We start from the raw sequence: 72,089 nt of genomic DNA, 5'->3' as shown, positions 1-72,089 counted from the left end.
AGAATATGCACAAAATGACGGGAGTCTCTATCCAGAAAATATGTGTATATATTGTCCACTTTGTAGGGTTTTAACGGAGAGTCCTTCAAAATCATATAAGACAATATTGCTGATTGATCTTGTTGAAGTGTTGGAACACACGTTTCAAATCGGCTTCCTCCAACGTTGAAGATAAGTCTAGTTTTTTGGCAATCAGCCATAGCTTTTAATTGTAAAACATTTTTTGGGGTGGGAATATAACTACTGTCAGTAGATAGTGTATTCACACTAGGTGTATTCAACTCGGGACTATACTCTTCTGGGGCTAGTAATGATAATACATCAAGTTGTTTGGACTGCTGGCTACATACTGAAGCTGCAAAATGTTCCTTAGTTTCATCTAGTACAACAGGTACAGTATCATTGGTCTCAAATAGAGGTTCGGCTATAAACATTTTAAGTTCATCTAGGCAAACGATGCTTGAGGCTTCTTCATGAAATAACGGTTCAACAGGTGGAACTAAAGTTGATGCATAAACATGAGGGGGAGGTGGCATCACTTTCTCTGCGAGGCTGATAATGATTGTCTGAGACTCAGGTATGGGGGTAGATATTCTTGTGAGGGACCTGGTTGGAGACGGCGAACGTTTTCTCTTCTTTTCATACACTACTATCTACTGACTGAGTTACTTTATTATCTTTATTTTCTACTGATAATTTGTCTTTTGAATTTTCTTTTCTTTGTTGTTTATCATTTCTTATATTGTTCTGAGTACTTTTCTCCGGTTTAGTGTTTTCATCTGCATGTTGTTCTCTATTTTGTGATTTTGGTACATTTATATTAGTATTATTTTCTGTATTATCATTTTGTGAAAGAATTTCAATTATCATTTGCCGGCTTTTTCTCTTGAATTTCTTAGGTTTTTGTTGTTCGGCTTCCCCAAATAAAAAGTTTTCTCTGCTGACATATTTTAAGTCACGACCACCTGATTCTCCTTTTTGACAATTTCTATGTTTACTGTCTTTTCTTAGAAATATTCTCCTACATTCAGGGCAGATGTATCCAAAATTTGAGTGAATGTTCGTCCATATGCCTTTCAACCTTAAAGGGACGATCGAAATCATGGTTGAGGCATAAGCCACATCTGTATAGAGTAATCTGCATAAGAAAATGTGTTTTAAAAAACACAAGTCTGACTTATTGTATTAAAACCAGCATCATATAAAATATTAACAACCTGATAGTTTAGGCGAAATGCAACCTCATCCAGCATATATACGAGTCTAAATTGAAAACTACGTTCAAACCTATGACTGCGTTGGATAAAAACCGCAATTTTTATACGTGTGCATGTCAAACAAATTTCGTTGTAGAAGGGTCTAAAAACAGCACAAACAACATTTTCCAAAAGACCAAAAGAGTGAAAAAGTATATTTAAACAAAAAGCATTTGACTAACAGGTCGAACAACTGATGTTCTTTAACCCTGCTGACTGCCATTGGCGATTGCCAAATAAAATTGATCACAGGTTGTAACAAAATGGATCTTATTATAAATTTAATACGTCACAGAAAAAAATTAATTGTTAACTTGTGGACAGGATGTTGTGCCACAAACATTCGGTGTCAATATTTCTTTAGTACACCATATCCGGATTTCGACAATAAATGTCTCTGCAGTGATGTTAGGGATCGAAACGGTATTTGGAAGGCCATATAAAAAGCACCCTCATTTTTAGAGAAAGTACCCTCATTTTTAGATTAACTCTTGAATTTTAAGAGTCAATATATAGGATGAACGGATCATATAAACCGGAGGGAAAATATGATACATGCCCAAACAAAAAATATAAACGAGTCTAAATTGAAAACTACGTTCAAACCTATGACTGCGTTGGATAAAAACCGCAATTTTTATACGTGTGCATGTCAAACAAATTTCGTTGTAGAAGGGTCTAAAAACAGCACAAACAACATTTTCCAAAAGACCAAAAGAGTGAAAAAGTATATTTAAACAAAACGCATTTGACTAACAGGTCGAACAACTGATGTTCTTTAACCCTGCTGACTGCCATTGGCGATTGCCAAATAAAATTGATCACAGGTTGTAACAAAATGGATCTTATTATAAATTTAATACGTCGCAGAAAAAAAAAATTGTTAACTTGTGGACAGGATGTTGTGCCACAAACATTCGGTGTCAATATTTCTTTAGTACACCATATCCGGATTTCGACAATAAATGTCTCTTCAGTGATGTTAGGGATCGAAACGGTATTTGGAAGGCCATATAAAAAGCACCCTCATTTTTAGAGAAAGTACCCTCATTTTTAGATTAACTCTTGAATTTTAAGAGTCAATATATAGGATGAACGGATCATATAAACCGGAGGGAAAATATGATACATGCCCAAACAAAAAATATAAACGAGTCTAAATTGAAAACTACGTTCAAACCTATGACTGCGTTGGATAAAAACCGCAATTTTTATACGTGTGCATGTCAAACAAATTTCGTTGTAGAAGGGTCTAAAAACAGCACAAACAACATTTTCCAAAAGACCAAAAGAGTGAAAAAGTATATTTAAACAAAACGCATTTGACTAACAGGTCGAACAACTGATGTTCTTATATATATATATAGTATTTATTTATTTATTTTTTTCTATCACAGAGAAAGGTCCTTGCCAAGGCCTTTGTAATTTTGTATTTAACCCTTTACTGCGAACTGGGCTATATAACCAAACAGCATCCCCAACTTTATATTTATGAACATTTGTACTTCTATCGTACAACCGCGTCATATTATTGCTACCAGCCGCAATGTGATTTCGTGCAAAATCATGATTTTTGTCTAATTTTGTAGACAATTCATAAGCATAGTCAGAACTATATTCTGGTTTGATAAAATGTGAGTCAGGTTGTCCAATTGAAAAATCAATTGGCAAACTTATACTGCGGCCAAACATCATTTCATCAGGGGAAACCTTGGTGGTTTCGTGTGCCGAAGCTCTATATGCCATCATGAGTAAAAATATATACTCATCCAAATTTTTCTGATTATCAGAAACAAATTAGCTAACATATTTTCAATGGTATTTAATCTTTCTACCATTCCATGACTTTGGGGTCTCAGCCCGTAGTTCCGGTTTTATGTAGATCTAACAGCTTGCACATTGCTCGAAATACTTTTGATTCAAAATTAGACCCTTGATCAGAGTGTATTTCCATAGGTACCCCTAAAACACTTATTACTCTCTCAACTATTTTATTTGCAACAGTAGTGGCTTCCTGATCTCTTATGTGTATTGTTTCAGCCCATTTGAGAAATAATCTCCAACAACCATTACATATCGATTTCCTTCATATGTTCTGGGAAGAGGGCCTAAAATATCAACTGCTCTCCGTTCTAAGAGAGCCCCAACATTATACTGTTGGAGTGGAGCATGATACTTTTTATTAGGACCCTGTTTAGAGGGACAAATATTACACTGCCCGCACCAATTGACCACATCATGCCTTTGTTTAAACCAAGAAAATCTTTTCCTAACTTTGGAAAGAGTTTTCTTAACACCTAAATGTCCTCCAGTAACACTGTTGTGTAATTGAGATAACACATAACTTTTTAAGCTTAAGTTTGTGGAATAACTTTCAACCATTTTTCTCCCTTGCCATCTGCATTTACCCATTTATGATATAAAACCTTTTGTTTTATATAAAGGGACTCCCACCTAGACCAATAATATTGTACTGTGGAACTACACGGAGAAACTTTCTCCCAAACAGGTTTTCCCCAGTCTCCTTCAAATTTATTAATGATTTCAAATCAGTGTCATTATTTTGACATTCAGCTAACTTTTCTCCTGTAAAATCACTACAGGGATCACCATCTGATGTTGAGGAGTAATTTCCCAACTCTACAGCTTTATCACTATTCCAGGAGGGGGATTTATCTAAAGCTTTCCCCGATCTAGTAGTGACATAGAAATGAACATTTTCTGAAGTCATTATATTATTAGTATTGGGGTCAGACAAGGAGATAGATTTCCTCCCCTTTTTATTAAAAACACTGCATGCCTCTACAGTATTAGGTGCAACTTTATCTGAATATTTAGCTTCTGGCTTAATTTTTTTCAGCTTTGGTACAATGATTACAATTAACATCATGACAAGGTCTCCTTGACATTGCATCTGCATTTGCATGGTAGTGACCAGCACCGTGCTCAATGTAAAAATCATTAGCAGCAAGAATTTCAAACCATTTTGCAATTTGACCCTCTGGGTTCTCAAAATTTAGAAGTCATCTTAAAGCGCCGTGATCACAGCGAACTAGAAAGTGTCTCCAATATAAGTAATGATGAAATTGTTTTATTAAAGCTACAACAGCTAAAAGTTCTCTGCGTGTGACCCAATACTTTTTCTCCGTTCTGCTAAAAGCTTTGCTCCAGTAGGCTACAACTTTCTCAGTTCCATTTTGAACTTCAGATAAAACTTCCCCCATGCATGTATTGCTCGCATCTATGTCTAACAAAAATGAGTCTTCATTACTGGGGTAAACTAAAATTGGTGTATTTGTCAGATCTTTCTTTAAAATACTGAAAGCTTCTTGACATTCATTTGTCCATATAAAATACTGATTTTTCTTAGTTAATTGATGGAGTGGACGGGCAAAATGAGAGATGAACTTGCGAAATTATGAACACAAGCCCAGAAAGGACCTAACTTCCTTTACATTTTTAGGAACTGGCCATTCAGCGACTGCTTTGTTTTTTTCTGGGTCAGTGGCAACACCATCCTCATTGACTTCGTGTCCCAAAAACATTTGACACGTTTCTGGAAAAATCTGCATTTCTTTGGGTTTAATTTTAAATTTGCTTGTTCAAGTCGATTAAGGACTTTATCTAAATTTTCAATCTGTTCCTCAAAAGTCTTGGAAAACACTATTATGTCATCTAAAAAGACAAGACATGTTTTCCTACTACCAGGAAATGAAAAAGCTGTTTTGGGGCGGTCTTCTGGAGTAATGGATACTTGATGATATCCAATTTTTAAACCGAGCGTGGAATACCATTTAGACCCCGCTAGAGCATCAAAAGTATCGTCTATGCGTGGGAGTACATTGTAAATGGTTATCCAAAATGTATAATGATTCAAAAGGCGATAATCAATACAAAACCGAATAGAGTCATCTTTCTTGTGCACAATTACTACTGGGGAACACCAGGGGCTTGTACTAGGCTCAATTATAGCTTATTCAGCCATTTTTTTCTATTTCAGCTTCAGCCTCTAGAATCTTAGCAAGAAGAGCACATTTGGGACGTTGTGTTATTGGATGAGCTTGACCTGTGTCAATAGAATGCTCTATCAGCTCAGTTCTACCGATGTCTGTCGCAGACTTGGAGAATGAATTTTGAAATTTTAATAAAAGTTCTTTAAATTGAACTTTTTGACTTTCTGCTAATTAATTTATATTACTATCATATACAGTTTGGATATGATCAGGCATAGGGATATTTTTAGCATTTTTTTCAGTACTTCCAACTGCATTTATATTCTGACATGGCTCAATCATGCCAGCTTCAACTGGTTCTAACATAGCAGCTACAGTATTTTTCTGAATAACATGTTCTACATTAGACAGATTTAAAATTTTAATCGGAATGAAACCACAATTTGGTTGCTATGGAAGCCCTGGAGTGCCATGCAAAAAAAAAATTTCAACTTGTGCGCAAGAGTTACACAACTTGTGCGCACGAGTTATTAACTTGTGCGCACAAGTTGCACGTATTCTTATAGACATGCGCTGTTTTGCTAAAGATACTACTTTATGGAACGCCGTATCTGCCGAATACAAACATATGTTTATATACATAAATGCACATACTTTTCAATGTCTGCACATGTTTTTTTCTATGTTTACTTTATATGCACTTACTTTATATATATATATATATATGCACATACTTTTCCTACATATGCACATCGTTTACCTTATATGCACATACTTTTCTATATATCCTCATATATGCGCATTTTTTTTTATATAATCTATTTGCATATAGTTAACCTCATATGCATATTATACTTTTTTTTCTATATATGCATATATGGATGTACAAATGTAGTTCTGCATGTGAATACTTTTTCTCAGTATATATGAACATAGTTTTTCAACGTGAGAATTACAATTCATATTAATCTTATCTGTTGTTTTTTTTCAAACTGAACTAAGCATAAGGTTTCCAATATCACCAAAGGAATGTTTATTAAGAATTTATTAATGATGTATGTTGTTCAATTAAGCAACTGTGGGAATCATTTTTATATGAATGCAATATTATTTTGGTATGTATGATGGTATAGCGCTGTTGTCTTCATCTATAGTCACTTTGTTTTTATGTCAAAACGTTGAAGGAGTCGATTTGTTTGTATTAAATTTTAACACATGGATTATTACCACTAACGGGTCAAAAGTTGAAAAATGCATTCTTATGAAACTTTAATTAAATTGCCATTTTCTTTACCAAGTTTTATGTGTTTTCAAAGTTTCAGTATGGTCTAAGATCTCAAAATGTGAATTGTTTTCTATTATTGGGATGTTATAGAAAGGGCCAAAGACGGGGGAATTTATTTTTTATGTCATGCTGACAGGCGTATGGGGCATTATACATGTATAACCCTATATCGTCCGTTTTACCGTCTGTGCTGCCATCTTTCCATGATTGTATTTTGCTGCACTCTAATTCAACTTTGCCCTACCTACTACGCAAATACTACAGTTCTGCTCCTTTATAACTAGAAAAATTTCATTTCTTTTTTTTGTTTGTTTTTGCACTCTCACCTTAATCCACAAATGCTAAAAATGTAGACGCAAAATAAGAAATGCAGAGTAAATCAGACAATTCATAATTTAGAACTGCAGCACGTCATATCATATTTGATGTTCACACCTTTTCAAAGCTTTTCATTACGTATATAAATTTTATTTTTACGGCGTCGGCTTTGGCTGCGCAATGTATTAGTTTGTGATTAGCTCTAGAGTATGTTGAACCACAAGTGGTGGTTCAATGATCTGTTTTATGCAGTTGTATAAGTATTGGAACATCTCATTTCCATAGATAATATTTTGGCCCTGTCCCCTCAGTAATTGTCTATTGATTTTGAAAGTTTATTGGCATTTCAAGTCATATTTCCATGGAGGTTATAAAGCCCATCCCTTCATCATAGTTCATTGACATTGAAACTTTTACATAGTTTACAAGTTTATGTTTATTTAAAGGAAACGACTTATGATAAGTCCATGGTATTTTGTATGTAGTTGTATATTGGCACATTTCCATGGATATTGTTCAGCCATGTACTTTCAGTCATGGTTCATCAACTTTGAATATCTCCATAACTTAAATGTTGAAGTATTGCTATTTTGGTTTTAATATTTTAAGGAAGTTATATATATATATATATATATAATTACTTTCGAATACAAAGAGAAAAAATCAAGAGAGATACATTACTCCCACCCGACCCCTAATTTTCAAAAGCTTACAATTTTAAAATGAATACATGATTCTATCAATACCTTTGTCTCTTTAAGATATAATATAAAATTACTTATCAAATTGATAAAATGGTCCAAGGGCCCAGCTTGATATTACTGCAAATGTAAAACCCTGGATAGTTCGAGCAAGTATGGCCCCTTTAAATACGTTTGACATATCTACATTTTGATTATGATTCACATTTTGATAATAGGCATCTTTTTAAAGACATCAAGAAATTCAGTGGGCCATTCTAATACACTCTTTTAGAAAAAAATTAACATTGACCAAAGAATTATGAATCATGAAAATGTGCCACATATAGTTGACCTACTGCGTTATTACATCTGAAAATCGTACATAATAACTTAATTTTAACATTGGTCACTCATAAAAAAGGGAGAAATTCACATGAGAAAAAAAAAATGTGTTCAACCAGTTGCTGTACCATTTATAATAGGTCAAGTCCAAAGAACATATGACAGTCGGAAACTTCGAAACATAAGGCTATTACAAACAAAGTATGAAGCATCCAGGTATCCTATCTTAATACCGAATATAAAGCTCTATAGAAATAGTTTTCGCCATCGCTGGACAGTAATACCTTGGTCTCACTCTATGAAATTTTACATTCACTGTTTATAGATTATTCCCACTCGACAAAGTGCATTCGTCTCTTACTAATGTTTTTACTAATAAAACATAAAACCTGTATAAAAAAAGTCTGAAAACACGAATGCTCCCGCTTAGAATTTTCAATTTTCCAAGTTATAAAGGGGCATAATTGTCCAAAAAAATTACTGCCCAAATTGTAACTCGGCCTAACTTTGTGTGTTGGGAACTTGTGCGCACAAGTTGAAATTTTTTTTTTGCATGGCACTCCAGGGCTTCCGTACTACGCACAACAGCTTTTGCTATTAATAGTCCATATTTTTCTACAAAATTTTTAACAGGTTCCACTAACCCTGTTTTCCCCTTACTATTGGGTCTACAGCTATACCAAAAACAATAGTTTCACTAGATGGGGGTAGGACAATTGTTTCATATATTGAAATTCTGCAACAGGAAACTTGTCCAGCATGTGTGTATTTAAAACATGGCGATTCCTGACCTCTATATCTTATACATGGTATACAGCTTTCACTTCATAGAACATCACATTATCATCTCATTATTTGTAAGAAAATCATATCTGCAACCAAAACTTTATGTTTAATCAAATTTTCCCCCAATAAGATATGCTTCAAATTCACCAATGAATGGTGAGATTTCTACCGTTGCAGTCATCATATTCATTTTTACCGGTGTAATTTCTGGCATTGAGGATGGATTTATTGTTTTTAGATTTTTTTTACTTAAAATGGTAATACTGGCTCCCGTGTCAACCAACATAGTAATGAGTTTACAGCATATAGTCATATCTAAAAAAATTCCTTCCTCAGATGTCTTTGAATTATTTATCCTGACTGTGGAGGGCCATTCTGTTGTTGTTGACCTCTGCCCCATGAGTTCGACTGCTGGTAATTTCCCTGACCCTCATTGGAATTTTGGTAATTATTGTCCCTGTGCGAATCTTTTCTCTTAAAATTTTGATTATTTCTGTTGTTGTACCAATTATTCCCCTTATTTTGATTGTTGTTATAAGAATTTTGGTTTTGCTGCTGGTGTCTCCCCTGGTTTCCGAAATTATTGTTAATCCCCTTTATACTCTTTATTTCTTGTGACACATTATATATTTTCTTTGTCATATCACCTAACAATTCTTTCAACTCATTACCCTCTTTATTATCTAATTGAGGTAATTCATCAGCTTGGTTTGGAGTATCTGCACCAACTGGGAACACTGCTTTTGTTTCATTTGAACCAATCAAATGTTTACGGTTATCAGCTTGTGTTAAGGTTTCAAACCTAACAGCTAAAACTTCAACCTCATTTATATTTTTTGGCCTTGCTTCTCTTATTCTGAGACGCATTTCAGGGTCATGTAATGCATCTATAAATTGGTCCAAAGCCAATATATCTGTTACAGAGGAAGGGGCACCAGGATAAGCACAGCGAGTAATTTTTTTAATATCTTGGCTGAGGGCAGATAGAGATTCCTTATCTTTTCTTATTCTGGTCTGTAACTGAGCTCTGAATATCTCGGACCTATGAACTGACCCAATCTATTATGAAGGGCATCAACAAGACTATCAAAATATCGCCTTTTACATGTTTTAAACTCATCCAATTCATTAAAAATGGCTCTAGCATCACCTTTCAAACTGCTAGCCAGACAGAGTGACATTTTATTATAATCCCAACAATTAACTTCAGCTAAAATTTTAAACTGACTGAGATATTCTTCAATATCATCAGTACCATCATACGGTTGCGGCTTCATATTACCTTTGTGTTTTTGTGTAACATCAGCAAGATATAAACTAGGATGAGATTGCATACCCCTTGTATTTTACTAGTATTGTAATTTTGATAACTGCATGTTTTAGAAATTGAAGTGAACATATTGTATTCTGGAGCGGTTTTTGTTCTTGTACTGCATGCGTTTTTATAATTTGAGCTTCTATAGCAATACTTTCTGATCTTTCAGATTGTATTTGATCAGATTTAGACCTTTATCTATCAAATTCTTTCTTAAAATAAATATTTGTTCTTCCAAATGATTTTTCTCCCGCATGATTTGATTTTGAAATTTGTCTTCCATCATAGAAAGTTTTTCTGCATTTTGTTGTGTCACCATATTAAATGTATATCTTATTTGATTTGTGAGTGATTCAAATATGTCTCCTACTGCAGGTGATATAGCTGGTAAACTATTAGATTGATTGTCTGTTTGAGTAGACTCATAAGAACTCTGCGAGCCTGTTCTCATTCCATGTGTATCATTTACCACTGTATCATCACTAGCAATTAATAATATATCTGTTGGATGAATTGAATTAAATCTGACTGCAAAGAATCATCCATTTTAAAATGATTTTATTTTTCAAACGTCACCAGATAATTTTTTTTTTAATAATTTTAAAATTTTAAATCCCACAGGATATACACCCGTAATTACTTTTGTGGGCCTCTGGTGAAGAAAGTAATAATAAAAACCATAATGGAGTTCACAAGTTGTATTAAATATTATTATCAACTCAGCATAAGTAATTCACAACAGATACAGTGGTTCATAACATATACAGTGGTTCATAACAGATACAGTAGTTCATAAAACACATTATATACCTATATGGAGTTATTTTTTTTCAGAACGACAGGTCATTCTTTTTCAGAATCAACCCTGACGATACCATGTTTCAATGAAATATGCTCAAAGGCATAAAATAATTAACCTGTGTGAGGTCATTATTTTCCTTGATAAAAATGCAATCTATAATTTACTTCAAAATTTTATTCGTCTGATAGTTTTTTGTTGCCGATTTGGAAATCTATATTTTAAAGTTCAATCGATGATAGATGTAAAAGAAACCTTCATTGCCCGTTTTTTTTTATTTTAGAAACAAATAACGCGTGAAGTTTTGTTAATTTATCGCTACAATAAAGAAATATATCATATATGTGAGAAGAATTTTAATTTAGACTTTCATAAAGAAAAAGCCAGATTTAACATATTCGTGTGTTAGATTTTGAAAATCTTATTGAGTCACATTGAATAGGTCAGTTGATTTTTGGTAGCTTGCTTAACGTGCAGTGGCAAATACTTCATGCATATTCAGGATAAACGCTGAATAGGAAATCATACTGTGACCTACATGTATTTACATTCGTCTTTGTGTCAGTTCTTAACTTTTTAAAATTTATGTGTACCTATTACTCTATCAAATGATCAACTAATAAGATAGTTTTATATTCTATTGAATAACATTAACGTAACTTAGAAAAGGGTCGGGTGCGGAGGGATATATTAATATCCTGAATTTGAAAGGATATGCCAATTTAGTGTTGTCGGTAATATAGGATACTAAATTTTGCAAATCTCTATAAAAAATAATATTTTGTGACGGTTATATAAGTCAGATAATGCATATTTTAAGGTTTTTCTTGTCGTAGAACACACCTCGTGGTGTCCGGATTGCTACGGTCGGTCTTTCAATTGATCAATTCTGATACCCCTCGGTTTGTTCTACGACAAAAAAAACCTTAAAATATGCATTATCTATAACTGAATAGAGTAATCTTAATATAAACAAAGATACGTTTCATTCCTAACTGCAATATTATAATTCCTATTGCACTCGGTTCAAAGAAATCTAGTCGGTACAAGCAAATCTAGTCGGTGCTAGAAATTTAGTTGGTGCACACCGAGCAAATAATTTCAGATACTGCTTGGTGCAGGTTATGTATTTTTAACCTCATAGTTTTATAAGGATCATAAAAGACTAATAGTTAAATATCTTAAAGCTTTCTATAAAAGAAAAATACTTTTCACCAAGTAATTCCACTCGGTGCAGCACCGAGCAAATCTGCTTGGTGCTAGCCAAAATGTGAACACCGAGTACGCTACTTGGTGCGATACGGCAGACGCAGGTTTTATGAAATTACTGAACAATGAATTAAATTCTCTTCACAAAGTTTCAAAATAAACAATTACCAATCACTGGTTGAATCTTAAATGGTTTTACGTCATGTTACTGCATGCATTTTAATATAATTTTGCTTGGTGCAATATAATTTCGATTGCAAGTTCAGTTCTGCGATCGTTCTGCATTGAGGTGAAAATCCTACTCGGATCACGCAAACCTTGCTATTTATACTTTGGCCCGCCCAAAAATCTGACGTAATACACAAGAAAAACTAAACACGAGGAATGGCGCCGATAAGTGAAAGTTACATAGTAACGATAAACTAAGACAAACTTGGGCAAATGCACCGTCAAATGAAGATGACACATCGATTAAATAGAATCATTAGATAGGTTTAGGTATAGGTAAACAACTCCTCTCATAAAAATAACATACGAGGCGTACATGGAGAAGTGTTGAACGGGGGTCACAAATTACACATGATGAAACATACACGTTTAAGTTTATGAAATAAGGCCAAGGGCCAGAGCGTAACAATACTGTGAATTTCATTTTAAATTATGATTTTAAAATTGTATTGTGAAGTCAATTCTGATTTGATTTTAACGAGTTTGATACAAATAGAATCAGATTTGTCACTGGTTTATTTTGACCTTCAAAACTGTGTCTCAGATTTTACCTATTGTATTTCATCCTCTCATTGCAAATGTATATACCGTTTCACTTAATCGTTTAAAGCGTATATTCTCATATCTCTAGCTGGACAAAATCAGACATTGAGATAGCATTTGTTACTTTTTAATCATTGTATTAGCGTTGAAGAATAAGGTAAAAGACTGTTTTGTTCGTAGTCTGAATAAAAGACCAGTTAAATTACAAATAAAGCAAGATTTTACAAGTTTACCCATTATCAGATGGAAGCAGCCCGGACATTTTACAAGATGTCGAGATGACTGTTATTAGCAATTCGGAATGTACAACCAGATGGGCATTTGTCAGTGGATCTACAATCAATAGTGGACACATTTGTATCCACGAAACTGGTAAATCCGCATGCAGGGTAAGTTGCTTTAGTTATTAATCATTACATGAAGTTTTCAGATTCAATAAAGTGTCCCGCAATCGCTTTGCTGAGCTAGCATTCGTAAATAAAGCTCAGAGATAAAGAAAACAGATGTTGAATAAATACATGTACATCATACACTATAAAAAAGATACACACATGAAAGAGGAACAGAATAAAATAAAAACGTTAAACGTCGTATTAGCCCTTAATTTTTGTTAATAAAGTGTTTTTATGAAAACACAATCTATAAAAAAAAATGAAGATGAATGTTATATGTACTTTTATGTTGCACTGATATGGTAGGAGCGGTTTGAAACCATGCAAAAATATGTTGATGCCATTAATGTATTTAATAAACTCTTAACTAAAAAAGAAGAGTGCCGACTAGAGTTATGATATCCGATGTCTTCAGCGTTTGTATTGGTTTGTGGAGGTTAAATATATTGGCCTCGAGTTTTATATAAGAGACATTGTTTGTTGAAATCTGTATCTGGTACAATACAATTGTTACTGTGAATGCTCCTGTAAAACCACACATATAGTACCTCAAAAAATTAATTGACAATATAATCCGACATATATGCATATGTGTTGATTATGTATATCTTATGATAATATTTTAAACTGATATTTTTTTTAAATTATTTACCATAGGGTGATAGCGGTGGTCCAATGACATGCTTCTCTGGAAATACTCCATATCTCGCTGGATCAAAATCTTGGGGAATTAGCACATGCTCTGGAAGCTTTCCCAGCGTCTACGCCAGACTGACATCGTTCAGGTCATGAATCAGTACCTATGTCAGCATTTAATGTCAATAGACAAATGATTCTAACTAACTGCTTTGATGAAATAAATACCGCAATGAAATGTACTTCATTTATAATATATCTTTAACCTTAAAAATGTCAAAGTAAAGTACGATGTTGAAGAGCATTATGGAAGCAAACCTTTATTTTAACAATAAAGGCCTCGTTGCCAGCAGCTTCACAACTTCTCTTCATCATAAACCAATTTACTTGAGGAAAAATACTCCTTTTTAAAAGATCAGTCTTTGCGTATCATTTCTTCTACCTATACCAAACCAATATAAACTAAATTTTATGATTACAATTACAATTTAGAATTAACATATGTTCAATTTCTATATAGCAACATTCCAGTTGTGCGTGCATGCGGAGTTTACATATTCCAGTTAATACAATATTAAGGTTCTTGTATTTCCTATCATGATTTCCTTGCATGAGGGTTGCTACTCACATAGGCTATCAAACCAAGAGTTCTAAGTAGTGAAGTTGAAATCATCCCTTCATAAATTAAACGGACGGCATTACGAATTAGTTGATCATTATGGAATATCAACAGATATGTTACAAATGTTCAAAACTACAACCCCGTACCTTTTTCCAGGAATGTGACATACGGAATTATATTTGTTACCGTCTATGTGCTATTGACTAACATGATCAACACGACGAGTGTCACATGTGGAGCAAAATCGGCTTACCATTCTGGAACACCTGTGATCACTCCTGGTTTTCTGATTGGTTTTGTGTTGCTCAGTCCTTAGTGTTCTATGTTGGCTTTTGTTCAGTATTGTTTTTTTTAGCCATTCCGTATGTCAATTGGTAATTTACTTATGGATTCGAATGTCAATTTGGTATTTTTCGTCTCTCTTTTAAAATTGTGTTACAAGTTCTTAGCAGACAGTATCAAATCCAATCATTGTGTATATTTTTGTTTTACCATCATCTCCAACGATTATAAAAAGTTCAATAAAACTCAAAAACATATTTTATTTTTCTGAAACCCAATATATATTGATTTAATATATAAATATATATTAAATCTAGTAGATACAAAGTTTTCAAACGCAAAGGTGTGTCTGTACTGAGTAGTTTGTTACATGGTTTTGGGGATTATCATCATTTCAGTTTAAAAAATAGGGGCGAAAGATGCTAGAGGAACAGGTAAAATCATTAAATTAACTGACAACGCCATGGAAAAAAAGAAAAAATTAAAGCAGTAAGATGTAATAGATCACAGGACACTAGAAAACTAAAGACTAAGCAACACGAACCCTACTAAAACTGGTGTTGATCTCATGCGCACCAGATAAGTAGGCAAATACTGCTCCTCATATGGTATGGATGCCAATACTAATAGATACTTTTCATGTTCTGTTAATATTTCAAATATTGCAATTTGTTAATAACAAAAATTAAAATGAACATTCATTCAGTGGTTACAATCACGGTGGATCAACAATATGTTATTTAAACAGTTCATTTCCCAATCATAACGAAACACATCGTACACATTTTTATTTTAATATTTCTATTTCATACATTAACAATATTGGTGATAGGTTACGATTATATATAACTTCCTCAGCAATGCTCCTTCGTAACTTAAGATGAATTGGCATGGCAAAGAAAACAAATAGCAAGTCCGTTCTTGCAATTGATAAGTAATATATTAATATGTTGTTGACATATGTTGTTATGAATCACTTTACATGCTAGTATTATATATATGACACACAAGTTAAATTCTTCCTTATCGTTGAATTGTTTTCAAACTTCTCATTGTTCCATTTCCTGTAACAAGCAATTGACATTGTATGGCTATGAAACAATTATGAATATTATTTATCTGGCAAATATGTTAATTGTGTTAAGTAAAATCCAGGTTTCTTTGCAACTTAGTGGTGGCGTTTGCAAGAAAAATGGGTATGTTAAATTGTATTTGAATAGATTTACAAATTGTGACTTGGATGGAATTTTGTCTCATTTGACACTCATACCATACATTTTTCTACTTTCATAATAGTGTAGGAAACTCAAAAATTGAATAATATGTAGGATAAATAGAAATAAACCAATTTAAGTAATAATCCAAAACTGATATAAAATTGTTACCGGGGTACTTCGCTTGAATGTCGTATCTTATCTTTAGGCTTGCTGAATTGAATTGACCTGTTGTTTTTTGGTGTTTTAACGCCACTCTATAGAACCGCATTTAGGCTATTTTGTGTTGGCAAGGGTTTTTTTGTGGAGGAAGCCGGAGTGCACTGAGAAAACCACTGACCTTCGATAGGAAAACTGAAAATCTTAGTCAATTAAGATTTGAGTAGAGTGCACCTGCACAGGCGGGGTTCGAACTCACCTCAGTGTTGGCTGCCTTGTGATTACTCGGCCACCGATGTCTCTTTTGCAATCCCATAAGAAAAATGTGCTAAATGGTAAATGTTGCTTAGTCATTAGTTTTCTATGTTATTTTTTGTGTACTATTGTTCGCGTCGTTGTCCTTCTCATTTAAGCCATGGCGTTTCAGTTTAGTTTGGATTTATGAGTCTGAATGTCCGTCTGGTGTATGTCGTCCCTCTTCCGTAATGTAGATTCCTGATAACTAACAAATTGATACATATATACACATAAAATTCCATATTTACGCCAGTCGCGCGTTTCGTCTACAAAAAGACTGATCAATGACGCTCGCATCATTTTTTTGAAAAGGCCAAATAACCTACGAAGTTTAAGAGCATTGAGAACCAAAGCTTTGCCAAATACAGCCAAGATGATCTATTCCTGATATTTTGTTACTTGTACCCTAAAATGCGTAAATTGAGAGGTTCTTCGAATTTAAGTTTCGTACATTAATTTTCTTTTGTTATGCAACATGTATGTGAAAAAAACAAACTATCGCAAAATTCGTCCGTCTATTTACAGGTTGAGTGCGACAAAGGAACAGCATACATGAAGGTCCCAGAGACAATAAATAAATCCATACATTACAAGTGATTCCCCGACCCAAATATTAAAGCTAGAATTAATGAAAAATCATTTTTTGTTAACATGTTTAAACAAACATGCCATACTCGTACATAATCTAGACTTCTTTTGAGGTTAATTCAAAAACTTTTTTTTTAAATGATGATGCTATATCCATTTAGTTGACAACATTCTTGTTGTTATTCGTGGCAAGCCTTCATGCCTACCAAACGTAAATGAAATGTCCAAAATGTCTAATCTATTGAAAGAATTTGTCGTGGAATCAGTTAGCACAAAAACTTGTAATACGAGTTGAAGGTTGAGCTAACCAGAAACTTAATTGAAGCCACCTCTTTTTTGGGAAATTTAACGAAACAACGCAAGAGTATGGTATCTGTTTATAGCTTATTCCGTTTCTTTATATCGGTTGATTTGGACTTAACCTTTTGAAATTGACTTGGAGTTCGTTTATTATTAATCTTGTATACTGAACAGCTATAAATGAATAACACAGGACAGAAATACTAAATACCCAGAAAGATATTATGAATTTAGAAAATTGAACAAACGATATTCTGATTATCATTTTATTTTTACAGTAATGATGTATGTTGTTATAACTTTCAAAATATCAACGATGTTTGTACACGTAAGTGGTTATTATTCTTATAGTGAAAATCATTATGAAATACATTATTGGAATTCTGAAAAAATTGTTGACAGCATATACATTATCGGCCTAGTTATGGTTTAAATATTATTAACTGAGGTTTAATTGTTTGAAACCTTTTATTTTCGGATTTGAAGGGCGAGTAAAATATAAAAGCACGACATAGGGAACCACCAATGTATATCTGTGTGATATGATTTATCATTTAATGCATTTCAATATTCTAGTCTGTCGAGTCCATTTACGGATTGATTTGTATGAGTGAATAATCAAAATTTACAATAGTTACATGCAGATAAACAAACTGATCTGATCAAGCAAAACAAAATCTTGAAAAAAGGTCAAGTTCGACAAAACGATAACGTCAAAAGCATCTCAACAATTTTTCACAATTTGAAAACGGACGAACACTTAGCTAATTGTCTGATAGACAAGATTAAACCCGTTTATCATGTTTATTTTGTAACAAATCATTTTGGCTCAATTTCAGCGTGCGAAACTGGAACTGTTTCCCTGCAGGACGGACTATGTCTTCCATGTAACGACAACAAGTACGGCTACAAATGCTTGAATGATTGTATATGCAATCAATCAGAGAGGTAATTGCTATCTAGGACAAACCTTATATATCAGATGCATTTAAAAATGTGGTTGTTTGCTTTAAGATTGGTACTTTTAGTTAGTTTGTTTGTATAGGTCAATTTTATTAAATGTCGGTTTATATACATATATTGGATGTGTAATAATGGAACCTTTCTTGTTTTAGTTATTTGTTGTAGTTTTCTTTGAATTATCTTTGATTAATAACAGTTATTACTACTGTATTGGTACTTCAGGTTATTATCGTTTTATTATGAGTTTGAAGCTTTGTATCAGTCTGATAAATCTAGCCCATTTTCAAAGATTCTAAAGCATCTTAATTTATTGCAATCATGTTTCTGGTAAAGGGAGAGTAGCTTGCCCTGCAAACATCTTTCACTATGCCATATTCTACATATCAATTTACCGTAAAGTATACAAATCAATGAACATGATGAAATGTCAAAAGAGTTCTGTAAAAGCTGTCTCAGACTATCGATATCAGGGGTAAGAAAACAAAAAGTTTGAATGAATGAAATAAATATTTTATATACAATTTATTAGGGCTAATAACCACATTTGGTAAAATCCATATAGGCACACAAGCACGTACGCATGGCCAGTGGTAACCCCAGTCACCGAACGTCTATCGTAATTGTTGTCGAAGCAGTGGAAGTACATTTGATATATTTTCACAACCTGGTGTCTCTTTTTTTCACCTGGGCCGAAGGAATACTTGTCTGTTGTTGTCGTCCGTCGTCGTTAACCTTTTACACTTTGAGCTTCACTTAGATAACTACTAAATGGAATGGAACCAACCATGGCATGTATGCACCTCATGGAATGCCGAACAAGTGTTGTTTCGTTGGAACCGGCTGCTAGCAGGGTACTTAGTTTAACTTAGGAATCTATAATAAATACTTACAAATGTACTGAATGGAATGAAATCAAACATGGCATGAATTTTCCTTATGAGGTGTTGATCAAGGTTGGTACTTTGAAGCCGATCCATCATCCGAGATGGCTGCCAGTGGGGGAAATAGTTAAACATAGGACCATACGGAAAATATAACACATGTCGTCTTTTGAAGAACCACTGAAAAGTATAAAGGCAAGCATTATGATGTGTTAGCCAAGTGTTGTTACATTGAAGCCGACCAATCATCAAAGATTGCCGCTAGCGGCAGACATAGTAAAACATAGGACACTATAGGAAATACAAACAAATGGCGTCTATAAAATTACTGAATGGTATGAAACCAAACAGGGCATACATGTTCTTACGAGGTGTTGACGTAGTGTTGCTACTTTGATGCCGATTTACTATTCAAGATGACCACCAATATTTTTTGATTAATTTACTGGACTTGTATATTTAATCAAATTTGGTTTCAATAGTTTTTTGGGTATCTGTTATGTTTTTTTTTTTATCTATTTTTACATGATTTCCATAACCAGAGTAGGGTCAGATGAGTTACATAGGCTCTTGAGAGCCTTTAGTTATGTTATAACAACTCTTCAAAATTGGAATTTCGTTTTTGAATTTAGAAAATTCTGAATTAAAAAATCAAGCATTAACCAAAAACAAAAAATGTTTTCGAAATTTGAAGCATCCCGAGCAGAACAGTTGAAACCGTTACCTCTTACTGACACTGAATGGATACCTCTCCTGGTGCACAGTAAATCCATGATAATATTTGAAGGTAAATACACAAAATGGAAGCTAGCTGATTTTAGATAAATCAGAAAGAAATCTGTTATTTTCTTATTTTGATCGTTTAAATTTAAAGGCTGCATACCTTTTGAGATTGCGATTCTTATTTTTGTTTTCAAGGTGCGATGCAAAAGTAGGATGTATTATGATGACAGTAACAACAACAGACACCGGAAATAAAGGTATGTTCTTTTAATTTAAGAGCAAGTACAAATTTGAAACTACTTTGTATGAAACAGGTGAATGATCTGGTATGAAATATTTTATGTGCCAAATCTATTTACGAAACAATATGACAGCCATTAATATCGACAAACACTGGACTACAGGCTTTTTTCTTGAAGAACATAAAGAATAGCAGTCAAATTAATTTGCATACGTAATCTTTGGACAATACTTTATAAAAGATACAACTAGAAAATACGATCCAATGAAAAATTAAAACTCACTTGTTTAATGTTAAAGATCACTGCCATGGTTCATTGAAAAATCGAAAATAAAAACAAAAACTATTCTGTTAATATTCTCAGAGGATTGTCAGTTTTAATGTATTAAACTATCATCATACAATCGGTGTGTTGGGCAGGAGAAGACATTTCAGACCAGTTCATTTAAAAAATATGATGTTCTCTATTAGAAACATCTATCATTGAAAACAAATCATAAGAATATAAAAATCTGTTTGTTATAAAATCTGATAAAGTTTGTAAGGATGCTTTTTTTTTTTTTTTTTTTAAATAAAACTGTTTTATTATTAGAATATAGCTTCACAACACAGAATGGTACTACCACTTATCTGTTCCAAGACACGGCTTCAAACAGAGAAGGTAAGTTAATATATACGGTAGATTCATTAATATTAGTTTGATACCAATTTTCGTATATTTCGTGGGTGTTGGGGACAGCTGGTTGGGGAACCACAAATTTTAATATTAAACGAATTACAAATTTTCTAAAGGAATGTATGCAGACTTTGACAAAACTACAAACATAAATATCCACGAAATGAAGATTCGTATCAACAAAAATAAATGAATTAACAGAAGTTGCATAAAACCTTTCATTAAACAATTACTTTTGATTTGCACCGTAATGTTATTTCTTATATGAAGTTTGAGCAAATGAATTATATGTATTCCGTAATGATGAACATACTCTAATTCCGGTTGTAGTTTATGCAGTTGTGGAAACGGCCTACAGTAAGAGAACCAAAACCATTTTGAGTTAAACAACTTAAATATTAGAAATTATATGCATTTTATGAGAATGTAAGGTTTTTTTTCGATGTGTTGGTGGCCTTCGGCTGTTATCCCCTCTTTAGTCGGGTTGTTGTCCTCATTTTCATGCTAAATTTTATTAGTTGGGTTACGTTACTTATGATTATATATGCAAAGGAACTTGAAATAGGTTATTATTATTCTGAATTGAAAGAGGAGCGAAATATACCAGAGGTATACAACTGTTTTTCTATCAGGCTACATGACTGAAAGAAAATGTAAATATTTAACCACGAAACCAATGATGTGCTGCTACTAAAACAAAAGTCTTTCATAAAAAAAAAAGTAAAAGTACAAAAATACTTAAAACCAAGGAAAATTCAAAATAAACTCGTTTATGTGTATCTAAAGACAATAAAGAGGTATAGGGGAGGCTGAGATCTCATTAAAATGTTTAACCCCGCAGCAATTTTGCGCCTGTCCCAAGTTAGGAGCCTCTGGCCTTTGTAAGTCTTGTTTGATTTTTAATTTCAATTTCTTGTGTATAATTCGGAGTTTAGTATGACGACCATTATCACTGTACTGGTATACATATTTTAGGGGCCAGCTGAAGGATACCAACGGGTGCGGGAATTCTCGCTACATTGAAGACCCATTGGTGGCCTTCGACTGTTGTCTGAACTATTGTCGGGTTCTTGTCGCGTTTACACATTCATCATTTCTTTTCTCAATTTTCTCATGCTATAATTATTACGCATACGATAAGCTTCATTTTATATTAACTGACGTAAGTCCAATGGAATGTAAAATAAAGGGATTTTCCTCAAAAGTTTAACCAGTTAGAAGCCAAAACAAGTTGAAAGTTGAAGAGCATTGAGGAAATTCCCCAAAAATGTGACAAATACAGCTAAGGTAATCTAAAAAAGGAACTTTTAAGATAATGCCTAACTATATCCAAAGATGTGCATACAGTTTGTCAAATTACTTTTCTGTAGTAATATATAGTTTTCCAAAATTACCCCTTGTTCGTTTAAGCAACTCGTAATAATTTTTGAGTTTGACGTCTCTAAGAAACTAGTAATAATTCAATTATGGTTAAATACTTTTCTGCAATCCAAAAAGGTTTAATAGTATTATTCATAGGATGTTCATAAAACGAAAACCATAATGCAACAAGCAGTTTAATTTGATTTTGCATTTTTCACCCCAACTTCAGTATTATAACACAATTAAGAGTAGTAAACCATGAAATCTACTTGTAGCATACTTATAATCACAGATTTGAAATGCATCCGTATGTAGGTTTTATCATTGAGAGCTGAAATTAAAGAAAATTACAAGACACGACAAAACATATTACTTAAGTTAATTTTATAAACCAATGAAACATTTCTAAAACACTTCAGAGTAGAAGTGTTCAAAACAAAACAAAATACACAATGTAGAAACTATCGGTATTTCATCGAACATTTCTGAAATTTGTTTGAAAAATGAATAAAAGGATCGATGATTAAAAAACATTCATAGTCATATAGATAAAAGCATTTGCTAATGAGGTAGAATGAGATCTCACAAAATAATTTTAGCCCCGCTGCATGTTTGCGCTTGTCCCAAGTCAGGAGCTATTGACCTTTGTTAGTCTTGTAAGTTTTTCTATTTTAGTTCATGTATAAGTATTGGAGTTTAGTGTGAGGCCCATTTTCATTGAACTAGTACACAATTTTATTTGAGGACCAGCTGAGGACCACCACCAGATGCGGCATTTTATTGCTGCGTTGAAGACTCATTGGTGGCCACGGCTGTTGTCTGTTCGTTGGTGGTCCCATGGGTTGGTTGTCTCTTTGACATATTCCCATTTCCGTTCTCAATTTCAACTTGCACAGAAAATTATGACGTGAGCACAATTTTTGTTCTTCCCCTATGTATCGTTTTAATCATTTTGTTATGTCACAAATTCTGAGTCATTACACTTTTAATGTTTTACTCTTCATGAGTTCTGCTATTTTATTTTAACGCTTTATGTTGTTGATCTTGTAGGACCTTCAAACATGGAATTGATTGTATACACACTCTGCGTTATTGGATTTCTGATAATTATTGGATTAAGTCATTTTATTCGTTCATATCGAAAACGATCTTCAATTAAAATACCAAGACAAAATGGAGGAGAAGATATAGAAATAAGACAAGAGATAGCTGAACCACCATACATTGAAATATACGATGAAATTGACGAGCACTTAATAGCAGAGGTCAACAAGGAGACTGCAGTAACACCACAATTAAGGAATATCAATGCAGCTGTATCAAAGACTTGTTCTGATAAATCAACAAGTAGTCACGATGATGCCTCAAGTTATCTTGATCCATATTTTGCAGAGGAAGAAACGGAAAACCCAAGCACATTGAAGGAATCAAGTTCTAGTGATTCATCGAACTTTGATCCTATTATTATCGATCATACAGCATATCTCAATCCCTACCAACCTCTTCGTGAAAGACAACAAATATCAGATGGCTATGAAGTTACGGTTCATGTTCATAAACATTCCGAGAGTTCATCTGGATCCGAGTCGTCAGAAGATATGAGTTCTAGTTATAAATATTCTCACGTTTATCAACAACTGCAAAAAGATCGAAGTACTCATAATCACGAATATGAGAAAGCAACAACAACGTCGAATGAAATGAATATTAATTTGAAAAATAAAATACATGACTGTAGAAATAAAAACAGTACGGACATAGAATCTATCGAGTTGCTAAATAGGAAGAAAACCGATAGAATAGATAATGAAAAAGGGCAGCTTCATTCACATTTATTCTTTGGACAAACAATAGGGGATGCTTGTCATGGAGTATCAAAGAAGTTACTCAATGAAGACAACGATTGCATTGACTCCACTGATAAATCATATAACACAGATAAACACCAAAGGGTGTATTCCTGGGACTGCGACGAAGACCATGAACACGTTCAACGTTTCGATATTTCGACAGATTATTTAGATATGAACAATTCTACAAATACAGAAGAAATATAACACAATCCAAATCCAAGTTTTATTAAACATCCAGACAGCTGAAACATAACCTGATCTAATTTGCAATAACGCTGTTTCCTAAACAGTTAACGGTATCATACCTGTATGTGACATCAACTGTTATAAAGGGCATTTAATTTGTTTTTCATTGCAGGGATTGAAAGGCAATATAATATGTGTTTTTTACGTTGCAAATATAAATCAAACTGATTTGTCAGTGGCGTCATTTGTATGTCTGATATCTACGTTACGTCATACTGCAAGGACGTTACACCCGATGTTGGTACAAGTGGGCATACCACGACTTTCCTTATAATATGATGATTTGGACGATTAAAAAGACCGTTTTAAGCTTTCGAGCGTTAAGTTGACGAGGTCAATTAACTGTCGTGAATTAGGTAACCAGATTTTGGTTTGTCGAAAAATGTAAAGGTTTTACAGATGAAACTTAAAATTGTCGTTAATATTCATTTACAAGAGTTGTCGTCTTTTCTAGCCATAATCGAAACATTTTTTCTTTTGCCAGTAGATCTCAGAAAGGAATGCAAACAATTTTTTTCAAATAACACAGATTGTTTTTAATGTAAATTGTAGATATCGAATTTATATTCCCCACTTTTTGCATATACTTATATATACTCCTTTTGACGCATTGCTATCTGTTTTCGTTATCATATATTGGTAGTTAAACATTTGTGAGTCTTTTTTTCAGCATTGCGTATTTTTGTGGCAGTTTACATGTCTGTTGTTTGTCATAATTCCCAGTAATGTCTTTTCAATTCTTCATTTTTCTTAGTTTTTTTATTCACAATAAGATTATACATTTTTGTCGAGCCTTCGACTTTAGTAAAAAAAAAAACGAGACATATCGATCCTACATTTCTTCGGCGTCGGATTCGTTGTCGGCGTCCACAAATATTCACTCTATGGTTAAAGTTTTTGAATTTTTAATTACTTTCTTGAACTATCCTGGATTTCTATCAAACTTGTACAGAAGTTGATGTTCATAAGATAGTATCCAGGTGTAAATTTTGTGAAAATAAAATTCAATTTTGTCCCTATTTTACTTTTAAAATATATCATTGCTGATGGACTTTCTTCCAGTTAACATTACATACAGTCTGCAGTTAAAGTTTTTAAAACATTTTTAAGATTATTAAACTAGCCCGGATTTGTACCAAACTTGGACAGAGGCTTCTTACAATCAAACGATAGCATCGAGAGGAATATTTTTATTGAAATTTTTTTATCATTTTTGTTGAGTGTGATTAACAGCAAAAGTAGGCGAACAACTGGGTTCCGCGGAACCCTAACACATTTTTCTCTTGACGATTTCAAACCTCTAATTCGACAACGTTCCTTAAGTAAAACTAATATGCTAAAAAGCAACGTCGATATCATTTCAACATATTACGACGATTATATAGACCAGCCGAACAAACGTATCTGAGTATATATTTGAGGACTTTGAAAAAAGTAAAATAAAATCATTTATTTAAGGAAACGTTATTTGAGGTGTAACAAAATCAGACAAATGTGTGAACTAGAATTGCTTTTGTCGTGTTTGTAAGAAATATAAATATCTTGGTTTAAAACGCATTATAAAAACTACATACATGGCAACATTTCAGTCAATTTACAAGTAAAGATTTCATTCCAAATAGTTTTCTGATAGGCATTTGTAACTGTACTTGCTTACAAAATCGTGTAGTTTTGTTTTACTTGATAGTTCAAAGCTCCGTGCTCGTCCTATTGTATAAACCACTCCGTTATTATTAATTGTATTACTATATTTTAGAAAAAATGCCTGATCGTAATTCTTATGTTTAAATATCCTTATAAAACAAAGAACATAAACATGTAGAGTAAACCACATCTTAAGAAGGAAATGGTTATACATAGAACACATGGCAAATACATAAAGTACTAATAAAAAACTAAATATACCTATCTGCAGATATGAATACATTTGTCAAGGTAGAATTGAGAATGGAAATGGCGAATGTGTCAAAGAGACAACAACTCGACCATAGAAAAAACAACAGCAGGTGTTATAGGTGTCTATAAAACAGGCTAAACTATGGAGTTGCATACCATTTCACCCCTTCAAACAACAGGTTCAAATTGGCAACAATATAAATTTCGATGACATAAGAAGGATCTTGGATCAAGACACAGACAGTGGACAATGCAATAAATAAGACACCAGCACAATATGGAATGTGTAATTATGAAAAAGGACGGTAGGAATAAAACAAAAAATAATTGACAGCACAACACACTTCATGCATTACTGAAATAACCAACATTCGACTCCTGCAGAAAATGCATATTTATAAAAAAGAAAAAAACCAACAACTATAGATATGCAAATACCATGAATTCGGAGATGTCATATAGTAACAACCAACCACGAAAATTCACATGAAGTCAATGTAGGCACCTATAAGCAACCGTATGGCTATTAATAATAATAAAACAAAATACCGTATGATCACCTATATTTTGGCTATATTCTCAAATGTAACATTTCACTTGAGAAAATTATCGACCTTACTAATAAACGTTTACGAAAGACAAAATTACGGACATGATCCAACGACAACCACTGGATTACAGAATTTTGACTTCGGGTAGAATAAGGCGGGATCAAACATGTGTTTGAGCGCTCAATTTTTCCCTTACCTAGTTATATAGGGGCAGTGGTGTAACAGAAAAAGAACCAACATAAGATCAAACTCTATACAACGTTAGTTTAAATATTTCAACTGATCAGATGAATGGAAATAAAAATACATCTAACAAAAACATAAATAGGACATAGAATGGTACTCATATATTCACACAACACAAACACATTTAGATGCTCACATTTTCTAGATTTTTAGGCTGATAGAGTGTTATGACACATTTTTGGTTGGAAGTGAACATGTGTTCGTCTTTCTATGAAATAAGTCATTTAAATAAAAGGACTCCACTTATATCAGTAAAAGCCACAATACAGAATAAACAAGCAATATAATATCCATGTTAATATCTCGTGGTGGCTTGAACGACTGTGATTTTAATTAATTCTCGGTTTATATGCTGTTTATTTGTAAAACATTTAAAAAGAAGCTTTGGATTTTGAAATATTTGTGGCCTAACACATCACAGATGGTACATCCATTGTCGGAGTGCAAATTTGATCATAACAGTTGGTACATTTAATGCTATTCAAAAAGATATTTGAATATACATACATCATGTACATGTATGCACAAATATATTGCTACCAATTGATAAATTTCAAGGACGGAAATGATTCTTGAATTAAGAGAAATGTGTCTACTTTTGGTTCCTTATCAAATCAAAAAATACCAAACAAAAATATTAAGTTGCAATAATTTTGAAATCAACAAACTACATTCCAATGTATCACTTTTATTTGAATTCCAACGTGTTATAATTGATATCATTTATATTCGGTCACTCCGAGGAGAATCAATCAATTTAAAAAATTGAACAGTAAACATAGCTTTAATTTTATCAGTATGTAATAAACATTTTTGCCAACTAATGTCACGTACCAAATAAAAGGTAGATTATAGTAATAGTTATATGTAAACTGTCCCTGAAAGATAAAATGAAATCATACTACACACGATAACGGGAAATAACCTGTGTAGTCATTTGACCGACATAGAAGTTCACATACAATAAACAACGAAGATTGTAATTCTTCAAAATAGAATATTTCTTGAAGAAGAAAGGAATAAGGGAGTCGAGGAAATCTTTTGTTAACAACAAATCATAGTAAGGTTTATATTTTTTTGTCAATAATATGTATCAAACTATTGTTGCACTTTCGTTATTGCAATGTATGTGTCGTATATAAATCAGCTGCACGCATGGTATATGACTTCATTATTTGAAGAAAAAGAAAAAATATAAGGGACGTGACAACTTTTTTTTATGATTTCAGTACTGTTATGGTAAATAACAAAACACCATCGAAAAACCATTTTCCCTAAATATTTCAATCGAAATATACGTTGCATGGAGGTTAAAATGAGTTTGTTTAAAAAGAGAAAAATGAGTCAAATCTTCCCCAACATGGAACCCTTAAAAAACGAAAATTGAACGAAGGAGAACAAAAACCACACCCCAGTACTTAATAATAGGATGCTACAAGTGTAAACAAAGAATAAAAGCTAAATAACCTTATCGGTTAAAGAATACAGAAATGATAGACCTCCGTTTCGAGACCTTGTTTAAAAAGAAATTGGTGTGGAAAACCAAACTTGTAAATACCTTAAATTACGCTAACCTCAAGTGATATCTTTCAAACAAAACAAATCTAAAATAGATATTTTAGAGCGTATGATTGACTCACTTGTTTTAACATGATAAAGGTTTAAACGTATTCTAGATAAGATCCTCACAATAAACATACCTGTACATAAAGTGTAATAAGAGGCATTTAGATATCGTCTTTTTTTTAGTGCTAATAAAAGATTATTTTGTTACAAATCACATGTTCTCTTTCTTACATATTTGATAAAAATATTTTTAAAGTATCAATTTTAGAACATAAAACCAAATACTTATTTCTGTATTAACTTAAGTTGAGCTTCATTTAGTCAAAGATACGTGTTTTTTAACATTTTTTATTGGATTTGATGTCGAATTCGCCAAGCACAGATCTGATCTTTTTTGTTGTAGGGGTGTATTATTATTCTACGTCCGGTCTGTGTTTTAGTTTTAACTAGTTTTTATCTGATGAGTACTGATCAGCACAAAATAAACTAATTTCCTGAAAAGAGGATATTTGCATAAGTTATGAAATATTTCCATTTATTTTTGTATCAAGGTTGACTGTTTTTCCGTTAAAAATAGTTTTAAGATAACATATTTTGTGTTTGTATATGTGTGTGTGGATATGTTTTTTACAATACATATATTAAAAAACCCAACTTGACCTGATATCTTCGGCATACGTGAAAGATTTTCTTATTTGCTGTGAGCATAATTTTTTTGTGTATAAAATAATTTATTATAACACTTATAACATTGAATTTTAAAAGTATTAAAAACGCAAATTGCGTGATTGTGTATTAAAAATGTATTACTAGTATTGACTGAAGCACGTCATTATTTTCCGTCGGTGAGCCTCTGACATTCCTGACTATTCTGCATAGCTTTTGACTACGTCACATATATAGTAACCCGTTTTTATAGTGATGTTTTTGAGGTTCCAATAGGGAATAAATACGTCGTGTATACCATGGCAGTTTCCTGAATATTATATGTTATTCAGGTCTCAGACAGAGTATACAATGTGACATACCCGGCTTAGAGTTTATATTCCCTGAGCCGAAGCGAAGGGAAAATAAGCCCTCAGCCGAAAATGTCACATTATATATATGTACCCTGTCTGAGACCTGAATTACACATATATCACGGATTACCCCTGACTTAATGTTATTTTTCAGTCTAGGTAGTTGATGACAACACATATATAAGTTGAAGAACCCAACCCAATGTTCGACATACGTGAAGGATTTTCTAATTGCCGTGAACATAATTTGCTTGTTTTGTAATTTGTCTTGATGGTGTCCTGCAGTTTCATATGTGTTATATATAATAACATCATGCAACAGCTGGTAAACTGGTTCACTATAGTTGTGTGTGTAATGGGGGGGGGGGGGGGGGTCATAGATGTATCAATATTAACATAATGTTATGAATTCACCGTAAAATTGAAAAACGTTCCCTGAACTATTTTGTGACGTCAGTTTTGTTTTAGGAAAGCCAGAGGATCCCCTCCGCGAGAGATCTTACTGTTGGACAACATGTTATTTAAGTTAACTACCTTGTTTTTCTTTTTTGTCAGTCTCTTAACAACTGATAATACTTGTTTATTTTAGATATCCTTATTTTAAAAAAAATAATTAAAATTTATAACATGTGACAATCTTTATTATTTGTAAATGCCAAAATGTTACTGTTCGTCGCACAGAACTAAATGGCGGTTAAGGCAAAAACTATGCACTCCGCGGAGACATCTACCACATTCACTACAAACCATTAAAAGTCTGAAATGGTCTATATCTGTACTCGACTGTATTGATTTTTACTCGACCAGTCTGAATTAGTCTGAGATTTACTTAGTTATACTCGACTGTAGTCTAAACCATACCTCAACAGTCTGAATGTGTACTTGACCAGTACTTAACCATTTTATACTAGTCTGAACCGTACTCGACCTATTCTGAACCGTACTCGACCTAGTCTGAACAGTACTTGACCTAGTCTGAACCATACTCGACCTAGTCTGAACCATACTCGACCAAATCTTAACCATCCTAGATCTATTCTTTGTATCTATCAACTGAATTTTATCAATTTAGGATTGTTTTAAAATAAATATGAAATTAAAGAACTATTAAAAATGTATTCAATACAGTATTGAAATTGAAATATCACAATAATCAATCATAATATAACTTCAACACAATATTAATCAACACTTACGTAATAGTATCAATTTTTAAAATATAAATAAAACAAGCTGATCAAATAATCTAAAAATATGAATTGTGACTAACAAATGACTAATATTTTCAATATTTATTCAAAATTTTATGAATATTTCGGAAGTATTTTATGGTAACTGGACTATTTTCACCATTAACTAAAGGCCTAGTATAGATTTAGTTGAGTTTAATTAATGAATGTTTTTTTATTAATATACATATAAAATAGTATACAAAATAACTTAATAAATTTAAAAAGAAATGAGAGCTTAATTGTTTTATTTATTAAACCAAGAATTTAATGTAATCATGATAATAGAATTTCCATAGCAATCCTTGATAACCTTTTTAAAAAAAGGAAATTTATTCCAAAGTAACAGTAAAATTTTATTTCAATTAATTTATGTAATTTTTTTGTCAAATTAACATGGCATACATAAAGCACTTTAATATGTTCTAACTACCTCAGTACATGTGTGTTTTACAGGTAAAAAGAAAGCCCTATTTTCTTAAATTCGTGTATTACTTATCTAGTACATACATGTATATTCGAAAGGCCTTGTTATTTAACTTAAACAGGATGTTGCAATTTTGAATCAATGTTATTTAAAATTTAATACCTCTAACCAGGTGTGATCTTATTTATGAGTTTGCCCCAAGCAGAGGTTATTCTTTATATTTCACCACAAATCAGAAAAACAAATTTATTTATTTATTTAATTTTATCCCTTTTTGATATAAGTTATATATAATATATTTTTTTTCTCATCCTTAATACAATCATAGATATATTTCAAATATAAGGTTATTTTTTTTATAAATTTTGTTGACTGTTGTTATACATGCATATGTCAGTTAAAAAGAAATTTATTTATTTTTTTATTTTTAACAGTTAAAAAAAGTAGAGTGTTTTGGTCTATTATGGTTCAGACTGGTCGAGTACAGTTCAGACCTTTGGTTAAGTATGGTTTAGACTGGAAAAATAGGTCCAGTTCATGTCGAGAATGGGATAAGACTGTTTCAGACTGGTCGAGGAATATATCAGACTATTTTCAACGGCAAAGATAAGGGTCAGGTACGATTCAGTACAGTCAAGTATGGTTCAGACTGGGGTCGAGTAATGTCAAGTAAAAGTCAGACCAATTCAGACTGGTTGAGTAAAAATCAGTACAGTTGAGTACAAATATAGGCCATTTCAGACTTTAATGGTTTGTAGTGATTGTAATCTTGATCGCTTCCTTACTTCGATATGAACATACAACACAATCTGTCACTTTGCCGTTGGCTTATCCTCGAGGTTCTTTTTTTTAATTTTCTAACTGACCCGGAAATCTATCTCTCATGTGTTCCATTGACAAACTTCCAACTACCTCGTTAATAAACTGGAGGCGTGAAAGTGGATGAGGGTTGTTTGAGTTTTTTAGGTAAAGAATGTACGCGTTCATCATGAATCTTTGAAAAAGATTAAACATATTTTTTTTCCACATTTTGATGGTTTTCCTTTCATCGCTGTAGAATGTTGTGAACATGTCATTTCGATCGACTCCTCCCATATGTTTGCTGTTGAGTTGAAACTCGTGCTGTGCAAAATGTAGACATAAGGCGAGATGGTTTCCGTTTGGTTTGTCTGTATTCACATACTAATGTTTCTTGTCTTCTCATAAATACATATTCATCCGGACGTAAATAGTTATCAAAAGTACCAGGATTATAATTTAATACGCCAGACGCGCGTTTCGTCTACATAAGACTCATCAGTGACGCTCAGATCAAAATTGTTAAAAAGCCAAATAAAGACGAAGTTGAAGAGCATTGAGGATTCAAAATTCCAAAAAAATTGTGCCAAATACGGCTAAGGTAATCTACTCCTGGGGTAAGAAAATCCTTAGTTTTTCGAAAAATTCAAAGTTATTGAAAACAGAAAATTTATAAAAATGACCATGTAATTGATATTCATGTAATTCTGCTTTTTTTAATTCTTTGTGGCATTGGTCGGTTACTTCCAGTCATAAATGTCATATTTAAAAGCAGTTCTGATGCTAGTGATAGACTAGAAAAAAACACATGGTATTCTTTATCAAATAAACAACTAACGTTCAGTAGACTTTTAGGTTTCTTTTAGGTGTATACAGAAATTTGGATCGCATGTTCAATGATTCAAGAATCGGGTTAATCTTGGCCGATGGGTAGTATTTTGTATCATTTCTGCCTGACACTTTACGATTACCAACAACATGTACAAATTTTAAAATTAATTGAAACCTATTTCTTGGAAACATCTTTCTTAACCACTTGTATTTTTGTTTCCCTTTTTTCCAGTAGCACTGTAGTGTCGGTCTCTTATTCAGTCCAATATTGTAAATAGTGACAAGAAACCCTTTGAATTCAATAATTGTGAGCGGCCCAATCTTAATCCATTGGTGGACACATGAATGTCTACATCTGTTGATCCTTTGCGTGTTGTTTTGATAAATGATCGGGAATATCTGAAATATAAATGTCACCACATCAGAAAATATGTACGCTAAATGATGTAAAATAGTTTAACTGTAAATTTATTAAAAACAAAAATCAAAAAATTCTATCTGCATGCTTATTATTTGAATGTTCGTTTTGTAATACCGCACTGTATTTATCGAGCTGTAAATAAGTCAATATAGAATAAGAAATTAATCATTTTTTTTTCTAGCTGCATCATATATTCAAATGTCTGCTAATATTCCGGTCCGGTGCGGTCCGTTAATTTTATGTTTATGAAATAAGCAATATTTTCGTAAATATTTTTGAGGTTCTATGAAGATTCTTCTGAGGCGTTTTTGTTCTACTTGGGGCTCGGACCGTGGGTAATTATAAACCTATAAATATTAACTACATATTTAATGTCTTTAAAATAAAAGGGGGTTTCTCACTTATCTAATTAATGAAATGAAACATGAATACGTTCATGGAAGTAAATGATTTTCGTTAATTCAAAACAAATATTACATTAAAAGGTTTGTAGGTCTTTATAGAAGTACATTATTTTCGGCGGCAAACAAGGAATTGGACATCGACGTTCCTAAATTGCGTTCACAAAACGGGAAAAAGTAGTTACACACAATCATTATTATACAGTTTATATTCATGACACGCGCATCCAAAAGAAAAAAAAATACTCCAACTTATCATACTGAAACAATTTTTAATAATGCCTTTGGTTGTAGATCTATTTACTTTGATAATTCTACTAGACTTTTCACTTCTTTTGTAGTTATTTTAAACATCGGGAAATTGTGCTAATATTTCTTTTTTTTTAAATGAGGATGGATTTGGGGGAGGTTAAAAATAATCATAAGATAAGATTTTAGGAAATTCGCATGCAGACGAAAAATGTGTTTGTTAAATTATACTGATACATACACATTTTGTAGGAAAAGCAAAGATATGAACCAACTAAATTATCTCCATGAGAAAGTATGACAAAACAGATATATACTCTATCAATAATATTGTTTCGGTTTTATGAAGATAGAAATGCCAGAATAGCGAGATTTCTTATTTGTTTGTTATTGCAGGAGCTCCTCTGTCTGGCATATTCTTTACACCACTTTCACCAATAAATTCGGGGTCTTCAACGATTTCTTCCGGCAGAAAAAAACGGAACCAAGGAGATGCCATATTTGCCATATTTGCCGCATTTCTCAACGCTCCCGTTATATATTCTTGGACGACTTTCATATTCGTGCAATTTCCCGTAGTTTTTCTCACAATTCTTCTTTGGAAAAATGGCAATTTTGCAAATGCAAAGAAAAGCTTAATAGAAGAACTTGTAAATGCCGGTGAGATATTTTTTATCAATAAACATGTAAATGGTTAAAATAAACACCATTTGTTCTATAGATCGCAACAGTGTATGTTTAGTCATGAAATTGTATTTTGCAGGGAACGAGTTTATTGCACTATAGGGTTATAAAAAATATTGAACTAATGTATGCATACATTTTTTTTCCGGAAATTATGCATGTATGCACGTTGCTAAAATTTATTACGAATCTATAACGTATTATCGACAATTAATATTTCAGTAAATGGTTGATGATTTCAAGGTTATTAATCGAGTGTTTTGTCGGAGTTTACCGGATTTTGGCATTGATAAACAATCAAACATAGCACGCGTAGCTAGCATATGAAAAATAAAAGAATAACATATTTTTTTTTAATATATTTTCCATGAGTTTCCTTTTGTTTAATCAAACGCTTTTCCTTTTAACAGATTGTTGAATGATTAGTCTTTATTTAAAAAATCTTTATTATTATTTTGATTGCAGTGTACGTTTGTTTACATTCGTTCGTCACGAATTTCCCCTAGTACTTGCAATGATCACCACAGTTCGTTACTCTCGGATTTTTTTTAAAAATTTTGACCCTACAATCCTTACTTTTGTTTTCGTGATTTTATAACATATAGATAATAATTTGATAACAGAACACGTACAAAGGATTTTCTTACATTGTTTACAGTAAAATCTGTGTACGCAAGTCTATAAGTAATAATAAATTTTTCTGTAAATTTGAATTTTCATATATATGACTTTAGTATTCTAACGTTTGGGTTGCTCCTGCGCGGGTACCTGTTGTTGTTGTGAAAGTGACGATATAAACTTCAACGTCAAAATATTGTTTACAGTATACATAATCAAACCGTTGAATTATTTGAATTTAACTGTCGTAGTTATCAAACAGCTTATTTTCATAAAAACATAAAGCCGTAATTGTTGTAAAAATGTGATAAATATTTTTACCAATTAAGGTCCATAATATTGGCCCTCTGGCATATTTCAGATATTGCTTAGGTCAATTTATTGGCCCTGTGGCGCATAACTCGTTAATGAGAATTACATGTAGATAAAACTAAATCATAACCAGAAAAGAGAAGAGGATAATAGCTGAGTTTGGTATTCAACTTTCTACTGTACTGATTGGATCAATTTGTTGTGGCAATTAATTCGAATGTTCAGCTGCGGGCAGACAAAATTAGTGTCTGTTGTTGTCTAAATGATTGTGGATTTCTATGTCTTGTTATTATTTCTAATTGAATAAGCAGGTTGGATGAGATAATTAGATGCATAATTGTGTACATGAATACTAAAACACAAGTGTGAATCTTAATCGTCTTATTTTAAGTTGGTACCAATTTGAATCTATTATCGTATCAGTAACTCATTACATTGGTGCTGTGGAAGTGGTTGCAGATGACTCGGACTCATTTTCGTATGTGGATCCTAATTGGTTCAACAGTATTGTAATGTTGGTCAAACTAGACATTTGAGTGTGTAAGCTTTAAACTTTAATTGAGGCATTTTAAAAGATTTTTGCATAAATATTGGCTGATTTTTTACAAAATAATGCACATATATCGGGTACTAGCATCAATTAAGTCATGTTAAATTACTGCAATCTTCACAAGTTAGCATTTTAATTATATTTTAGACGGTTTCCGTCTTAAATGAAAATGGCCGCATTTGTGTTCATTCTTTATATTGAAATTTAATTTGTATTTCATTACAGATCATAACATATATAAAGGTTGAGGATGAACACGGATGCGTCCACGTTCATTTTTGACAAAAACCATCTGAAAAGTTACATTTTATGGTATATTTGTTAGATTTTTTATATTTAAGCTTGATTCGGAGCATTTTTAAAAAGTAAATCAGCTAAAATCTTTCACATTAACTAATTTTATCACTTGAATAAGACTTTTAAGTGTTTCAATAGTTTCTTCGACATATAAATTAGTACGCAAGACGCGCGTTTCGTCTACATAAGACTCATCAGTGACGCTCATATCAAAATATTATTAAAGCCAAACAAATTTTGAAGAGCATTGAGGATTCAAAATTCCAAAAAGTTGGGCCAAATACGGCTAAGGTAATCTATGCCTGGGATAAGCAAATCCTTAGTTTTTCCAAAAGTTGAAAATTTTGTAAACAGGAAAATTATAAAAATAACCACATGTAATTGGTATATTTTTTTCTATTTAAAGTTTGACGCAAGAGATAGGACTAAATTCTTTGTAGATTCATTTTATTTAGAGTTAGTAATTTATAGGTGATGGCAGTTTAGAACTTTTGTTCTAACTGCATGTTTTTCTTTTTTATTGAAATTCGTAGCTATAAGCCCATAATGTTTTTGACTCTAAAAAACACATTCGGGATTTGAACCTTATTCAATATATATAATCACGATATTCTATGATGCATGATATCACTCCAATACAACTGCTGATATACAATTACTGACTTATATTCTTAAATCACAGAAGTGGAAAGTCTTGTCCATGCATATGTTCCGGACCATATGAGGATTTGGACCATACGCGTATGGTCATGACCATATGGGTATATAATCATATGGTCGGGGTAATTAACAATCTGTTACAGTTTACTTTTGATACTTCTAAAATCTTCATATGTCACTGTTTATTAAAAAGACTCTATCGTATAGGTAATTTAATTATTATATTATAATAAAAGATTAGCTAAATGAAAATTAAAAGTTTCACATTGTTAATTTTACTTAACTGTCAAAACTATAATAAACACATTGTATATCGATGGTCATTACCGATAGTCATTACCGATTTATTATTACGAGTGAATGGCAATTTGTCGACTTCAATAAATAAATTCCAAAAATGTCTTTATGAACTGCTACACAAAAGATCACTTGAAACTAACGTAGTTTGTTTAAGTTGTCTTGTGAATGTGTTGTATTGCAATCATGTTACGATATGTAAGATATAGAGCTTCTTAAAACACCGTAGACATATCGGAATGGCACAAGACTTCTGTATCACTGTACGCAGCTACAAAAAGACTAGGTTTTAAGGTGTAAATGAAAAGGGTTGTGCACAATCAAGACTTGCAATTGCAAAAAAAATCTATGATACCATGTGGAGGTAAATTTCACCCAAGCCTACATGCAAGAATGTAATAAGGGGAAAAAAATCTATGGCATCAATGTTTAATTTTTACGTAGTATTTGAACTATGAAAATAATACATTGTCATGAAACCGTCATTCTTTTTTTAGATACAGTTTTTGTTTTATTGAAATTTTTATAATGTAATTTAAACAAAAATACCTATATGGTCCGGACCTTTAATAACCAAACGTGTATTATACTCATATGGTCTGACCATACGCGTACGGTCGGAAAATACACGTATGGTCAGACCAAATGAGTATACGCATATGGTCATGACCATATGGGTATGGTCTGAAACACATGCACACACGAACTATGCAGATCTGTCATTGACAATGCATATCTTTCACTTATAATGGCTTTTTTATGTTTTGAGTTTTTTTTGTGTCGGTATTTAACCCATGGAATATAAAGTGCAACATTTGACGTTTCAAAATCATACATCAGCTTATTTTTAGGAAAATAGAATAGTATAATAATAGACCTATACATCATTACACTTTTATAGAAATTAGTAATTTCAACTGTTTTAAAACATATATAGCAGGAATCCATACCATTGAACATTACTTACCACTGTTGGAAATTGCGATTAACATCAATAATGTAACTTTCTTCTCTCAACATTATTCCTTACATATGTCAGATATCAAATGTCTGAAAAATGCAAAACCAGAATTATTCTTATTTTTAAAAAATCAGTTTGAAGATGCAGAACATATATAAAACACTCATGTTGGATAGTTTACATACATTATTTGTACTTTGTACGCCATTCGTATGATTTGTTTGTTATAAATCCTGTAAATAAAGGTGTTCCATATTCTAAATTGTATGTCATGTATAATAACTCAGTTTTTTTCTCTTCAATACAGATGTTCAGATTCGAAAGAGAACAGTAAAATACTGGTTCATTGACATATGATGAGGCAAAATGGTCATTCTACTGATCTTGGTAAATGTTTGATCAAAATTATTCTGCGAACGATATCAACAATTAAAATTGTTGACGTCGCAATATTTTGATTCTATGAAAAATCAAAAGTATATATGAACTCATCTTATCCACTGTAATCTATGTCTAAAATAGTAGTATACTTAATAAAATATACCCGATTCAGCATAGGAAATTGAAGATCAAGTCATAGGCAATGGAAGTAAAAATACAATATTCAAGTACTTGTTAGATTCACACAATTCATTTGAGTGTTCGAAAGTTATATATCATATATCAAATGCATTTTGTACAAATTAATATTCATACTCAACATGCAGTAAATCTGATAGTGTTAATAATATTGTCATTATATGTTATTTATGGACTATATAGGTAAATTAATACCCGTTTGTGAAAACATTTCATCCTTGATCAATAAATCCCAGATGAGTACAAGTTACAGTGAAATCTTTAAATGCTAAATCTTAAAAGTAGTTTAAACAAATAAAATAGTATACCAGGCTTGTTTTTCTGATTTCAGCATATCACATCGTTTAATGACATACTGTTTTTCCTTGAATGTAACTTCTTTGTTATAAATTATGATTAACTAACATGATTTAAAATGAGGGAAATAGATAATTCATATCTTTATTTTAGATGATTGGAACAGTAACTGGATTTGACCTTAAATGTCCAACCAAAGCAGAATGGAGATTGAGAGCAAATATTTCGTGTTATTCGGAATCAAAATACGTGTGTTTGTTCAATTTACTGGGAGAAAAATACGAGGAGAGTTGTTTAGGTTCAGATCAAAGTAGTATAGGTAAAACTGGTTGAAACACGTTTTTTTCTCTCAAAAATTGAGATTTCCATAATGTAGTTGATATAGGTCAGTTTTTTTATGGAACTAATAAGTTCTGAACCCTTACCATGCGGTGACCTTCATATGATGGGCGTACCCAGACCACTGTTATTTGGCTCCACACTTTGAGAAGTCAGCATAATAGTACTTATCTCGAAAGTTACATGTATGTATGTTCCGTCACCTTGAGGCTATCTATGGTCATGTTTCTCTTGTATAAATTGCATTTTAAGCACAAATTCGGACCTTCTGTAGACTGCTGAACCAAGATCAGTCCAACTGTTGGATTCAATTTGTTAACTGGGGTCCACTCTACATGCAGGCTACAGCTGGATACCTCTACCAGCATCACTGAATCTTTCAGGTCTAGATAAAGAAAGAAAAATGTTCAAAATTGATGACCAACTTTGAGGCATACTTTTGCACATTTACTAAAAATAATATTAGCATGGTAAAAGTGTAAATTAGTTGTTCAATTGCACCTACAATTTTAAAATTTAGGGACAAAAACGTTACATGCAGTTGTAATAGCCCTTATTTGAATTCCGTAGTTTGATTCCGTTTTCAATGCTCTGCATGATGAGTGCTAATTGCACACGTTTAGTTTTTACCGATATCAACATTACACAATTTATATATTGAAAAATAAGGTTTGTTAGTTTATTTTTTATAAAACATATGTATTCAATGCTTAGAATATCTCTATGAATAACGAATAAGGTATAAGTGTTAAGAGAGCAAAATTATTGTCTTTGAAATTTAACATGTGTATCAAATTGGTCCTTGTTTGTAACTTGTTATCCGGACTAAAAATTGTCGCCATGACAAGTTGTTATAATTGCTATGTCTGCATTAAATAATCCTTGTTATTTATATAGATATAGACAATTGTAGCAAGGTATTTCGAAATGGTTTCGAATCTGAAACTTTCCCCAAAAATCTTGACTAAAACCGATACTACATTTTTTCCACAAAAAAGCACTACAATACAAGAACGGGCAAAAACATTGAATACAAAATAAAACTTGATTATAAAAAATGTAACAGTAAAATAAAAATTGCACAGAAGTCTTCGATAGTACATAATTTAGAATATAGCATTAAGGTCTTCTACTTTAAGGGAGTAAGCTAGTGTTCCAACCGTTGTTTAATCTAGCAAAATGTAATGACGGAAGATATCAACCTGTTGTATTCACTACCCATGGAAACAGTGAATGTATCCTTAGAAAATCAAAGTGTGACGAAGAAGGACAGATTGTTTACAGCAATGAGTCATATAGTATTGATACAGCTTGTCGCTGTGACTACACACGGGGATATGCGTTCGTTTCAAGACCAAATAACACTTGTTTCTGTAAACCATCAACGGAAGATTGCTCGTGTTTCAAAGTGAAATGTTCCAACCTATCATCTGGTGAGTTTCAATTGACATAATTGTTGCTATAAACAATTGAAAATGTTCATGTGAAACGATAACATATCACCTTGTATGTGTATGATTTATTACCAAGCATTGTCCGTTCGTTTGATGTGTTTGAGCTTTATCCAATTAATTGTTTTCTACTGATCTAATGGACAAATGTTTGAACTTCAAATCATTATAATAAACATCAATTTGAAAAATGACGTTACAGTGTTACAAAAGATAGATTCAGACGACCAAAATTGATAACATAACTTTTTAAAGTTTAGACACAAGTTAATTTATCTACGAACAAAGTGTTTGGAAATTGATAAAAACTGATGTATGTTTTTAGGCTACTATATATGATTAGTATATTGAAAATGAAATACAGTTTGGAGACATAATCTCAGGAACATTGTTTCAAAAACAAGATATAGAATTAAGAATGAAAATGAGGAATGTGTCAAAGAGACAACAACCCGACCATAGAGCAGACAACATCTGAGGGTCACGTATACACATAACTCTATATTAAAGGACTACTTCCATAATGCTAACTAGAAATGCAGAGTATGTTGTAGCAAAGCTGAATTAATCTTCTTTTACGAACAGTATTTGAATATTTAATGTAACGAATATCAACATACTACAACTTAATTGAAATCAAGATTATCGTCACATATAACATGTATGAACACATCAAATTAATAGCGAAAATTGAAGTAATTAAAGGAAAATCACTGTACATTAACATTTAAAGTACACATTTAATGTGATGAATGAATTAATTTATCAATTCCATTATTTGTTTTTTTTTCTATAGATTATCAATGCATCACCGATGGAGATATAAAAGCGACGAAACCATGTCAGGAAATATACCAACAAGTGTAAGTTACATCATTACAAGACAATGTGATATTTTAGATATGCAGCCTTTGCATGGAAGTTCTTGCTTAGTACCTTTTGAATTTCAGATACAAAAATAACAACACTACACGTCATTGACTAAAATACAACAGGTTATTACCAAACCACTGTTTGATGTATGTTATTGATTGCATACATTTATTTTTTTAAATTGAAAATATGCTAAAATTAAACACTTACTGTTCATCTTTTTGTTATTAACAACCACAATGAAGTATTCAGAATAATAAGGGATGGTAATAAACGTAGCAGTAGGACTGCAATGACCTAATGAAAAGTGATATGTGAGAAAATTAGTAGGCTGATTGTTTCTTGCTTAAAGTCAAATGGAAAAGTTGAAAAAAGACTGAAAAGCTTACTTTAATTCTATCTAGTCTGTAGCTCGGTGAATGTCATGAATATTTTAAATTTTTCGTAGAAGCAATTGACACTGTTCCTCCTTTTCTGGTCTTTACTGTCATACTTTTTGTTTCTAGATTTTGATTTGCAGCTCTAGTTTTTGCCTGTTTCATGGAGGGATTTTGTCTCTCGTGTCTTTCAAACGGTGAGATAACAAAGCCAGATAATCTGCCAAATCTAGGTCTTCTAGCCTTTGTGCGAAGTTCCAGTGTATACCTCTTGGTGTAGTGTCTAGTTCATGCTTAGTTACCAAGTCAATAGCTATCAAGAATGATGTAGGGGAGAGTAGGCAGCCTTGTTTCACACCATTATTTCCATTGAAAAGGGTTTGTGAATGATGATTATTGTATCAACTGTACTATGAAATCCTCGTGCATTGCCTTGATCATGTTCACCATTTTGTTTGTATACAATAATGCCTTAGCAATTGTCACATCCCGACTTTGTTCTTTATCAAACACCCTTTCAAAATCGACAAAGTTGATGTAGAGGAATAATTGCAATTCTACTGATTGTTCAATGATGGTACGTAGTGTTGCTTTTTGGTCAGTGCAGCTTCTGTTTGATCTGAAACCTGCTTGTTCATCTCTTAGTACCTGATCAATTGCATCTTTAATTTGGGTGAGTATAAGACGCATTACTGGCTTTTTAAGTTTGCAAACAAAATATTTATCTTTGTAGTGAAGAAACTGATTCGTTATTTATGTTATATTGGCACCTCAAAGCTTAATTGAGGAGTGTTATCTTTATTTTGTATCGCCAAACTAAATAAGAAAAAATCAAACACATTTTATCAATGCAGTAACATAATTAAAAGTAACAAAATTATTTGCTATTTCAGTTCACACTCTTGACAAGCAATAGCGTTTATTCAGTGGTTTTGTATGTTCGTTGTCAGTTACAGCACATATCCTTTTCTTGGACACATATTTTCTATGGAGACGATGATATTATATAAACACATCTAAATACTAACGCTGTATAATTGAATTAAGTATATTAATTGAGGGTATTTGCACTATTAAAATATATAAGCAAGTTTACTTGTGCTTATAACTCAGACGTTTTACTATTCAAACATGTATACATATTTGTTTGTAGGTATCTCAAATTGAAATAAGATTCTTTGACTTCATAAAACATAGAATGTTAATAGTAACGACCATATCGTGGCACTGAAACATGAAGGCCATAGCCTCTTTGTTTTTTTTTGTTAATATGAAATTTATTTTGTTGTTACCCTTTTCAGATCGCTCAAAAACGACAACCTAACAGTTCAGTACATTGACAGTAATACACACAGTGACACGAGTAAGTAATAAATTGTTAATAAACAAATTATAAGTAGATCTATGACAAGTGCATCACAATTTCAAATAAAAATGACGATCTACATGAAGACTAGATTTATCTTGACAATTTTGGTCCGGTGCAAACGCCAATCCACACTGTAGATGTGCTATAAAATCCTCTATGTTATCCAATATGTCTGATGTTGCACCTTCAATGCCCTCAATTTAGATCGTCAGAAATGTTGTTTTCTTTGCTAGTCTGCAAAACATCAGTTCACCGTATTTACGATTTCGTCGTTCCGAGTATAAGATTAACAAGAAGGAATCCGCAGGGTCTGTTCGTCGCTTCTTCAAATGATTGTTGAAAAAGTCCACCCTAGACGGAAACATGACGGTTTGACGGTCAATGATATTGTAAAAAGCATAAGTTTATGTCAGTTTCGTTTTTGGTAAGTTACCACTACCGATAAATTTCTGTGATTAAATTTGTTTATTAACAATTTATTACTTACTCGTGTCGCCTTCCGTAAATAGATTGTTGATTCTTTCATCTTCAGCGCTGCAGATCATTCAAAATTTTCATATTCCTCTTCTTGTGATTATAAAATTCGTCGCTTTCTCAAACCGGGATATCGTGGGAAATTTTTATTTGGGAAAGCACAATTTTCTGTTTTTCTCCATAGAGTGGCTACCATTCTTGTCCAATAATCTCATCAAAGACACGAGGATTGAAATTTTGTTTTTGCGCTAGACGCGCGTTTCGTCTACAAAAGACTCACCAGTGACGGTCGAGTTAAAAAAGATGTAAAGAGCCAAATAAAGTACGAAGTTGGAGAGCATTGAGGGTAAAAATATATTGTACAGTGTATTAACCACACGATTCTTTTTGGGAACGAATAGCAAATACTCGTTGTAGCTTGTTTTTCATAAAATTCGTCTTTCATCACGAAGACGGTCAATATACCATCATGGAAAAAAAAAACTCGATTTATTAAAAACAAAATCACAGGGTTGATAAAATTTGTCCTCTTCCTTCAGACGACTGCTGCTGCTGAGGAAATTAATTCTTTTCCTTAAAAGAGGGACAAAAGATACCAAAGGGACATTCAAACTCATAAATCTAAAATAAATTGACAACACCATGGCTAAAAATGAAAAAGACAAACAGTAAAACAATAGTACACATGACACAACATAGAAAACTAAAGAATACACAACACGAACCCCACCAAAAACTAGGGGTGATCTCAGAAGCTCCGGAAGGGTAGGCAGATCCTGCTCCACATTTGGCACCCGTCGTGTTACTTATGTGTTAACAAATCTGGTTAATAGTCTTATTCGGTAGGTCACATTCATGAAAGGGAAAGGGATTGTAGATACAACGAAAGGAACATATCCGATATCATTTGTGAAACGGTTATTCAAACTCGTGATGGCGTCCGTAAAATTTACGAAGGAATGATTTCAACTTCACCATTTACGAACGTTACAAAAACATGATACGGAATAATATTAAGAGCTGGACAGAGTGATATAAACAGTGGGACGACCGATAAAACTTTTTATCTTTCTTTCTAAGAAGTTCCTGCATGAAATCAGCCTCATAATAATAAAGAAACAAGTCGACAAGTAGAGGGGCACAGTTTGTTCCTATTGGAATGTCGACAGTCTGTTGAAAAACACGTTCTCCAAACGAAACAAATATGTTTTCAAAAGAGGGAACTGCTGCTGTTGCTGCCGAGGACATTTTATAACATATTTTAAAGGAGGGAACTGCTGCGGTTGTTGCTGCTGTTGTTGTATCTGCTATATAAGGAGGAAGTGTTGCTGATGCTATTGCTACAGTTGCTGTGCTTAATTGTTTTTCGTACGATTCGAAGATTATGTGACCAAGCATATATGCGTCGACATAGGTTTTACCTTTGTTGAATGTTAACACAATCTCTTATAGATTTCTTGTTGAAATGCAGTCAGTAAAACAGGTTATTCTTTAGGCGACATGTGTTATAACCTGTTGTCTTTACATGTGATCCATACTAACCCAAGAATTGAAGCTATAAATAACAAAATACCGAAGAAAGATATATTTTCCAGAAGTCTTATAAAAAGTGTTTATATCAGTGATCGCATTATAAAAGTTATAACAAATTGAAAAAAGCCATACTATCAAATTAGTATATTTCAATACATTGTAATTTCAGGAGTCTCCGATGCATACCAAGTTTCATATATCATTATTTTCATAATTGCTGGTGAGTAGATAGTATATCGCATACCACATTCATTTGTTCTAGAAAATACTGCGATGTTGTAAAATGCAGTTCTGTTGATACACCATGTGATAGTATATACAACATAAAAAAAAATCTAAAATGTGTCAATACACAATGTTGTCCAATTTTATAGAACTTATTGGTATCAACTCAAAAATTCGTCTTGGATTTGTTAACACATAATGTTAAGTCTTTTTAATGAGACAGTTATTTACGAACATGTACTTAAGATCCAAAATATATGGTATCAAAATGAGAATGGAAATGGGTAATGTGTCAAAAAGACATCAACCCGACCAAAGAGCAGACATCAACCGAAGGTAAAATAAATCTTCAACACAACGTGAAAAATCAGCAGCCTGAAGTGGTCAGCAGCTGACCTTTATTATTAATGTGTACTTATTTCTTTCTAAAATGTTATAACTCTCCTTTCCTGGATTTAGATATTTCGATTTTAAACGGGAAACTCCACACTAAAATTTACGAGAAAAGATACGATTTTTCGTTCCCTATTGTTAATTTTCCATTTTTAGATGGTGATGTTTCTTTGGCACCATCTTAAGGTGTTTATGTGTCACAACTTGTTCGCTATGCCCGTGTTTGTTGTGACGTTTTTGATTTTAACAAACGCAACTTATGTATTACTGGTAAATTATTAAACCAGGAATATCGTTACCATAAATTACTTTTATACCTTTACCATGTTTACTATTTTTTTCCATTTTGGTTTTGAAGTTTGGTTGTACTTATTTCAAACGGGATAACACTTCCTCATTTTTACAAAAATGTTGTTAACCGTGCGCGGAAATTTAGAAATGACCCATGTTCACTTGTCGCTTCTTTAAATAAACTTATTATAAAAGGTGCCTATTCAACACTGTAATAAGATCATTGAATATTGTTTTTGTTGGTATACATATTGATTTTGTTAACAGTAAATTAAAAGCTAACTTAATATTACTAGTATGTTATATACATATACATATTCATGAATCTACACTCTGTCGATACCTGTAACTTGGCATAGCACAATGTCATGTTTTTCTCTGGTTGTTTTGTACGTTTTTACACTAAATCCATTGGAAGGTGGATATGTACGGATTGATAGTTAAGTCTTAGATGCATGTTTTTTTTTAATTAGTTGTTAGTGGCTTTGTACTAGCTGTCAGATAACTGCGAGTACTCTCATATCTGTTCATTGTGTGTGTCCTTCTTTGTCCGGATGTATTAGTACCCGGCCACGTCCACTTGTATTTTTGTCCATCTGATGAGTTGAGCCTTTTTCAACTGATTTTTATACTTCGTTCTTATGTTGTACTGTTATACCACTATCCTAGGGTAGGGGAGGGTTGGGATCCCGCTTGCATTTTTAACCCCGCCACATTTTTTATGTATGTGTCTGTCCAAAGTCAGGAGCCTGTAATTCAGTGGTTGTCGTTTGTTTTATGTGTTACATATTTGTTTTTCGTTTATTTTTTTCACATAAATAAGGCCGTTAGTTTTCTCGTTTGAATTGTTTTACATTGTCTTATCAGGGGCTTTTATAGCTGACTATGCGGTATGGGCTTTGCTCATTGTTGAGGGCCGTAAAGCTGTTAATGTCCGTGTCATTTTGTCTTTTGTTGATAGTTGTCTCATTGGCAATCATACCACACCTTCTTTTTTATAGTTCGCTGAACATGAACCCAAACCAATATAAATTAACGAATACAAAAAAAAAATGATATTATCAAAGGCCAAACGTCCCTGATTTGGGTCAGACGAAAAAATGCATCGATACTTAAACATGTTTTTTTTATATCTAAACATTCCCCTATTCCTCTAGCCAATGCAGAATAAATGACAATTGTACATATATTAACAAATGACAACTAGCAGTTACTGATATGCCAGCTCCAGGGGTTTAGTATCACACTATCATAAAATATATATAAAAAAACATAACCCGTGTCACGCCAACAACAGGTTTTAGAATAAATGTGTGTATTTCCGATGCCAAGACCCTATGACTATATCCGCATATGGCACAATTGTTTTGAATTTTTGGAACGTTGCCATCTAAAAATGGAAAATGGTAGTTTATTATGGATAGTGAATGTGACCTACTGTAATCACATAAGCAACACGACGGGTGCCACATGAAGAGCAGGATCGGCTTACCCTTCCGGAGCACCCGATATCACCCCTAGTTTTTGGTGGGGTTCGTGTTGTTTATACATTAGTTTTCTATGTTGTGACATGTGTACTATTGTTTTTTCTGTTTGTCCTTTTCATTTTTAGCCATGGCGTTGTCAGTTTGTTTTCGATTGATGAGTTTGACTGTCCCTTTCGTATCTTTTGTCCCTCTTTTATACTCATATTTGATTACCATTTTATATTTCAGTTTATATTGCCATTATCATAATTACATCGTTGAAGTGTTATGTCTTTGGTAAGTTCCTTATTTTATCACTACTATAATAAACTAAAATACGCATAAGCTGTACATTTTGAGAGATGTCCAAATGTATTTTTCATAGTTGGTATAGGAAGTACAGTCCAGTATAGTTCGATGTAACAGAATACTCTGACTTACAAAAGAGGAACAAAAGATACTAGAGGGACAGTCAAACGCACAGATTGGAAATAAACTGACAACGCCATGGCTAAAACATAGAAAACAAAAGACAAAAGCACAACAGACCCCACAAAAACTTCGGGTGATCTCAGGTGCTCCGGAAGAGTAGGCAGAACCTGCTCCATAGTCGTGTTGCTTCTGTTTTTGTAAATCCGATAAATAGTCTAATTCGTAGGTAAAATTCGTGAAAAGGGAAAGGTATTGGAGCTACGACATAATGAACATACCCGATATCATATGTGAAACGATTATTCCATAACGGTCAACCAACTCTTGACGGCGTCTGTAAAATTTACGAAGAGATGATTTCAACTTCTCTATTTGGAACTTTTGGTTTAATAGCTTCCTACTGAGCAGCAATCCTCTTTCAAATTATGCAAAACAACAATCTAAATTGCGTAAAAAGATATTATTACATTTGTTTTATATTTTACAACTAATGTGATAATTAGGGGATAAACATTGTGAAAGGAAATGACTGACACTTAATTCATACTATGTAAGTGGAACTGGCAGCATGTTTAATTATAATCTTTATATCATGTTATTTAAACTTTCATGTGACTTTTGGAAAAGTCTCTTCTCATTTTTATATATTTTAAAAACAAAACTTACAGAATGAACTAAAATGTTTATTTGCTTTTTAGTCTTACCAACAATTCTTTCTCAAGAAACTATTACATATGATCAAGGAGGAAAAACAACTGTATTGAAATGTTATGTTCGATCTTATTTACCACTTACGTCTGCTGGATGGTGTAGACTTCTTTTGAATAACGAATTTGTGGACACAAAGTCAAGTTTGGAATCGAACGGCAAAGGACTGAGGACAGTTATTTTTGAGACATCTGATGAACTTCAATACGATATATACAAATGCAAGGCTAGTAACATAATTGGCGCCGTGGAAAGTCTACCTGTACAGCTGAATGAAAAAGAAAATGACGGTATATATTATTGGTTATAATCATAATATAGTGTTGCAATAAAAATATAAATTCTGAATCATCATTATACTAAGTACACAACGCCATCAGAACAGCATCAATTCATAAACACAATTACTAGAGAAATGTAAATAATCTTCAGAACAACATGATAATTTTACGGTGAACTTCCAAAAAAAAAACCCAACTAAATAAGTTTGAAAAGAGGACTCAGTCTAGCAAATCGCATTACGTTTTTTGTTCATTTTAAGTGAACGTTTAAAGCTGAAAGATTAAAAAATGAGTTCCTTGTTCAAAATTTTTGTTCTCTTTAATTTTGTTTCAAGAGCCCCTACTGTCATCAACACATGAAGATATACACACGGATATACATGAACTCTTTCAAAATGAAGAGTGTGGAAAACATTATTTTGCAAGAGTTATTATTATTGGTAAAAATGGAGTCGGGAAAACCAGTTTAATGCGTAGATTACTGTGGGGGACAAAAGACCAGTCATCATCTACCCAAAGTACAGATGGTATCGATATTAAGAAATGCAATATCAATATTGAAGATGGAAGTTGGAGCCCATGCAATAGTAAGAAGCTCTTATTCAAATTATACTATTTTATCATATGTTTAGTAGTAAACATGGTAAATACAGTAGTTTTAAATATTTGATAAAAAGCCTGCTGTTTAATCCATTTCGCGCAACTTTGATGCGCACCCTTTATCGCATACCTATTATCATACCCCCTACTTTTTTCTATAAAAGTCAGTTTTTATCTATGTAAGCTTAAGAAATATTTTTCATAAAAAGAGTTCCAATAGAACGATCATTCAGGCAAGACGAAATTTATTTAATGAGGTCATTATTTGGTACGTACATGTGAAGTCACGAACGTCAAATTTTCATATCTTTTTACACACTAAACGCAACTATAAAAAATACAAAACACACCAAAAAATACAAAAATAAACAAAATTTTTAAAAACAACAACCCGCGAATTGTAAGGTAACCCAGGTGCCTTGGATAAGTAATTGAGCAGCTCTTTTAAGGCTTTCAAAACAAGACAAAAATAGAACTGAAGGTAACCAAGTGCTATGGATTAGAAAACAGTTAATTCAATATAATACTCTACTGTTGAAATATATGATAAAGCATATTAAACATGGCAAAATCCGTATTACATGCCGTATCACCCTCGACCAATATCATCCCTCGGGCCTAAATGCCCTTGGGCTGGTTTTGGTGTATCAGGATGATACGACATATGATACGGATGTTGCCATGTATTATTCTCCATTTATCATATATTCACATAAAAGATAATAGAAAGAAAAACTCTATACAAATATAGAATTACTTTTGTAAAATATTTTGACCACGTACATCACCTTAGACAAATTATATTGCAAAATGCAAAGCTTGTGTAATAAAACTTTTATGGTTAATGCTATAACCACCAATGGGTCAATTTGTGTTCTTTTGAAAAAAGTAAAATCACAAAAATACCGAACTCAGAGGAAAATCAATTTGGAAAGTCCATAATCACATGGCAAAATCAAAACGCATCAAAAACAAATGGACAAGAACTGTCATATTCCTGACTTGGAACAGGCATTTTCAAATGTAGAAAATGGTGGATTAAACCTGGTTCTATAGCGCTAACCCTCTCACTTTAATAACAGTCTCATCAAATTCCGCTACATTTACATGATGCGTTAAATAAACAGTCACAATTAATAAAATAGTCAAAATATGGGTACATCAGTCATCATCGTATAAAAATTTTAAAAGGAACAATTTAACAGGACACAAAAACATCTACTATTTTCGAACAAATGGATTGATTTGAGTGTCTGACGTCAGAAAAATTATATACGTCACATAAATTTGTCGTTCAATGTGCATACAATAGTTATCAAAAGTACCAGGATTATAAACAATTTTAAAATTTACATATGCAATGAACGCATACAGGGTTAAAAAATCTAAAGTATGTGAGAATAAATTACAGAAATAGACCGAGATTCAAACTAGTCCAAAAGTAATACATAGAATTTATCAGAATCCAAAACTTTTAAAAGGAACAATTTAACAGGACACAATAACATCTACAATCTACGAACACATGGATTGATTTGAGTGTCTGACGTCAGAAAATTTATATACGTCACATAAATTTGTCGTTCAATGTGCATACAAACAATTTTAGAATTTTCATAGGCAATGTACGCATACAGGGTTAAAAAAACAAAAGTATGTAAGAATAAATTACAGAAATAGACCGAGATTCAAACTAGTCCAAAAGTTATACATAGAATTTATGAGAATCCAAAAAATGTTAATTCCACTACGCCATTGATTGATTTTGACGTTTGTGGTTCAACGTATATAGTAATTCATAATAGAAATATATCATAATGACATATTATAGACAAATATCATACTAACGGGATCTTTTAAAGTACAGAGTCACGTTATAAGCACAAAAGAAATACAAAGAGTCACATATACAAAACAAATCATCAAAAAATGAAAGCCAATACAAACACTTTGACGATATGTATGAGTACCGAGCCACGTCAAACGGATATCACATACAACCATTCAATAGTAAAAGTAATCTTAATAATAGAACAAAAACAAATAAAAGAACAATAAAACATGTTGTTAAAATGATACACAACATCAGTACGCAGAATCTATACATCAAGACCATCGTGTATCATTTGAGAAGTTGATACGGAATATTTATCAACAAGGTCTTGGTACCTTCCGATGAACTTTTTTAGAAAAAGGACGAGACGTTCTTTGACATACCCCTGGTTCATCAACTTTCTACTCAGACACTGATGAAGTTTCACAAAGTCTGAGTAGGAGCTGCAAGCTCTTGACTATCGAATAAGTTGGGAAATATATATCCCATATGCAGGTGAAGTTGGTATATTGCTACTAAGGTGGGGGAAATTTATAATTTCGAAATTAAAATCGTCTCGTTTGTCATAGATTCTGGTACTGTGATGACTGTGTAAGTCAAATTCGAGATAAAGGTCTAGAAATGAGGCGGAGGAAGCCGTGTCTGTTGTTTCTTTAATCTCGAGTTCTGGGGGATATATTAATGGAACCCAATCAGAAAAGTTCGGATTGTTTAAGGAAAGAACATAATCAATATATCTGAAAGTGAAATTAAATAATCTGGCTTCTTTGATCTTTTTGTTTTTGACAAGTGTCTGGAGAAACTCCGATTCATATGAAAATAAGAAGAGGTCGGAAAGAAGAGGCGCACAGTTTGTTCCCATAGGAATGCCGACAACTTGTTGGAAAAGTCTACCTCCAAACTCAACAAATATGTTGTCGATAAGAAACTCCAGCATACTGACTACTTGTTCTTCTGTGTAGCATAAAAAGTAAAAACACAAAAATACCGAACTCCGAGGAAAATTCAAAAAGGAAAATCAAAAATCAAAAGTCCAAACACATCAAACGAATGGGTAACAACTGTCATATTCCTGACTTGTGATGTAGCTCTTTTCCGTCTTTTCAAACCAGTAAGATCTGAACCTTTACATGAAGAAAAGAGGAGATTCCTTCCTGTTGATTTTGCCAATAGAGGAATCGATGCATTTGATTGTATACGTTTATGATTTACCTTTTTGTTTGTCACTATTAACGAATTTGCTTTATGAAATCCCAAAGTAATAAATTTATAGCGTATGCTACAATTTTTATGTTGAAAGGCAATGTGGATAATTTCTTTTAGGCGATTTTTCAATTTTACATGGGGAATGGTGGTATACAGGGTTGAAAAATCAAAAGTTTTGATGGAACTTATTTCAGAAAGAGACCGAGATTTGAAATTGTCTAGAAGTTCTTTAGAATTTTTAAAAATCCACATATGGTTAATACCACTACGCGAGTAAACAGTTTCACAGTATTTCTGAAGACCCTCTTTCACTGCGGACAGAATTTTAGTCAATCTAATAGACAATTCTTTAGTGGAACATGAAGATGAGCCACCAATATACCGTTGTTTGTACGGAATTTAATGCTTTGGTATCCAATACAAACAAGGTAAGTCCTCCGATTTGGTGTTCAATGTAATGTTTATTGAAGCCATGAAGGACTTATGATTTGCTAAAATCTCATCCTTGTCAAATGATATGTCTTTGTATGTGGGATTACCTGAGTGCTCCGTTATACCCAATTCTTTTTCAAGACATTCGTAGTAATACGATTTACATACAAAGACAATATTATTTGAAGATTTGTCCGCAGGAACAACAACATACTTATCATGAAGAGTTGATAGACATTTCATGACCTCTTTGTCTCTGAAAACGGACTTTGGTCGATCGTTCACACAGTTTTTCAACTTGTGAATGCGACGTTTTATCAGAAACCGATAGTTTTAACCCATTCTGACAAAGTGTCCAGTTCAACTTCTTCTCGCTAAGCCCATGCTCTGGAGTAGTCCTTAATAGAATCCATAATTATTTTGAAGTTATGGTTCCAATTGATGTGTTGGGGTTCTCTAAACTTAGGACCATGAGAAATCACCTTTCGGAGATTTTCATGTTGAATTATATTTAGATCCCCAGTTATAACATGACCAGAGGGGCTGTAATTATAAGGCGAGTGGGAACAGTCACATGTCTGAGGGTTTTTAAGGTATTGTTCTAAGTCAAGGTCCTGCAATGCCTGTTTATAGTTATATATTTTAGGTGCAATAGTTTTGGTGTAACTGTAGGATACAATAGGAACATACTGATTTTGAAAATAAATAGGAATTTTAGATGTTACCTCCTTGTGATGTAGAACGTTGCAGATATTGATTGCATCGATTCCTCTATTGGCAAAATCAACAGGAAGGAATCTCCTCTTTTCTTCATGTAAAGGTTCAGATCTTACTGGTTTGAAAAGATGGAAAAGAGCTACATCACAAATAATACTGTTAGTCCGTAATGAAATCACTAGCCGAAGAACAAAAAACTCGGTTCTGTTATAAAGATATTGTATAGTTGAAATGAGCTGTTGTAAACTCGTGGTGATACGATTATGTTCAGGAATATACTATCATTATGCTCAGCTCTTATTCGTTTTTTCCGGTTATGATTATTATTAAGTTCCATTATGGTGTATAAGCCCTTCAACTTTGTTTTCAAATTTTTCAAATTCTACATCGATCATTGATGAAAAGACGTTAGTTTTCGAAATTCGCGCCTGTGCAGTGAAATTGGTATTGTTCGATTTAGTAATAGATTATTGGCCTAGGCCGTGATATTCGAATTTATTCTGAGCGTAAGCGATGGATAAAATTAACGAATATCACGGCCCAGGCCATGTATAAATTTCCAATTATCTATGCCTTCCATGAATTGTTTCGATTCTAATAGGACAAATCTGATCATTAAAACAACTGTAGCGAGGGTGGGTATGCTGCGAGTGTAGCTTTTCTTTTTTACTCCCTGTTAGATAAAGCTCGAACATTCTAATAAAATCCGTAGCTTGCATTGATTATTTCATGAACAACAGCCGAACAAAAATCTGTTTCATTTTCAAAACCAACAATTGCCATTTAAATTCACATGTTTTTCTCGAAAGCTACCGTCAAATCCAAAGTTGACATTTCGTAACTAAGGAGCCGCCATGTTGACTTGCTGAAATCAGTAGTTATGCGAATAATGCGATAGAATAGAAAATCAAACAAAACCTACCTTGAGAATCAATTTTAATACAATAGTAAACGACATTAAATGGTTCACGTAACAGAAAACTTGCAACTCTAGCGTTTTCATTTGTATGACGTCATGTTTTGAAATGACTTTAATAGCGCAAAAACATAAATAAACTTTCGCGGAATTTTATTTTATTTTTATTTCTTTTGTTTGTTTCTCCGAGCTCTTGTGCATTAAATTACTTCTGTTTATTATGCATCCGAATAAGAATAAAAGTGTCTTTTTTAGTTGCAATTTTTTAAACAATAAAATCGGCAAAGGGTTTGCAAATAGGTTTCAATACATGTGGGTTTATGTGGGAAGTATATTGTAACAACTATTATTATGTACATCTCGGAGTCTGCGCTAAGTAAAGATATATCGAGAATTTTATCACAGTGTTGTTTACAAAGCGAAAGAAGCACGTCATATTAAAATTTTCTTGTCATGCTTTTCGAAAATAGTTGGAAACGAACGTTTTTGTGATATTTGATAACGATTAACTTATTTAACAATCATGATTTAGATATATAATCATGTAAATGCACCTAAAATATTACCCTTCATTTAACGCGTGTTTGGCTTTAATATAAAATGTCAACTCTGGTATCTATAATATGTTTATTTTACAACCAAAGGGTCGATGCCACTGCTGGTGTAGTTTTTAATTCCCCGAAGGTAGTACCAGCCAAGTAGTCGGCACTTCTGTGTTGACTTGATTTATCATTTTAAAATATGTTCATAATTATAAATTTTACTTGGACACGTCAGGAATTGTTAATAATATACAAATATATTGATTCAATTAAAAAAATATATATTAGAAGATTTGGTGTATTGTCAATGATACAATATTTTGTCAAGGTCACAATGTATAAAAATAAAAAGTATATGTCAAAGTACGGCCTTAAACACGGAGCCATTACGCTCGCTAAACCGCTCGCTATAAAGGGCATTAACATGACTAGTGTAAAACAATTCAAGCAGGAAACCAACGGTCTTGTCTGTAAAAAAAAAGATCTTCGCCCTTAGACAGTAGTGTCCCATTACAAATGTAAAAGACTAACTATAAAATAGCAAAAGAAATGGATTAAGGAGGCTCGCGGGTATAACTATTTTTTTTTATATAATTTGTAAATACATATTTATATTATTACAGATCTATTTTAAATGAGAATTTCACAATTAACATATTAAAACCACCACTTATGCAATGGTGTAAAAGAACAAACACTAAAAAAGAGAGAAATATTTTTATAAAAACTTAAAACAACCTCAGATCTCAGAATGAATAATCGAGTTAATATATATTCTTTGTATGTTTATAATCTTGTATGAATATTGTTAGTGCTTCATAAGCCTCTAAAGGCTGGCCGATATGGTATACTATTGCTAATGTATTGAAATGTAATTGTAATTTTATGTATATTGTATCAGGTTGCACTTTAAATAAAATAAAATCTAAAATCTATAGGATTTTGTGAATTTTTTCTATAAATAAATTTTATCCTATTCTAAAGGGAAAAAAGAAATAAAGATACGGGGTTAATTTAAGCTCACAATTTTCCTCGAAATAAGTATGCATTTTTATTGAGATTTTTTTTTCTGTTGAACTATTAGGAGAAAAAAAAGAATTATCGAAAATAAAAAAGAACTAAATTACAGAAATCGCTTAATATTTATAATAGTTTAATTTAAGTACAGTTTTTTTGCAAAAAAATAATTACAAATATGGGTCATCGATGAGTTTTAAAATTTATTTTAAATTTAATGAAAAAAGTTTTTTTTTTCTCAAGAGAGATATAATTTGGAGCTTTTTCAATGACATAAATGTTTTAAAATTCACTTGGGACTAGAATGAATTGATTTTTGTACCATGTAATTAATTACTAACTAATAGTGCAATAAATAAAATTTGTAATGAAAAAACCCAAATGTTTCAATGTTTGGTGATTTTTGTTTATCCGCGAGTCTCCTCAAATAGACATTTAAACAAAAAGACGTAAACAGACTATTAACGAAACAAATTAATCAATGACACAATTTAAAACAATATTAAAAAAATGTTGGTGCCTATATAACATAGACCGTACGGGTAGTAATAAAAAGATATATGAAGAGTTTCAATAAGAAAACTTGGCGTAGACTTAATTATGGGATTACATTAATGTATTACAACAGAACTAATAAACACGAAAGTACAATTTAAGAGTAATCGCAGCTACTAAAAGTTAAAAGCCAAATACAATAAACAACCATACGAAACTAGAGACTAATAACAACTCAAACACATCCTAGGAATTTAGCTATGGACAGTCAAAGAAGTTTTGACAACATAAAAGTATGGATAGACAGAAGGATCTAATAGATGCTATCTAATAATAGATATGTATCATGATATATGTAACTAAAGCAATCTCTAAATAGAAAATGAGCGTGATTCTGTATTTATAACCCTCCCCGAAAAAGAAAATCGAAAGAAATCATAGTTTTGTTTTTCTTTGACAAAATCGATGTTAGTGGCCATGTAAACAATATTGAAAGATCTTATTTCAAAATGAATTAGATAATATTTTAAAGATTCGATGAGTGTACTTAGATCACATAGTAATTTCCTTGGTTTTAGTACAATGTTCCCGTGTATTTCAGCATGTGAAATTCCGTTTTAAACAAGTTTATTTTTTTAGGTACAGCAAATTTCACATCTCATATCTTTGTATTTATGAATGAATTTAGTAAATGTTTTAAAAAATGTAAAAATGGTTACGAAATCCCTAACTCAATAATTTACCAGTGATTGTTTACTTTTGTAAAAATTAAGTATCTCTGATGAGTTTGAACTTTGGTGCATAGTTGTATTATTATCTATCATACCACATCATATTATTTGTATATATATTAAACACCAAACACGTACGTGTAGTATCGATTGTCAATAAGCACTGAGACAGCAAATACTTAACGTTCTTATTTCCGTTTAAGCATTTCAATGTTCCTTATCTTTCTCTCTTGATCTAAATAAATCAATCTTTAAACTATCTATTTCAGATTTGATTGTTTTCATTATTGAAAAATGTCATTACTTATATCAAAGCTTGGCATAATTTAAATTCCGTTTTTAACCAAATATAAACAGTGCAAGTGTTAGGAGTCACATTTTCAACTACTGCTCTGTAAAATACATGTTAAATGAATTCAAATGAATACGTACGAATACTTTCATATGCCTAAAATATAACCTGCTTCAACTGTTTTTATTAACGCGTATAGTAAGAATATTTTCTTTTTTTCCCCAAGTAAATATCTTTTATTATATATTTGCTGTTTTAACAATTTACTCGGATTACAGCGTTAGTCCGAGTATCCCTGAAATTAGTTACTGAATTTCCAGGGGAAAAGTTCAGTAAAGTAAACTAAAGTATTAAAGTGTTAATTATATATATAACATATACATTCTTTTAAATACAGTGTATAAATATGAAGAATAAAATTTCATAGTATAAATCACATGTTTACGGAAAATGAATTTGCCTTCCGAATTTGTATTTCTTTTCCCATGTTTATAATCTTTGACGCAATTATTTGTACTTGACCTTTTGTGCTGGGTTAGTTACAAATCATTGTCCGAAAGCTAGTGCATGTTTGTTGTGAAAATACATTGTTGGATTCGATAACACTTGTTTGGTAAGTGTTATATACTATTCTTTATCAATTTTGTCATAGAAACAAAATAAATGTATCTAAAGAGAAACAGATTAAATGTTTCTGGAAATATTATAGAAAGAATAAAGGTTTTAACATGTGATTTGATACCAACATACACACAATTACTTGATGATATTTGGTACAAAACAAATCAGTGTTGAATTATAATCATTTTAGTTTTTAAATAGTATAATAAATAAAGTGTCTTGTTTAGTTTGTTTAAACATACAAAAAATGAAAAACCAAACACTACAGTATGTATTATATAAAGTCTAGCATAGCTTTTCATTTTCACAAAATATACATATACAATATAAAGTCTAGCATAGCTATTAAATTTAACCCCGTTGGTATACATTTCAATTACATATATTTTTGAATATTTTTAAGCAGCTTACTTATTGTTTTATTTTTATACTCCATCAGATAATATCTATATTTATATTCTTGTTTGAATATTTCATAAACATTAACTTGATTTATCTTATTATTTGAAACACAATTGCATTTGTGTAGAGTGAATAAAATGTCTGTTAAGAGATAATTAATATCATTTAATGAGTCCTCTTCCATTTTATATCCTACTACTAAGTGGTTTAAAGTAACTATATGCTCACCAACATGAAGCTTATTTAATAGGATACACATTTTATTCCAAAAAAAATAAAAATAAGTACATATCCGGAAGTTGTGTTGATAAGTATTTGGTACCCCACACACTGAACACAAATTGGTGTTCTTAATTTTCCATGTGAAAAGATGTGTACGTACATGTAACATATAATGTAATAATTTCCATCGAACCATTTTTAATTTTTTGTCTTCTAAATTATTAAAAATAAGATTTAATGTGTATTTAATTTTTGGTTAATTTTATCTATATTTAGTTCTTTCCTTCATTTTTAAAATCCTATAGGAATATCTTTACTTAAATTTGATAGGATTACATAAATATCTTTATTACTAATTTTTTGTAAATCATATATAATTGTGCCTTGTTTTAACAATAGTTGTTTTTTACACATAACAATAGTTTTTGATGAGTTTTGTTTTTGTAATATATCTTTCCAATGATTTGGCATGTTCACTTTTCTACATCGGTTAGAGGTATAGGAGGAGATCTCACAAACATGTTTAACCCCGCCGCATTTTTGCGCCTGTCCCAAGTCAAGAGCTTTTTTCTGGCCTTTGTTAGTCTTGTTTTATTTTATTTTGAATTCTTGTGTACAATTTGGAAATTAGTATGGCGTTAATTATCACTTGACTAGTATATATTTGTTTAGGGGCCAGCTGAAGGACGCCTCCGGGTGCGGGAATTTCTAGCTACATTGAAGACCTGTTGGTGACCTTCTGCTGTTGTTTTTTATTTGGTCGGGTTGTTGTCTCTTTGACACATTCCCCATTTCCATTGTCAATTTTATCTTTCTTATTTGTATTATTTTTGCAATCCAATTTCTTTTACATTTTAACTTATTGAGTATTTTTTCTTTTGATATTTTACCTTTGTCATCAATTATGTCATTGACATAGATTATGTTGTCTTTTATCCAATGATTAAAAACTAAACTGTGCCCATTTAACTTTATGTATTTGTTACCCCATATAATTTGTTGTCTAATGGTTCTAAAGTTTTCTGGTTTATTTGTTTGACCACCGCCATATTTTACCCAGGTTTTAAGTATTTCAAAGTAAAATTAGGGATTTTGTTGTTTTTTATATTTATTGATTTTAAATTAATCAGATTCATGTGAAATATTAAAAAAATTGATCCATATTGATTAAAGTATAATGTGAGAATAATTTTCCAATTTGACTGTTCACCTCCTATTAATCTTTTCGCCCATTTAATTTTTATCGCATCAATAAACTTGTCGATATCTATCATTCCAAGTCCTCCCTCAGTTTTTTTCATTTTAATTGTTTTTCTGTCACTTTTTTCTTTTTTATGGTCCCAAATGAATTCATAAATCATTTTTTTAAACTTAAATAGTGAATCTTTGTCAATATCAGTTACATAAGCTAAATATGTTATATTTTGTATAACTAGAGATTTCACAACAGCTACTTTTCCGATAATTCTTTTTCCATGAGTTAAGAATTTTTTTCAGATTTTTGAAGTTGTTTTTCTATTTTTAAATTCATACATTGAGATTTATTATATCCAAAGTGAATACCTAAGCTTTTAACAGTCTCCTTGCTCCAGTTAATATTCTCAAAGTTTTTCTGAATGTGTTTTAATTCACCGTAACCTAATCCTTTAGTTTTAAAATAAGTTTACTTCGATTTAAAATAAGTCTTGATAGAGAACCATATACTTCAATTATATTAAGTGACTGAGAGATTTCGTCTTTAGAGCAGAGAAACAACATGGTATCATCAGCTAACAGGCTTATTATTAGACTGTGCGTTTTTCCATCTAACTATATATTTATTCCTTTAAGATTATTGTCGTTTCTTATTATACAGGCTAATATTTCGACTGCAAAGACAAATAAAATGGCGCTTAAAGGACATCCTTGGCGAATTCCTCTAACATTTTTCAGTGGGCTTGAAATCCATCCATTGTTTGAGATACATGCCTTGATATTTGTATACAGGGTTTTAAAATCTTAACATAGAATTTTCAATACCAAATTTTGTTAGTGATTGATACATGAATTCCCAGTCTAGGGAATCAAAGGCTTTGGAGAAAAAGTAAAGCAGCTCTGCTCCATCTTTTTTTTTCTATATTTTCAATATTCATAACTTTTTGTATTTGAGAAGCAATCTTTAATACTAAAATTTATGTTTTCTCTTGAAAGCTGAAGATAATGAAAGAAAACGAAAATACAATTATAGCAGTCGATAATAAAGCCACATAAACATCTCTGTCTATTGAGTCATGTATTGTGATCGACACATATCATGGTATCGTATAATAATGTTATACCGATGTATATAAAGACAATAATACATTACCGCCGTTTAATCGTCATAAATCGATTAACTTAAAACTAATCCGGGTCACAAATCAAAACTTAGGGAAACACATCAACTTTACGAGGAAACAAAACTCGGTAAACATAAACTTTTAAAAAAACAAACGCATAAATATATAGAAACGGGCGAGGTGACAACAACTGCTATATTACTGAGTAGGTATATGACATTTTAAGGAAACTGGTTGGCTCAACCTGGTTTTATGGCTATCCAAACCTTCCACTTATATGGGAATGTTAATAAAAACCCGTTTAAATGAACATTACGTGAGAGGAATATAGTATAAATAAATGCAAGAACACGCAGGACAGAGAAATACATAAATGAATAAAAGAAAAGTACATTTCAACATGTAAACTGCAGTATTACTACGAAAACTTACAAATGATTTTCAACATAACACACACACAGCACAATAGAATGATCAACTGTACATCTGACGAATGTCACATAATAGCACTAACAGTAAAGTTTGTATCACATCTTTTTCTTCTTATTCGTTTATCACCAACACTAGAGTTACAGCCCTTGGATGGTGTAAACTCCCAAAAAAACGTGTATGGTGTAATGGTGTTAGGTGTATGGTGCAATGGTGTAAGGTGTATGGTGCTATGGTGTATGGTGTAAGGGGAATGGTGTAATGGTGTATGAGGTATGGTGTGATTGTGTAACGTGTGATCGGGAATGGTGTGAATGATGGTTTACGACATTTCATTAGTTGAAAACGAAGTTCTTTTTATTTTGTTTTTTTCAAATAGTAAACATAAACAATAATAATAATCTTAATCTTTGAAATTTAATTGCATTATGGGTAATTTTGGATCGTGTAGATAGAATGGGTAATGGTGTATGGTGTAATGTGTAAGGTGTATGGTGCAAAGGTGTAACGTGTATGGTGTAATGGTACAAGGTGTATGGTGTAATGGTGTATGGTGTATGGTGTTATGGTGTATGGTGTTAGTGGGAAGTTTGCACCATCCAAGGACTGTATTATCCTCAGCATTGTAATGCAACAGAAAAAAAAGCACACTGAAACTAAAGATTGATTGCTTATTTTTTATCATTCTCACAGAGATAGATCACGATCTAGCCAGATTGATTCAACAGGTGTATACAGAGAAGAAAGAGAATAAAAACGAGACGACCGAACAAAATATTGAAGACAGCTATTTTGGTCAAAAGAATTCAAGCTTCAGTTCAGACGACTCAATAGCAGACATCCACCAGGCACTCATTCTACAAAAGAAAATGACAAATGACGAACAAATGGAAATGAGTACAAAGTCATGTCAAGATAAAACAGATCAAACAGAAGTTTTTGAAAGCAGTTTTAACGTTGGAATTAGTAATTTTACGGAAGATAGTTCCGACATGTTTGACACATCTGTCGATAAAATAAAAGAGGAAAATACAAATAATTTTATCGACGAAAGTAAAGAAAACGGAAACACGATGAACGATGGGAAGGAAAGAGCGAGAACAAATAAATTCAAAAGGTTTGAAAACAATCCAATGAAAAGCAATGAAGTTGAAAATGAAAGAGATATACAAAGTGAGGAGAATATTGCCCAAATGACTAATTCCATCATGCAGTCATGTGTTCATCGGAATGCAAATGATTCGCATGATATGTCGGCGTTCTGTGCATTGTGGGATTTTGCTGGTCAGAAAGATTTCTATGCTACACATCAAGTCTTTCTGTCAAAGTGTGCAGTTTTTCTTCTAGTGACAGACAGTTTAGAGTCTAGTTGTGCTGAAAAATTATGGATTGATTTCCAAGACACAGCACGTAAGTTCTTAAATGGAATTGAGTTTAATTCTTTTTTTTCAATTTCAAAAAGAAACAAATCTGAATGCATAATAAAATCTTTTCATTCATGAAGAATTGCAAAAAAGGCACAAGGTAATTTTAAAAAGAAAGTCCTTAAAAACTCATAGAAATAAACGTCATTAACTACGAGAACGAGTGAATATTAAATGTCCTATACATGTCTTGGTACAGGAATTGTCGAAATTGGCGAGTTAAACCTAGTTTAAAATCTAATTGAACCTCAAACATATATTACAGTTAGTTAAATTTGTTCCGTTAGGGTGAGAAAATTTGGTTGCTACATGGAAAAACATAATACATGTAACTGGTGAATATGGCAATACTTGGGATATATCCGTTAAAACTGTGCAAACTTACATCTCAAACATAAAACACAACTGACAAAAGGTATTTATAAACATACAAATAAATATAAAAAGACGCCAATACAATGTGTTTTTTTATGGTTGATAGCCTTAGTCAAGTACTGAATTGCTTAGTAAAGACACAAGTAGTTTAACGCTGTTCAAAATTCATAAATCGAATGAGAGAGCACATATTCGTGTTACAAACTGAAAACGAGAGAAACACATCAACTGCAAGAGGAAAACAACGGAAAAACGGATACGCTGAAGTATAACAAATCAAACGCCAATGCAACATACATAGATCCGCACTATTAGATAATAATTGCGATATTTCTAACTTTGTACAGGACATTCATGAAAAAAAAATCATAGGTCAATCTTAGTTTTTCTAGCCAAATATCGCTGTCATAAGCAATGTTTAAAATACCGCTAGAATTACATCATAATATGATAAAAAAAATAATTAGTTGAAACAAACACTATATCCCTTTTTTCATGGACTACATTTTGGAATTAGAAAGGTTCTGCTCTACTGTTGCCCTTTATTTTTAGCAGATGTGTCATGTCTTATGTCAAAGAAGATTTTTTTATCAGAATTATTTAGTACTTGATTTTGTTCATGTATGTGCTGATGGTATGTTCAATTGTAGAACGACCATTTTCTTTACAGAGTATGTCAGATTCTGGTTTGACGCGATTCATTGTTACTGGTCAACGACAAAGGAAAACAGATTAGATCCTCCAATAATTGTTGTATGTACAAATGAAGACAAAATAAAGGTAAAGTTCTGCCTAACAATACATTGTCTTGATATTTTTAAAATGCATAAAGACGTAAAATAAAACTGAAGTTGTGTTGATACTAGTAACAAAAGAAAGAAAAAAAGATGAAAAAGATTAAATTTGCCAAAAGAAAATATGCCAAAAATAAATTAAAAAAATTACAATCAGTCATTGTTTAAAAAAAGAATCGAGTTAATATAGATCCGTAGCATTGAATTGAATTGCCATGTCTGATCATAACGCATATTGCGATGCCTGTCAAAAATGCAATGGCTTATAGTGTGTGACGACTTACATGTAGTTCATCTCAGAAAATAAGACTTATACATCAAATTTAATTGAAAAATATATATCTAAGAAATTTGAAAAGACCAAAATAATATGGGATGTACATGATTCTTGTAAAATCATATTTTGTATCCATCACCCATTTTCTCAAAATTTTAGCTATAAATCCAGACTTGAATGGTCGTAACTGGATTACTTAAAATTTATTCATTGTAAATACACAATTTTTTTACAGCGTTATGTTTGATTATAATATTTTTAAAATTCATTGATATTTTCCACTTGTATCACATGTTTTGGAACTAAACAAGAACGAGATTTTAACGAGACTGAACGAGCCTGAAAAGTCAGAAGAATACAATTTGAAATGACGTATTTGCCAATAATAGTAACGACAATTGTATATTAGTTATCACATATGTATATTACAGGACCCACACAAACGTGCAAAGCGTCAAGACAAATTCAAAAAGAATTTAAGCAAGATTCTGAAAGAACAGCAAAAAGAACATTTGAGAAACATTCATTTTGTTTCGAATATTGAAGATGACGACATTGTGTTTGAAGAGATACGAAAAGAAATATCTAGCCTTGCTATGACTATGAAAGATTGGGGTAGAGACTGTCCACTTAAATGGCTTTTATTTCAACAAGTTATAGAAAGATTGAAAAACAGTCAAGTGCCAATTGATACAACTACGAATTTACGTACAATTGCAAAACATGACAGCATTGGCTTACACAATGATGATGAATTTAAACGATGCTTGCAATACTTTAATGACATCGGAACAGTTATTTACTTTGATGAGGAAAATTTAAAAGATCATGTTATTTTGAACTCAAAATGGCTGATTGATGCTTTTAGATGTCTAGTATCTGATAAAATAGAATTTTCTATCGAACTTTCAAATGACTGGCAAACACTAAGAGAAACTGGGGAACTGACTTCCGAACTAATACGTCTTTTGTTCCGGAAAGAACCAAAATTGAAGTTTTTGGAGAACGAAAAACATTTACTTGAAGTTATGAAACGGTTCGATATTATTGTGAAGCTATTGGATTCAAACGCATTATACATGCCATGCATGATGGACTCCTGCTCTTTTAACAAAGTTAAGAAAAAGTTAATGAACAAAAATCAAACCGTTAACATTACTAGTTGGTTATGCTTAGAGTTTGAGTTTCTTCCTCCAGCTTTTTTTAATCACATTATTGCGTGGTACATTAAACATTATCATGTGAGTGCTATACATGAACAGGGAACCCGTACTAACAGGAAGGCATTGTATCGTCAGATTGGTGTATTTGATTTAGACATTTCTCGTTGTCAACAACTAGTGGTTTGTGAGGGACCAAATGTTGTTGCCCTTCAGGTATGGGATACACGAATGTCCGGTCAAGAATTTGGAGATTTGGCAACAAACCTATTTAGATTCCTTAAAACAATCCAAAAAAAATACAGTCTAAAAATATCATATACAAAATCATTCAAATGTAAAAATGGGGACTTTAACATAAATCGAAAGAGAATTGATGAGTTAATATCTGAGGATTATCGGTGTTCAGAGCATTCGACAAATCACGTGTCTGCCGATTTAGTAAAGCCCTGGGGATTCATGGATGAACTATAGTAAGTACAGTAATTACTGAAATAATGTATCATATATTATACATGTTATAAGCAATTATTTATAAAGTTTGTAACAGAAAGGTATCATTTGAATATGGTTTGATTATTATAACCGCTTAAATGGCCAAGTAATTTGTGTGTTCATTGCAAATACGGTGATTACAAATGTCATGTATTAAGTCAGGAAAATTACCATCATGATTGTTATATTATAGTTCGTTTCTGTGTGTGTAACATTTTAACGTTGTGTTTCCGTTGTGTCGTTTGTTTTCTCTTATATTTGAATGTGAATTCACATTACTATAAGACGTGTCACGGTACTTTTCTATCCCAATTTCATGTATTTCATTTTGATGTTATGTTTGTTATTTTCATCAGATTTTGTCTAATGCTTAGTCCATTTCCGTTTTAGTTTGTTTCCCCGATTTTGTTTTTTGTCCATAGATTAACGAGTTTTGAACAGCGATATACTTCTGTTGGCTTAGTATGCCCTGTTAATTACTGCTTCATCATCGGTTAATGGAGAGCGAGAAAGCTTTTTGAGGTGTAAACGTTCACCATGATGAATCAGCAAAGTATTGAGACGTGTGTTTGAAATACGGATTGCTTGTATTTTGACCATATAGCCTTATCTCTTTGTTATGTAAATGTTTTACATTTTTTCATGTCTGGTATTTTTTAAAGCTTATTATTTTGGTGTTCTAATTTTAAACAGCTACATACTAACATATTTGTGCCCCTGTCAGTTGATCTAAATGGCCAAACATATTATATTTTCTTATTTGTATAATATTTCCCCATATCAGGTTGATGCCTCTCCATTCAATTTAGCATGATATGATTGAAAGTTCATTAATTATGATAGGCAAAAACGTTTCAAAGCAATTTATTACTACTGAATTATGCTTGTTTTTTTATATTATTTATCAAGTCACATGAAAGCAAACAATGAACATGATGAAGAGAACGTGATTTTGCTTTTTTTCACCACCTCACAGCGTTGGAGTTTACATATTATATCTTAATTAATTTAGTTGTCCAATTATCTATTTCTATTTTAATACGAGTGATAACGTTTAGAAAATTACTCTTCTGTATATTTTAACATTTAACCATATGACCCAGTAAATGAATACATTTGTAGTATTAAGGTGTAACACCCCCAAATCATAGTACGTCACATCCGGTTACATACAAATAAGAGTTTCGGATGTACCTATAGATATAGAAGAGTTTACATATAGAGGAGCTGTATCACGAAAAGAAATGTCATTTCGTACCCCGAAAATTAAAGCACACATGTGAAAATACCTCATACATATTCAAAATTATGATATGGACCTAACTACGGAAGAAAACGTTACCATAACCGCCTATGGAGAAACAATTTGGCATATTGACCCAAATATTTAGTATACGTTTACCTATATAGTTAACTTTTAACTATTTTGTACACTTTAAAATATCTAGCAACATATAAATAGAAAATTTATATTACCATATATCGCATTCGATTGCGTTTGACCGTTAAATTTACTTTTCATGATATTTGAATGGAAAGTCGATTTTAGTATGCATGGTTGTTTCCTTATGCAACATGAAAGATCAATCATATATCTTGCAACAGTTAGCTTGATGAAGTCTTTTTAATGAATAATGAGTAAGAAGTATAAAGATTCGTAAGTGATAATCATGGAGCTTCTCATAAATTCTCTAACTTAACGCATTTCTTTTTAAACAGCAGTGTATTCCGATTTGTGATTATCAACTCAAACAACCAACCAAACATTAACTTAAAGACATTGTATTGTTCGTCTTTCTATTCATGTATACGCAGAAGTGTGTGTATATAAGAGTCACATCTGAATTAAAGTATCTCATGTATATGACACAGAAAAAAAAACTCAATCTAAATTCAGAAAGTAACTTCTTACAATAGTGAAAATTAGAGCAGGAAATTATTTTGGAGGGAAGAAAACAAAAAATACTTATTAAAGAATTTATTAGGGTTATAATTTTTAATATAAAAAGGGTAAAGTCAAAACAATAGCATTACTTATGCCTATTCAGTTCAACTTATCGGTAATTCAAAAGTTTAATGAAATGAGAGTTAAAAGTTGCCTGTCATACTTAAATAACCATAATTTTAAATCCTTATACTCAAAATTGCGAATTAATACTACTTAAGAACCCGCACTAATTCACTGATATAAGTGTGAGAAAGTAATCCATCTGTTATTTCTGCTTAGGAATAAGTCAAACCTTAAATACGAAGGCAGTGTTTTCTAACGTTACACCATGTTTGTTTAACCTTATTTAAAATTGCAAAACTGGGATTTATCAATAGTGATATCTTTATTATCTTCAATATAATTTACCATGACATTGTCATGATTTGATGAAATACACATTTCATGTAGAATAAATCTTTCTTTGTATCAACGAATCACTGTTACATTAAAGCTACAGTTTGTATAACACACATCCATCAATGAATTATTTCTATTCATAATAAAAATAAACTACAACATCTTAATTGACCATCAGTGGAATATTAAATTGGGCATATCTTTAAACCTTTCGATGCTCATGGTTATTTAACAAAAAATTAGTATATTCAAACTATATCATTTTTTAAAAGTTATCCATAATATGTAATAGATCAAACTCATTATGCATGTTATGTAACTCTTTATTCTAATAAGACCAACGCATTTGTATACCTTATACGTTGTAGTTGTTGATCTAGTGAGTTGTTATTTTGCAACTTAGTAGGTGAAAGATTTCGGGTTTGTGCATACAAGTGTAATAAAACATTTGAGGATTGACTAAGTTTAGCAATTCATATTGTGTCACTATTATTGTAGTAATTACGTTATGAAATAACACATTTATACATATTGATAAGAAAACACATGTTTATTAAAAGGATAAAATAAAAATAACGTGTTATATTTTGTTAAATTATGTTTGATGATGTCAGGAGTTAATAGTTGTGTATTTGTACGATTTGTTTTCTGTTATTGACTATGGATTTGTTTCTCAATTTGAATCACGTTAATATAGATCAATCATGTCCAACACAGTACAAAAGAATATGTAAATCCTTTAACACGAAAGTAATGTTTTCAAGTGTTATAGAACGTTTTTATTAACCTTAGTTCAAATTGCATTACTGGGATTTATAGTCTTCAATATAGGATAATATTATAATTTATTATTTGATATAATATTGTTATGATGAAAAACGTTATTTATATATAATACATCTTCCTTGTAATATATGTATAACTGATACATTACAAACAACAGTGCAGGACACACCTGTTAATACAGTATCTCTATTCATCATTATATCATACTGAAACTTCGGTAGATTATACATCACTAGCATATCTATTTGTATATATAACAAGTTTTAAAAAAAAGGAATATTCAAACTCCAAATAAAAGTGTTGAAAAGTATTCGTTAATGTGCTATTGATCAAACTTATTATGTGCATCTTTATTCTTAAAAAAAGCAACACATTCACATACCTTATCAAATGTATGTGTGTATCTAGTAAATTGTTGTTTGGCAACTTAGCAATCTAACAATTTTAAGTTGGTATATGTTTGAAAGCAATGAGTAATCGTATATGAAGAAAGTAAGGAGTCTTACCCTCATACCCAGTCAATACATGTTTATTTTAATATGAATGTATACAAATGGAAATAATTAGATAATAGTCTTAAGTGCTTGTAGATATTTATATTATCTATGCTACTCATTTTTAACCACTTTAATATATTATGTCGAATATAACTATTGGTAGCGTAAACTGCAGGGGTTTATCAGAAACAGTTAAAAGAATTGATATATTTACAAAATATAAGGACTTATATGATATAACTATATTAGTAGACACCCATAGCACATCTGAAAAAGAAAAACAATGGCTTCATGAATGGGGATATGTGGGGAAATTTAGTTCTTATTCTAGTAAAAGTAGAGGGGTAGCTATTCTTTTCAAAAATACTTTCGAATTCAAGATTCATGATGAAACTATAGACCTGATGGGTAATTTTATTATATTAGATATCACCATTCAGGACTACCGTATAACTTTGGCAGCTATATATGGACCGAATAATGATGACCCAGTCGTTTTTGAGAACATAAAACAGAAAATATCCCGCTACAGCAATTCGTCAATTGTAGTAGTGGGAGATTGGAATGTTGTTCAAGACTATGACATGGACACATTACATTATAGAAGTGAAAACAACCCCAAGTCAAAAGCCAAGATTCATGAGGTAATGCATGAACTAGATCTATTAGATATATGGCGCCAGCAGCACCCTTTTGATAATAGGTACTCATGGCGGGGTCCAAATCACAAACAAAGTCGTTTGGACTACTTCATGATTACATCAGATATAGAAGCATTTGTAGTTTCATCAGATATAGGAATAAGTTATAGATCGGATCATTCTCCTGTATCGATTAATTTAAAGTTTTCTAGTCAGATAAGAGGGAAGGGTACATGGAAATTTAATAACAGTCTTTTAAGGGAAACTGAATTTATTGAGAAAGTAAAAGGGGACATCAAAACTGTCATTGAAGAATATGAGTCTGATCCATCTATTGATATTGAGACAGAGGATAAACAGTTTAATATAAGCTATCAGCTTTTATGGGATATGATTAAGATGAAAGTCCGTGAGTCTGCTATCTCTTTTTCGTCTTTCCAGAAAAAAGAAGAAAAGAAAAAAGAAAAAGATTTACTATATAAGATATCATTATTAGATGAAAAACTTTTGGAGAATAACTTGCCATCAGTATACCAAGAAAGGGAAGGGATGGAACTAGAATTAAAAATATTGAGGGAAAAAAATGTAAAAGGGATAATTACAAGAGCTAAGGCAAGATGGCAAGTAGAGGGGGAAAAGGGAAGTAACTATTTTTGTAATTTGGGAAAAAAAACATTACACAGAAAAAATTATTCCCAAACTTATTTTGGAGGACGAGACTGAGATAACAGATCCTAGTTCTATTAGAAATGAGCAAAAACAGTTTTATAAAAAATTATATACTAGTTGTAAACCATTGTTACTTGAAACTCACAGGGACACATTTCTTCAACATGATAATCCTTTTATTACAAAACCAAATGAGGAAGAGGTGGGTTCCTGTGAGGGACTTTTAACAATGCAGGAATGTTTGTCCTCTCTTAAACTTATGAAGAATTCCAAATCACCTGGTATAGATGGATTTACTGTTGAATTCTAAAAATTCTTTTGGAATGATATTAAGATACCACTGGTAAGATGTTTAAATGAGGCTTTAGAATATGGAAAGTTCTCAATCACACAAAGACAGGGACTCATTACTTGTATACCAAAGGAGGGTAAGTCAAAATTTTATTTAAAGAACTGGCGACCTATCACACTTTTGTGTGTAGACTATAAGATAGCTACAGCAAGTTTAGCAAATAGACTAAAAAAGGTGCTGGTAAATATAATAAGTCAAACACAAAAAGGATTTCTTAAAGGTAGGTACATAGGTGAATGTACTAG

At 32.0% G+C, this 72,089-nt stretch overlaps 2 protein-coding genes across 2 annotated transcripts; both read left to right on the top strand.

Moving 5' to 3' along the window:
- The first annotated feature begins 12,995 nt into the window (after positions 1–12,995).
- On the top strand, positions 12,996–24,110 carry LOC134727514 (uncharacterized). The gene is made up of 5 exons (XM_063591895.1): positions 12,996–13,106; positions 13,767–13,894; positions 19,970–20,031; positions 20,608–20,676; positions 23,104–24,110. Exons 1-5 carry the CDS (start codon positions 12,996–12,998, stop codon positions 24,108–24,110), a joined length of 1,377 nt encoding a protein of 458 aa, XP_063447965.1.
- A 19,703-nt stretch (positions 24,111–43,813) lies between these two features.
- Positions 43,814–67,366, top strand: LOC134727513 (probable serine/threonine-protein kinase roco6). The gene is made up of 9 exons (XM_063591894.1): positions 43,814–43,819; positions 45,584–45,677; positions 48,082–48,129; positions 48,963–49,262; positions 49,589–49,840; positions 62,721–63,437; positions 64,497–64,606; positions 65,329–66,273; positions 67,337–67,366. Exons 1-9 carry the CDS (start codon positions 43,814–43,816, stop codon positions 67,364–67,366), a joined length of 2,502 nt encoding a protein of 833 aa, XP_063447964.1.
- Positions 67,367–72,089: the final 4,723 nt, after the last annotated feature.

The sequence above is a fragment of the Mytilus trossulus genome, chromosome 8 (assembly GCF_036588685.1).
Source record: "Mytilus trossulus isolate FHL-02 chromosome 8, PNRI_Mtr1.1.1.hap1, whole genome shotgun sequence".
In the NCBI taxonomy this organism is placed as follows: Eukaryota; Metazoa; Mollusca; class Bivalvia; order Mytilida; family Mytilidae; genus Mytilus; species Mytilus trossulus.
This window is presented reverse-complemented; position numbering and strand designations above follow the sequence as displayed.

Coding starts and splice junctions, on each gene's coding strand:
- LOC134727514 (XM_063591895.1), top strand. CDS start 12,996: ATGACTGTTATTAGCAATTCGGAATGTACAACCAGATGGGCATTTGTC. Junction 13,895..19,969: donor GCCAGACTGACATCGTTCAG/GTCATGAATCAG, acceptor TTTGTTTTCAAG/GTGCGATGCAAAAGTAGGAT. Junction 20,032..20,607: donor AACAGACACCGGAAATAAAG/GTATGTTCTTTT, acceptor TTTTATTATTAG/AATATAGCTTCACAACACAG.
- LOC134727513 (XM_063591894.1), top strand. Junction 45,678..48,081: donor CATTATTTTCATAATTGCTG/GTGAGTAGATAG, acceptor TTTATATTTCAG/TTTATATTGCCATTATCATA. Junction 63,438..64,496: donor TGATTTCCAAGACACAGCAC/GTAAGTTCTTAA, acceptor TTTTCTTTACAG/AGTATGTCAGATTCTGGTTT.